The 72,089-nt window shown below is 32.8% G+C and overlaps 2 protein-coding genes and 1 pseudogene across 8 annotated transcripts; all 3 read left to right on the forward strand.

Annotated features, from left to right (window-relative positions):
• The first annotated feature begins 28,206 nt into the window (after positions 1 to 28,206).
• On the forward strand, positions 28,207 to 33,306 carry LOC139861835 (uncharacterized). Its single transcript, XM_071850358.1, has 3 exons — positions 28,207 to 28,303; positions 29,689 to 31,750; positions 32,834 to 33,306. Exon 2 carries the CDS (start codon positions 29,750 to 29,752, stop codon positions 31,652 to 31,654), a length of 1,905 nt encoding a protein of 634 aa, XP_071706459.1. The 5' UTR covers positions 28,207 to 28,303; positions 29,689 to 29,749; the 3' UTR covers positions 31,655 to 31,750; positions 32,834 to 33,306.
• An 8,339-nt stretch (positions 33,307 to 41,645) lies between these two features.
• LOC139864657 (uncharacterized) lies at positions 41,646 to 43,962 on the forward strand (annotated as a pseudogene).
• A 7,408-nt stretch (positions 43,963 to 51,370) lies between these two features.
• On the forward strand, positions 51,371 to 55,251 carry LOC139862286 (uncharacterized). 7 transcript variants are annotated; one of them, XM_071850861.1, is made up of 9 exons: positions 51,371 to 51,572; positions 52,264 to 52,565; positions 52,789 to 53,424; positions 53,522 to 53,591; positions 53,859 to 53,954; positions 54,026 to 54,082; positions 54,192 to 54,295; positions 54,375 to 54,437; positions 54,777 to 55,251. In XM_071850861.1, the coding sequence occupies exons 5-9, from the start codon at positions 53,909 to 53,911 to the stop codon at positions 54,879 to 54,881; spliced, it is 375 nt and encodes a 124-aa protein (XP_071706962.1). In that variant the 5' UTR covers positions 51,371 to 51,572; positions 52,264 to 52,565; positions 52,789 to 53,424; positions 53,522 to 53,591; positions 53,859 to 53,908; the 3' UTR covers positions 54,882 to 55,251. The 7 variants fall into 7 exon arrangements, 4 of the variants coding, with proteins under 4 accessions (XP_071706962.1, XP_071706960.1, XP_071706963.1 ...); XM_071850859.1 differs by having other exon boundaries at positions 52,264 to 53,424; XM_071850862.1 differs by having other exon boundaries at positions 52,264 to 53,424; positions 54,390 to 54,437.
• Positions 55,252 to 72,089: the final 16,838 nt, after the last annotated feature.

Consider the following 72,089-nt stretch of genomic DNA (forward strand, 5'->3'; position numbering starts at 1 on the left):
TAATTATATCAAATATTACCTCCATCAGGTTTATCTGCATATGGATCAATTTTACATTTCTTAGAATTTGAACATATAGTTAAACATTAATATCAATTAGAGATTTTAACCATTTATAAATTGCATCAATAGTTTTGTATATCAGTTTGCCTATAATGTTTATAATCATCACTCAATTATGGCCATACGTTTATCAAGGATAAACATAATAGTATCACTTATCAGTAGCTACATATTTCAATCATTGCCAAATACAATTTATATCTTCGAACATTTACACGCATATAAGTATGCAGATATAAGTGTACAAATCACAACGAACATTAATTGAAGAAAATGAAATATGAATTCAATGGATTAAAGGTTGACTGATTAGAAACATACTATTACCTGAAATATATTAGTCATTAAGGTTCGTTTATAGCGGCTAATCTTCAACGTTTGCCGGATGTTAGGTTTCGTAAATCACTCAAGTGAATCAAAATTTTGAAGTCTGATTACTTCAAAATTTCCTCGAACATTTTGATATTGATTGGAGACGGTGAGAGAATTTTGGGGAGAATTAATGATTGCTCTGGATTTTGATAACCGATGTTCAAGAATGGAACCCTAACTTTGCTATTCGCGTCAGTGTTTTCTACTTACAGGGGCATTTCTGTCTCTTTGATTTCAATTATATCATTTATGATGTCATAAAGATGAGGTGTCTCTTTTCGGGGAGGGTTCAATTAAGAACCTCAAAAAAGAACTGCAGGAACTCTTATTAACCGTTGGATTAAATACATCTATGGCTAGTATGATATAAGAATAATTAAAAATTAATTAATAATATGTGTACACTAAAAGGGGCATTTACGGAATAAAAATAATATATTAGGGATCTGAAAACTTAATTTTTGAAAGATAACCGACGCTTCAGTTGAGTGAAATCAGGAACAACGGTTCGATGAACAAATTAACGATGATTCGATCTCCGATTCTAAAGGGATTCAAGCTACAATCTCGAATTTTAATCAACTATGCGTATAACTGCAATTTTATTTGTTGTTATTTTATTTATATGAACCACCAATATTCAAGAACAAAAAAAATTGGTGTGTAATCGTCCGAACCCGAGGTATGTTTTCTTTTATATGTTCATATTCAGCGAGTAACATTAGAATGGGTTATTCATATTACTAATTATTGAAAGCAAAACATTTTTTTTTTTTCAGAGCTGTAGTATATGGAGTCGTCGAAGAAGAAGTCGAATACTACTGCGAAGAAGACAGGTATGTTAGTTGTTCAAAGTATATATGGTGCAAATAGTGTGTCTTTGTTCACAATTTAGTTCAGACGCATGTATTATGTAGTATGTGCATAAATGTTAACAAGATAATTTGGTTGAATCTTGGTGTTTTGACCTCTGGTATGGAATTTTTTTTTTTTTTATTCACTTGTTTTGATAAGTTCTTGGAAAGATGTTCAGATGATGACATGTTTGATATTTGATGTATGAAATTATGTTTGAATATGTTCACATTTGATGCCAAAAAGTTACTGAATTTTCTGTTTGGTTATGAGTTTATGTTAAGATGACAAGATACTGCAACATGATCATTAGGTTATGATGTTCAGTTGGTGAAATTGCTTTAATGTTAACATGTTAATCAAGCGTTTTAATTAACAGAGGTTATAATATGGTTTGTTCATTAATGTATGACAGGAGAACAATTAGAGATGTGTAGTTGTTCATTAAAGGAACATGTTTAAGAAAACAAAGGATAACATGTTCTGTTTTTTTCAGGTGTGCATTACTTGAACATTGTCCGGTTGGTTAAGATGAACATTATGTGAATATCTGTTAATGTTAACATGTTATTTTTGTGTTTATCAGGTGTTGTATTTAATTAGGATAACAAAATACTTAATGTTTAATGAACAAAGGTACACGTGTTAATGTTAGCATGTATTAGTTGTGGTTTCAGTAAACTTGTCTATTTAGTGTGCGTTATGTGAAAATTTATAAACGTTAACATGTTCATTGTGTTATATTTATAATTGGTAACATGTTCATTTGTAGTTTTTAATTGGTAACAAAGTAACACATGTAGGTTTCTTAAACAATGGAAATTGTGTTTTAATTAACAAGGGTGCATGTGTGCAGGTTAGCATGTTTGGATGTTAATTAGGTCTGAAGGTGTTTTTTTTTTTTTTTTTTTTAATGTTATATTTATTTTGGTGAAAATGTTAATGATTCAAACCAACAATTTAAAAAATGAGAAGTTTCGAAGAATCTGTTAGTTGTTAACATATTATTTTATTTTGTTCACCTGTATTTGATAAGCCCTATTTCCAGATTGTAAATGCATTAATTATTTTTTTATTTAATTTGTTAGTTTGTTGGTGTGTTGATGTATTGGTTACCTGGGCAAACGTTATAGATATGATCATATTGTTCACTGGTTTAATTGATTGATAGGAGAACATTTATAGTTGTTAAGTTCTTAATTAACAGAACATGATAATAACAGCCTATGATAACAATTTTTTAAGAATTTTTGTAGTTGTTTGTGGTTTCAGTGAACCTTTCTAGTTGGTTAACTTGTGCATTATGTGAAAATTATGTAATTGGTAGCATTAGTTGTTAATTTTAACGAAGAAAAGTTCACGTGTGCAGGTTAGCATGTTTTGTTGTTAACTAGATAAGGATGTTCATTAGTTGATGTACAGTTATTTATGTTGGTTAATTTGGTGAACATCTTAATGATAACAGGCTAATAATGGCAAAAAATGGTTACGTAAACAATAAGATAATATGTTAGGATGTTAATATATACTGTTCATTAGTTCACTTTTATTTAACATTATCATTTGTTAGTTAATTTGTTGAAAGAACATATCGATTGCTTAGTTATCGTAAAAATATGGTTAGTGTGTAGTTGGTAATGACTAACTTTATGTAATGTTCTAATAATAGCAGCATTAAGATCATCTGGGAATAGTCGCCTAAAACTGGAAAAAAACTTGGCTGAAGTAGAAGATAATGATTTCGACGTTCATCAGGTAAGAAATAAGTATTCTGAAGGAAAGTCAAATAGTAACAAGAAAAAAGGTGATTTGAGCAATAAGCATGCATCAGAAAGTACATTGCCTTTAATTAGAACTAGATCTTCGCCGAAGCCATTGTTCACCGCAATTAAGCGTTTGAACAAAACGCAAAAGGAAAGTGTTAAAGATATGGGGTTTGGGGGTCTACTCAATTTTAATATTAGCAGATTGCCTGGTAAGTTAGGGTACGTTGCTGTCGATAAATTCGATGATGATGATTTGGATTTCAAAATGAACGGAAAATCATTAGTTGTAACAAAACAAACAATCCACGATATGTTTGGGTTACCAATCGGGGGGGGGGGGGGGGGTAAGCTTAAGATCCTTGAGTTACAGTAAGGTAAATGATGGAATATGGGAAGAATGGTTTAAACAGTATGATAAGAGGAGCGTAAGCCCGAACGAAGTACAAAAGAAAATCAAGGAATCTGATGTTGCAGATTGGAACTTCAAGTTAAATTTCCTTGTGTTATTCACAAGCGTGTTGGGGGGATCATTTACAAGGGGAACATGCAATCTAATGATCTCTAAGTATATTCGCGAAGAAACGTCTATCAATAACGTTGATTGGTGTGGTTTTCTGTTTGAGTCTGTTAAACAGTGCAAGGGTGGATGGCAAAATACCGACGAATCAAGTTTCTTTGTCGGTCCACTAGTGTTGTTAACGGTAAGTTAATCTTGTATTTTTCTTTGGAATACTATAAATCATTGGTTAACATGTTTGGTTCGTTTATATTTGTTAATAATCTGATGACAATTTAAGTAATAATGTACCTTGTGTATGCGATGTGTAACCTACAAGAGTTTAAAATTGCAGTTGATTTATGTCGATGGAACAATAGTTAAAGGAATGGATGTTGAGCAAAAAAGGCCGGCAATCAATTTTTGGAGTTATGAACAACTGAAGAAGAGAGAAAAACTAGAGCTAGATATTGGAGAGTTAGGTGTAGTGAGTCTGAGAAATGGTGTTGACGTTGACGAACTCTGGAAAAAGAAAAAGATTGAAGAACAGCGTATTACTCCTGAAAAGTCAGCCAGAATCAGAGATAAAGAGGGCCAGGTTAGGAGTATATCTTGTAATATTTGTGAATATATACTATGGTATATACGGCAGTTTAAAAGTTGGGGACGTAGAGTACGCAAGTCATATCAGGAAATGTTAATATTATTAATTTGTTATGTATTGAACCGAAATATTTCACGGTTTGTTAAACTAGAATGTGGTTCATATTCGTTGCATTATTAACAATTAGTTCCTAATATTAGCAGGTGTTAGTAAACAAGATGGAGAATATGTATCAGCGGAGAACGTCGGGCTTTACCAAACGTCGATTTAGTATGTTAAACGTGATATCTTTTTATTTTGTTTTTAAGATTAATGTTTTATTAAGTGTTCTTATTGTGTATTTTCCTCGTGTTAAATTAATTATTTTCTTGTTCGATAACCAGTTAATTATTTGTGATGTAGGTGTTTTTCCCTGTTATACAAGATAACCATTTTTATCTCATGTATTTTGATTTGAAAGAAGGAAGAGTTGGAATACTAGACAACATGATAACAACGCTCTCGTTTGAGGAAAAATACAACGTTTTTCCTAACACGTTGGTATGTTTTTTATTTGAGTAAAGATTTCGATTGAATGTCGTATACCGGTAAAGTTAATGTTATTATTATTTAGGTACATGATGTATGAAAGTGCGAATTATAGTTAAATTTTTTTTTTTTTTTTTTATGGAACAGAAAACCTTGTTTGTCGAGTATCTTGCGTCTATTAAGCATCCAAAGAAAGAAGAAATCGAAGCAGCTGAAATTGAAGTCCATGACCTGAGTTGGGGAACTTACAATAACTTTGTCGATTGTGGAATATTTTTAATGCGACACATGGAGTCTTATGCAGGTGAAGACGTAAGTAGATGGAATTGTGGACTTGGAGGAGCGGGGCATTCACAAAAAACTGTGTTGAAAACGTTAAGGAAGAAGTATGTTATAAAGTTACTCTTATCAAATCACAACTTATTAAAGGATAATATTTTGTTTAATGCGGGGTGTTATGCAACCATCGTGAGAAATAATAACAAGAGGATGAAGTCGCGTGGAAGGGGAAATTAAAGAGTGATGAACGTGAATTTGTGACGCAAATGAAGATAACATGTTTTGGTATTTTTAGTTTTTTAAGATTTTCAACAACTTATGGTTTGTTTATGTTTTATTGGTAACTTTATTTCTGGATATTAGGCATTTTGGTATTTGTTATTGGTATATTTAGGTATGTTTCTTATTCGTAGTGAACTTAGGAATGTTATGTTAAGTTCGGTTGTGAAACTCATGTTACTTTATTCAGTGTACTTGATTGATGTGGTTTTCATGGTTTATTTTTATTTGGACCGTTGTTTGTTGGATAGTTCATGTTATGATTTATATTCGTGTGACAATTGAATTTTATGTAATTAGTTGACTGTGTTGGCGAAAAAAATCAGGTGAGTCATAGTGAACAATGCATAAGATACGTTAGTGTGTTTAATTTGGATTTTTCATTAAATCATACTTGCCTGTACATAAATCTGAGTAACCATTTTGGACAATCTGCACAGTTTAGCAAGGCTTTTGTAACAAATTTATTGTAATAAAATCATAACACAGGTATCTTACATTTATAATATAGTAATAAGTGAAAGATGAAATTATAAACGTGTTATAAATAAAACACCAACACATCGTTCCAAGAAACCGAAACTGTATAAAAACAACGAAACATAGTTCTAAAAAATAAATACCAAATCGTACTTAAACTGTTCAAATTAGTTACTTTATTTGTGATCATAGTAACCATCGAACGTGATCACTCGTGCATGTCCAGAAATTTCATTGTGTCCTTCACTTACACCTCTTTTTTTCAACATCTTTTCCTTTTCTATTTCTTTCAACTTTTCACAGTTGCGTGAATCGTGTGTATCTTGATATTCTCCACATTTTTTGCACAACCTATAACATCGTTTGCGTTTCTTGACATGCCTCTCTTCTTGTCCAATCATACGTTTTCTTGAACCATAACCTTTGGTTTTTACGTTTTTTTGGATTTGTAACGTGGATCTCGTCAGGTATGGTCACATCAAGCATCTCGCATATCATGTCTTCTTTTGTTTGTTCAGCTGATCGCGGAGGAGTTTGTAGTAAGACATCTTCCTTCATCTTCTTTACCAATTCAGCAATGTCATTTAACTTTTCTGGATTGCTCTTTAGTCTACTGACAATGGCTTCGATGTCTGAAATTACTTGTGTGCACATTTTTGAGGTTTCATCGGTTTCCATCCCATATCTATGTATCTTATCCAACAAATGCGAAGGTAGTACGTCCCGTCTCCATCGCTGCTTGATATAAGGTTCTGGGATTTCTTCAATTTTGTTGTTGTTAAGGACATGAAAAATGTGACGACACAACCATCCATGACGTCCAAAGTGGTTGCAGCTACAGACAATGCTACCATCTTTGTTATGCACAACCTGTTAGGTAGTAGAAAATAAATGATAAAATACAAAAAAAAAAAAGACAAAAAGCATACATATATACTATTGAAATATAAGTTGTTTATTCTGTTATTTGTATTTTGATTTTGAATTCAACATGGTCCAACTTCTATATTACCTGATGCCAAGAAATGACTTTTGTTCTCTGATTAACATCTTCAATCGCATATACTTCCGAAACATCATCAGTCGAAACAACCTTGTGGAAACAAAAATATAAACCTCTGTATATTTCTTTCTGTACCTTATTAAAAATGGTTAACGTGTAGACACTAGCAGCGTGCTCCTCAATTTTTAATTCAGTAAGCATACGTGGGGTTGTTGTCTTCGTTTGATAATCAAGTTCCTGTATAGTGAAGGTGTTTACATCGGTACTTGTACATGGTGTTATAACAATAGTAATTGTGTTAACAATAGAATAGGATATCAAAGGTTACAATTAGTACATGGGTGTTAACACATACAAATGTAAGTTAATGTACATACATAACAGTTGTACACTAATTGATGATAAAGTTAACATCAAAACATGTTTGTTAACAAACACATGTGCTAACTTAACATGTTAGTTAACGTGTACCGTTAACATTGGTACACGTTACTAATGGCATGCATCTGTTACAGTTAACATGTTATACTAGTGAAGTTGATAATGTTCACGTTGATGGAAAACCGTGTGTACTTTTAAATTTTATAAACGCAGCGGAATATGAAAATAAACATATTTTTATTTAATAATAAACATCTTTTATTATTTATAATAAACTTTCAAGTAAAACATTCACACGATTAACGATCCCAACAAGATTCAATTACACCACTAATAATTGTCAAGTAATAAATTCACAAAGAGGAGTTTAGATATACCTTTAGCGAGCGATGCAAGAGCGGTAGAAAGAACTCTCCATGTCTAGGTTGAAACATATATTCAAAGTGTATGAATATCTCTAGGGTTGATCCACACAGCACGTCATACAACACCGATCGGATGCTAGTCCTTATAACTCGAAAACAATATCCCATATTGTTTTATGATTGATTGAAAAGAAAGAAGAAAACTATTTGTTTCTTTTTGATTGACATCGATCGAAAACGAAAACACTTTTTCTTCTTGTTGCTATAACTCTTATATCCATAAAATAACACTTGAGGTTTTTATTCTATTGAAATCCTTAGTAGTGTTTTTTCCAGCACCTAAATGGTTGTGTCCTCTTGGTCTATGTATAGCCGTCTCTCACTTCGAAGAGTTTTACAACTTGTGTTTCTTTTAATTGAGCTAGTGAATTTAATAACCCGAAAAGAAAACACGGTTTGCTTTTAATAATTAGTCAAAACAATTTGTCATCTACAATCCTATACCATATCTTTATTTATATTTGTTTTTGCCGTCCCACTAACCAAAACAACTTATTTTGTACTATTATATATAATATATAATTAAGATAATATGAAATATGTTTGTGTCTGTGCCAATTTCATTTCCCATGAAATGTTGGCTTACAACCAAGAACGCATATATACTTCATATTATATGAATATGTTTCTTTAATTCCAATTGAATAAAGCTTATCCAATAATTTTAGTTAAATTATGTTTTTCAAAACAACGAGTTATAATTATATATCAACAATATATAATAATTGATGTCTAAGTGCTTAAGTGTGTGACCCCATAGGCTCATATGTAAATAGTAATATAGTTATGTGTTGTGTCAGTGCACACAAATCCAACAAACTCCCACTTGTGCATAACACAACATCTGGTAACTATATAGACAATGGTAAGCGTCTAGCAACACGCCAATGCCCCTAAAAACATACGAGTTATTGTTTCAGCTAAACGAAAAATCATTATTAAAAATAATTTAATGATTGAGCGTCTTATGTCCCTTTATTGTCGATACCGGGTTGACATGAGACATGGATCCAGTCATTCTCATTCGTCAACCAATTATGTTTCTCGATCCAGAAAAACTGAATGTGATCACCAAGTTAGAATTGATCATCAATCAATATAGCTTGGACACGGCCGTGTAAATATTCATTCACTTTCATCGAGGGGCCCAATGGTATCATACTCTCACATAGAGAAATAAATTTCATTTTGATTATATGCATTCGTCATGTACTTCACATCATACCCGATGATGACCTTTATAACTACCTTGTTCAGGATAGCGTTTAACCATATCAAAGTATAATATGTCATACAATCAAAAACCAACATATACATCTCAGGTCTAAGGACACAAAGACATAACCATTATGAGATTCACTATTGACGACGATCCATGTAGTGACATCTCATGATTGGGTCATTCCAATATTCATCATCAATGAATACATATGAATTTTGGCCTCAACAATTTAACTATTCACCATCAGTGAATAAAATCAAATTTCATAATAATCTTAATTCATGTTACTCCCATAACATGACCGATTATGGAGATTTAGAATAATCAACAATTATTCATGGATTAAACATGCTAATATAGAACACAGTAATATAAATGAAAACGACCATACCAAGTATCTCAATTCATTTAGATAAAACTGTTTAATGTTCCAGAGATATCCAAATACTAAATTACATATGAAAAGATTAGTAGCTTAACGAAGTCCAATATTACTAGCATGATCATCATGCTGGTTGTGCATCAATATAACGACCCTCATTTTTCCATTCTATATTTTTACAATATTAAAAGCCCAAACAATATAATTAAACTTAATGATTAAACTTTAATCAACAATTGTTAAGTGTTAAGAGTTAGAAAACATATTAATTAACTTTGTACAAAAATTGACAAGTTAATAAAAGATGAAAATAATAAACTGTTAGTCGACACTCACTGCTAATTAAAATTTATGCATTTATATAATATTATAACTAATAACCTATAAGTAATAAATAAAAAGTGACATTTATATAAATAATAAAACAATTGGGAACTAAATATATACAAGTCATGAATTAGTAAAAAGAAAATAATACTTATCATGTAATAAATGTAAAAATAATAATAATAATAATAATAGTAATAATAATGAGACTAAGAAAATCTTACATCCTTATGTTGACTAAAAATAAAGTGTAAACTAGTACATCCTTATGTTGACTAATTATAAACTAGTACCACCTATTGTTGACTAAAAATTATAAAACAAAATAAAATCATTAATTAGAACATCCTTATGTTGACTAACACTCTAATACTTGCACTATATAAACACCTAGTTTCTCATTCACAAATCACACCAAAATCCTCTCTCAAAAACAATCTCTCCCTCTCCCTCTCTTGTGGTATTCGAATCTTCAAGCCTGTTCTTCGTGTTCTTCAAGAATCTTCAAGGAGTTCTTCAAGATTTTCAAGGCTTTGATCTTCCATCTTCATTGGGTTCATCTTTCCTTTGTTAATTATCTTGAATCTTCAAAGGTATAACATAAACCCTAAACTATTTACATAAACTTTGATCTTTGATAATTCATATTCATATTATAAACTTGTTATTCATAAGTATATACATAAACACACCTAGATTTATATATACATATATACATGTAAAAAAAATATATTTTATATATATATATACATATATATACGAATTATATATACATATACATATTAAAACCTTAAACCCTAATTACACCTAAACTATAATTCTTAAACCCTAATTAATTAAACTCTAAACATTTATGAAACCCTAGGACATTAATTACTAAACCCTAGTTATTAATTACTACTTTAATTAACTAACCCTAATTAATGAAACCCTAATACTACTTATACTAGTACTTAACATGTATACACTATTACTATTACTAGCACCTATAACCTACTACTTATATTGTAGCACAAAAACATTTTGGAATATGTATTAGAGATGTATAGATCTTCGAACTTTCTTGACGAATGGTTTCTACGAGATTCTAGGCAGAGGGTTTGGATTTCCTATTTAAAGGGTCCTATGGCTCAAGCCCCTAGATCTAAATTAGCCATTCGAAGGGAAAGGGGTGATTGGAAGCTTATCTAATATGGCAAGTATCCTAAAATGGAAAACACTGATAAAAGTAGAAACTCTCTAGTCATAGAAACTTAGTAAAATAAGAAACTTTCTAAAAATAGAAACTTTATAAAAATAGTAACTTACTAGGAATAGAAACTTAGTAAAACAAACTATACTTAAACACATACTTAAACTTAAACATGGGCAAAACACTTAACTACTCTTAAATGTCAATAGGTTGACTTTCCTGCTCACTCGTTCAACTCTTTATTCCGAGGAATAACTCTCTCTCTACTTACTAAGGTGAATTCATAGCCCCACTCTTTATTGCTAGCAAACTTATTTAACTTATTTGGGGTGAGACACATGCTGCTTTTACTATTTACAATTTAGACACAAGTACCAACTGCTAAAATTATGCTATACCCGGCTACGTCCGACTAAGTCCCTACAGTGATATTTTTAAGTGCTGCGGCATGCTTATTTATTGGGGGTAGGCCTATCGGGAGTAACGTCCCCGATACATTTGACTCAGTCTTTGTATTACTTGATAATGAAATTTAAACCGACAAGGACAGACACAACTTGTCATGGGGCAAACTTGAACGTTTAGTCTAAATATCACGCACTGGCATAACTTTTGGATCTGCGAGATCTACTTTTTGATCCTGCGGGAGATCAACTTTACAACTAAATCTTGTGGTCTAAAAACAACGATAACTACTTTTGTTAAACATATGAACTTCACTCAACCTTTTTGGTTGACACTTTAGCATGTTTTGTCTCAGGTGCTGTTTGATTCAAGCTTTCTTATCTACTACTTATGTGATGCTACTTGGACTTAGGATCAAGAGATATCGCATTTATTACTTCTGCATATGAACAATTACTTTATCGTTATTTCCATTATTGTAGCGACATTTCATTTTCCGCTGCGTACTCAATAAAGTTAAATTTTATCATTTAGTATTGTTCTCGTATTATAATATGTTGGTTTATTTGATATTAGTAACGTTTCTTCCAGACCCTATTGGGAGGACGTTACAGATTGGTATCAGAGCATAACCAGGCTGTTATAGAGAACCAGGATTGCAATTTTATGTGTGCCTTACTTGCTAGCTAGGGTGCCTTAGCAATCTAGGAAACTATAACCTTTCCTGCCTTACACTTAAAGCACTTAGGATTGCCTTATAATCTTAACAATCATGCTTTACCAAACTTGACTTAAAGATTCTAATCAAAGTCTCTTTCCTAATGTAGGACTACAACTTTTCTTGACCATAGTGCCTTTAATTGTTGCCTTTAACTGTTAAATGCTACACTATACTTTAGAAACTTTACTTATCTTAGAATGCCGAGCTAATCTAAGAACTCTGCTCACTTTCCTGAGTACTATCCAATTACACCACCACATCTAAATGCGATACAATGATTTCAGAAATTCTTGACATTCATAAGTCATCTATCATGGTTATGTGTATTACATATGTATTACATGAAATATTATCCATGATTTTGAAACTCTTATAATTGTTACTACTCACAATCAAACGTATATAACTCCCTGTTATATCACGTACCTATATGCCTTATGCCTTTATGCATCAGTTTGTGAATCGAAAAATGTCATTGGGTTATCACAGTATACGAATTGAAAGTCTTTAATCAAAAGATTATTAGATTACATACTTATCACTTTATGATCTCGACACGTCACATCATATCTTATTATATCTTATCGTATCTATCCCAATAGATTTTGTCTAACACTTTTCCTAAATTCCCTCCGTAAATTACGGAAATCTTTTTGCTATATACACGTATTCGAGGAGACGAATATATCATCCAGTATTCAACACTAATCTCATATCAAAAACCCTAATTCCGAACACATAATATGGATTCCTCGAACTCTTCGAGCTCCAATGGCAGCGTAACCGGAATGAACCAACCAATCAGCCATCATCTATTTTGGATGAATTGGGGATGGGTTCGTAGTAAACTTAATCAATGGAGACAAGAAGAAGGTGATCCCTTTCACCAACCGAATTCACCTCTTGGTGAAGAACCTGAAGCACTTACTGGCGAACCCGTTCGGAACACTATTTTCACCCTCATTTCCAGGATATCCAGTCACGAATATATAATATCTAAAATTTTAGATCTTATTCATCCACTTGTCCGAACCGCCAATCATCCCGGAATAATAGAAGAAGTCAACGAGCTTCGCGCTCGAGTAGTGGCTCTGGAGAATATGGTGCGAAACCTACGAACACCAGCAGCAGCACCAGCAGCATAACCAGTACCACCAGTACCACCGGCATCACCACCAACATCACCAGCTTCACCAACGACAACATCCGCATTCCACGCCTCAACAACACACTCAGTACCTCAAACATCAACATCATACGCCCCATAGATACCAAGGAATATTATTAATAATGAGTTAAGATGTATTGACTCATTCTTCCTGAAGAATTACATATGTATACTTTATATATATGGATTGGAACAATAATAAATCTTTTCGTACTAAGCTATTACGTGTGAATCTTAACTAGTATGTACTACATGGTTAATTCATATCACAATATGCTATGATGTACATCTTTTGTTAATAACTTAACAATCGTTAATCATTGCTTCAATACAATAAACTCCATTTCGTAATAAACCAAGTGTATTACTCAAATACATGATTGATTGTATACTTTAATTTTCGATGTACTCGAAACTTTCTAGAAAATATCATTAGTGCCTTATGAATTTCACAAGAATTCCAAGAGCACCAACATCATATACCGAAGTATATCAATAACAATGAACGATGAAGTATTAATTCATAACTTCATTAGCTAAATATTTCACAACAATTATGAAATCTCTAAGGTTTTAGAGATTATTTATTCTCGTTTCAACAGCAAATCAAATGAGTTTAATATTATATTAGCTCATTAAAACCATGATTACATCTGAAGAATACATATATGAACGTATATCTTCTCTTTTGTACAAACTGTTAATTGTAAAAAATATTTTAACGGGTAGGTAAAACCCGAGAGATATTCATATCTCATATAAATATGTTACATTGTACATTCTTCCATTCTGATTCAGCAGTTGTTAACTATACTACTTACATTCACATGATATATGTATATGTTCACCAAAGAAAAACCATTTTCATACAAATTCAGTTACATACTCTGATTTTGACATATCGGAACTTAAGTAAAGCTTTAGCAAGTGTTATCTTCCTAAAGATCACTACATTCATGAATTATATTCATTCGTATTCTATGATGAATTATCAAATCAAACCACCGAACTTACCATTCCTTACTTTTGAAAATCACAACATTTCTTCGTCAACCGTTAGATCCATTGATGGATGCATCTTACGCTTAAACACTTCAAATTTAAAATTCTTGAAAACATCCTTTGAATCTTGACGATCGCAATCAGCGTTTAATCATCTAAAAATGAAATTTCTTGAAACCATTTTGGATTGATAACCGATGATTCAAATATGGCTGCATTAAATGCAGAGGAAACAGAAAAATTGTAGATGGTCTTAAGGGCCAACAGTTTGATAATAAAGAATGGTACGTTGGAAAAGCTCAAAAGAAAATTTGGAACTGAAAAACAGATTGAGCTAACCATGGAGGAGACCAAGGACAAACACAAGGGCCAAACCCTATATTCAAAGAATCCAGCTAATTTTGGATCCGGTGAAATCTTTAGAGAATATCTTGCTCCGAAGTCATGTTAAAAGCTTGCGGAAAATTTTTCTTCATCAACTTTCGAACTTAGAAATTCCAAAATATCATCATAAATATCCTCTATATTTCGAAAGATATCTTCATAACGATTCATGTCCGCAATTAAGTATCTCTTTGCGATATCTTTATAAAGGAAACTGTTTTAGTTTCTATATTCTGTAAAATTCGAGTTTAAATTATAAATGCTTTGAAGAAGTGTTGGGAATTGAAGCATGAGTTAGTATAATATAATGACGTCAGGCCAACGTGATTATATTACAGTAAGTCATGCTAAGTTTTTAATGGAAGATGATGATTCATAGATTTTATAATCATCATTTTCCATGTTACACGACTCTTACATTCTATTTAACCTCTAAACATATCAAGAAAATATTTTTCTTGATGATTCGGTCTTTTCCGGATATTCTGGTAATATGACAAATCAAATCGTGCTATTACCTTTCCTTTCTACTTTATATATTATGATCATTCGAAACTTCATACCTATGAATTCTGGACCATTACTCGCTTGACTTGAAGTCAGGAAGAAGAAACAAAAGCATAAAGCTCCGACATATAAGGGAAAATATAAAGCCCGATAATGACTCCGAAATTACAAACCGTGTATATCAATGCTTATAGCAATATAAAGACACGGGATAATTAAAAACACTATAACCCCAAGAGCATAGTAGAAGTAAACAGATTCCTCTGGCGGTAAAAGAAAAAGAAGAGTGACTGCATAGATTGTCAATATAATAACCAGGATCAGAACTGGATTAAGCATTTTCTTAATCTTTTGGAAGTTTGAATTGAGAAAGAAAGTATAGAAGTGGTGAAGATAATGAAACGAAAGAAGCTAATTTATAGCAAAATTCCAAACACATCAATCGAGGCAAATCACCGCATTTAATCAAACAAATCTCAAAATTTCGTAAATACCGGAGAATCAAATCTTATAGATTACGAAGATTTCCTTTAATTCCTTGAATTCCGGAAATCAATCGTGACTACGTCAAAAGTTAAGGCGAACATTTAATTTTCTCATTTCACTCTTTTATGATAGCTTCATTTATACTCTTCCTATAAACGAATCGTTTTATCCATATTATTCAATAGTGATAAAACTTTATTTTTCAACTTATATTCATCATTAAAATATTCTTGTTGTAAACAATGAAGATCTCTATCAAATTTCATGACTGTGATTTTCACGAACTCCTCTTTGTTTGTCTGCCCTAATATTGTGGCATAAAATGCTCAAGGTTTTAAATGAGCTCAATACTATTCATAACACATTTCATGTATCCAATTTACTGAAATGACTTGTATAACATCATCATTTTGAATGATCTTCGCATTAATGATAAAATGCACTTCGTTGAATAACCTATAGAAATCATGGAAGGAGAGGTCAAACAAACGCGTAAAAGCAATATACCTATCGTTAAAGTCCGTTGGAATTCTCATAGAGGCCCCGAATATACCGGAGAACGCAAAGACCATATGAAACGGAAATATCCCCATCTCTTCTCAACTGCTGATGCAAACGAGGAAACTACCTAAAAACTTCGGGACGAAGTTTTCAATAACGGGGAGGTACTATAACGACCCTCATTTTTCTATTCTATATTTTTCCAATATTAAAAGCCCAAACAATATAATTAAAACTTAATGATTAAACTTTAATCAACAATTGTTAAGTGTTAAGAGTTAGAAAACATATTAATTAACTTTGTACAAAAATTGACAAGTTAATAAAAGATGAAAATAATAAACTGTTAGTCGACACTCCCTGCTAATTAAAATTTATGCATTTATGTAATATTATAACTAATAACCTATAAGTAATAAATAAAAAGTGACATTTATATAAATAATAAAACAATTGGGAACTAAATATATACAAGTCATGAATTAGTAAAAAGAAAATAATACTTATCATGTAGTAAATGTAAAAATAATAATAATAATAATAGTAATAATAATGAGACTAAAAAAATCTTACATCCTTATGTTGACTAAAAATAAAGTGTAAACTAGTACATCCTTATGTTGACTAATTATAAACTAGTACCACCTATTGTTGACTAAAAATTATAAAACAAAATAAAATCATTAATTAGAACATCCTTATGTTGACTAACACTCTAATACTTGCACTATATAAACACCTAGTTTCTCATTCACAAATCACACCAAAATCCTCTCTTAAAAACAATCTCTCCCTCTCCCTCTCTTGTGGTATTCGAATCTTCAAGCTTGTTCTTCGTGTTCTTCAAGAATCTTCAAGGAGTTCTTCAAGATTTTCAAGGCTTTGATCTTCCATCTTCATTGTGTTCATCTTTTCTTTGTTAATTATCTTGAATCTTCAAAGGTATAACATAAACCCTAAACTATTTACATAAACTTTGATCTTTGATAATTCATATTCATATTATAAACTTGTTATTCATAAGTATATACATAAACACACCTAGATTTATATATACATATATACATGTAAAAAAAATATATTTTATATATATATATACATATATATACGAATTATATATACATATACATATTAAAACCTTAAACCCTAATTACATCTAAACTATAATTCTTAAACCCTAATTAATTAAACTCTAAACATTTATGAAACCCTAGGACATTAATTACTAAACCCTAGTTATTAATTACTACTTTAATTAACTAACCCTAATTAATGAAACCCTAATACTACTTATACTAGTACTTAACATGTATACACTATTACTATTACTAGCACCTATAACCTACTACTTATATTGTAGCACAAAAACATTTTGGAATATGTATTAGAGATGTATAGATCTTTGAACTTTCTTGACGAATGGTTTCTACGAGATTCTAGGCAGAGGGTTTGGATTTCCGATTTAAAGGGTCCTATGGCTCAAGCCCCTAGATCTAAATTAGCCATTCGAAGGGAAAGGGGTGATTGGAAGCTTATCTAATACGGCAAGTATCCTAAAATAGAAAACACTGATAAAAGTAGAAACTCTCTAGTCATAGAAACTTAGTAAAATAAGAAACTTTCTAAAAATAGAAACTTTATAAAAATAGTAACTTACTAGGAATAGAAACTTAGTAAAACAAACTATACTTAAACACATACTTAAACTTAAACATGGGCAAAACACTTAACTACTCTTAAATGTCAATAGGTTGACTTTCCTGCTCACTCGTTCAACTCTTTATTCCGAGGAATAACTCTCTCTCTACTTACTAAGGTGAATTCATAGCCCCACTCTTTATTGCTAGCAAACTTATTTAACTTATTTGGGGTGAGACACATGCTGCTTTTACTATTTACAATTTAGACACAAGTACCAACTGCTAAAACTATGCTATACCCGGCTACGTCCGACTAAGTCCCTACAGTGATATTTTTAAGTGCTGCGGCATGCTTATTTATTGGGGGTAGGCCTATCGGGAGTAACGTCCCCGATACATTTGACTCAGTCTTTGTATTACTTGATAATGAAATTTAAACCGACAAGGACAGACACAACTTGTCATGGGGCAAACTTGAACGTTTAGTCTAAATATCATGCACTAGCATAACTTTTGGATCTGCGAGATCTACTTTTTGATCCTGCGGGAGATCAACTTTACAACTAAATCTTGTGGTCTAAAAATAACGATAACTACTTTTGTTAAACCTATGAACTTCACTCAACCTTTTTGGTTGACACTTTAGCATGTTTTGTCTCAGGTGCTGTTTGATTCAAGCTTTCTTATCTACTACTTATGTGATGCTACTTGGACTTAGGATCAAGAGATATCGCATTTATTACTTCTGCATATGAACAATTACTTTATCGTTATTTCCATTATTGTAACGACATTTCATTTTCCGCTTCGTACTCAATAAAGTTAAATTTTCTCATTTAGTATTGTTCTCGTATTATAATATGTTGGTTTATTTGATATTAGTAACGTTTCTTCCAGACCCTATTGGGAGGACGTTACAATCAAGCGCTTCGTGAACGAGTCAGCCACGATATCATCTGTATGAACCTTAAGAATACTTATTTCATTCATCTCGACTTCACGAATGTAGTCAAACTTTCGAAGAATGTGTAGGATACTTTTATGTACTTGTGATTATTTCGATAGTATATTAACACTCGAATTATCACAATACACCTTTAGTAGAAGATTTAATGTTGTGAATTACTCCGGGTTCATCAACAAACATCTAAATACAGACAGCTTCATGAGCAGCTTCTCAGGCTACAATGTATTCTACTTTTGTTGTAGATTGTTCAACCGTTCTCGATTTTGAGCTCTTCCAGTCAACTATATCATCCATCATAACAAAGACACAACCTGACTGGGATCGAGAATCATTTCGATCAGTTTGGAAACCAGCATTTCAACTCTTCTTCCAAACTACCGTAAACCAAAAAATATATCTTAAGTACTCTGCAAATACTTAAGAATGTTCTCAACAACAATCCAATGTTCTTCACTTGGATTCTGTTGATAACGACCCGTCAAACTCAAAATTAGCGAGACATCATTTTAGTACATAACATGGCATACATAATGGATCCTATAGCCGAAGCATATGGGATACATTTCATTCGTCTTATCTCATCATGTGTGATAAGACTTTGAGATTTACTAAAGGATATGCCCTTTTTCACAGCAATGCTCCAAGGTTTGAGGAATGCATGCTAAATCTCTGTAAGATAAGATATGTACATTAATTCAAACCAATAAGCCATTTGAATCTATTTCTATAGATCATGATTCCAAGTATATAAGTAGCTTCTCTAAGATCATTTATGAAAAACGTTTTCAAGCCAAGACTTGACATCTTGCAAGTTGAAATGTTATTTCCAATAAGCAGTATGTCATCAATATACAAGATCAAGAAGACTACTTTGCTCCCACTAGATTTAATGTAAACACAGAGCTCATCTTGTTTTTGAGAAAAACCAAAATCTTTGATATTCTCATCAAACCAAAGATTCCAGCTCCTAAATGCTTGCTTTAATCCATAAATGGATTTTAGAAGCTTGCATGCTTTAATAGGATGCTTATGATATATAGATCCTTTCAGCTGAACCATATATACGTCCTCGCTTAGGTCGCCATTTAGAAAAGCGATTATGATATCCATTTACCATACTTCATAATCATGAAAAGTAGCTATGGCAATAAGTATCCTAATTTATAAAGCTCACGATCGGTGGAAAAGTTTCATCATAACCTTTTGCCACGAATCGAGATTTGAAAGTGTTTACATTACCGTCCATGCTAGTCTTCTCTTTGAAGACTCATTTACACCCATTGTTTTACAATTGGGTGTAAGATCAATCAAATCACATACTTGATTATTCTTCATGGACCGCATCTCTGTATTCATAGCATCTCGTCATTTATCAGATTTAGAATCTGACATGCCCTCACGATAGCTAGAGGGTTCATCATACCTCTTAAGCCAGTGAGGAGTTCTACTAGATTTATGAAGTGCAGGTGCAACACGTTCTAGCTTACCAACAGTGTGCTCAGATTTAACGTGTGGATTACTAGTGCTTATAGAAGGTATGTTACTTTGTGGTTCTTGAATTTCTTCAAGATCTACTTTACTCCCACTAAATTCTTATAAGAGAAGATCTCCTTTTTTAAGAATTCAGTACACCGAGCAGAAAACACTTTGTTTTCAGCTTTGTAGTAGAAGTAATAACTCATTGTTTCCTTTGGGTATCCCATAAAGTGAAATTTAATACTTCAGGGTTTTAATTTGTTTGAAGTGTCATGCTTCACATACACTTCACAACCCCAGAATTTCAAACAAGACAACTTAGGAATCTTCCCATGCCATACTTCACATGGTGTCTTTTCTACCTTCTTGGTTGGAACCATATTGAGTATGCCTACAACAGACTCTAATGCATAACCCCAAAAAGACCGTGTTAGAGTAGTCAGACTCATCATAGATCAAACCATATCAAGTAAAGTTCGATTCCTCCATTCAGACTCACCATTGAGTAATGGTGTGTGAGGTGAAGTGAATTGTAAGACAATCCCACAATTCTACAGGTAGTCCAAAAACTCTTGACTCATATACTCACTTCCTCCATCAGAGTGAAGTGATTTAATGGTCCCTCTAAGCTGATTCTTTACTTCATTTTGAAAGACTTCAAACCTTTCAAAAAACTCCATGTTTATGTTTCAGCAAGTAAACATAACCATATCTACTATAACCATCGGTTATTGTAACGAAGTAAGACTTACCATTTTTAGACATTGTTATAAAGGGCCACATACATCAATATGTATTAGTCCTAAAAGATATGTAGCTCTTTCACCTAAGTCGGAGAAATGAGCTTTTGTCATCCTTTCACATAAACATTACTCACATTCATCAAATGACTCAAAGCCATTTGATTTCAAAAGTCCATAAGAATGGAGTTTTGAAATGCGTTGTTTATATGATCAAGATGACAATGCCATAGATAGGTCTTATTCGAGCGTTGCTTGAATTGCTTGGCGGTACAGGTATACATAGAAATCTCATTTGAAATCACACCATGCATATCAATTTCAAAAATACCATCACTTGGATAGGCATTAAGATAAAAAAATATTATCCTTAGAAATTGAAATATCAAAGTGCGTAAATGCAAGTTCAAAACCAGCATCTTTAAAATCATATTGCTCCTAATACTAGGAGCATAATAACGTTGTTCCAACAAAACAATAAGACCACTTGGAAGAGTAAGCTCATAGTGACCAATGGCTTCAATCGAAGCTTGATTCATATTGCCCACTCGCAAATCCGGTGTGCCTTTCTTCAGTATACTATTTCTTCTCATTCCCTTTATATTGTTACAGGTGTGAAGGCCACAACCGGTTAACAATGATCTAGGAATCACTAGAAGAAGTATATAACTGTATATGAAATATACTTGAGATTTCTAGTCTTACTAGCATTGCCTTTTCTCAGCTCAGATTGGTAGATAGGAAAATTTTCTTCTCCAATTGCCAACCTTTCTACAATGGAAACATTCGGCGTCTTTTGTTGGAATTTCCTTCTTGGATGGTGGAATATTTTTCTGGCAAATGATTTATCATATCCCTTCCACAAAGTATTCAACTTATTCTTTTTCACCCTTTCATCCTACTTCTCCTACTCATTGAACAACTTCCGATAAGCATTTTGCTTAGCAGCAGGAGCTGCGCAAACAGGAGGATCGGATAAGGGTTCTAATTTTGTTCAACTTCCATTCATGCTTGAGAACAATTCTCAGGTTGCAGTGTCAGTCTAGGAAGTTTGAACATTGAGTTTATCCTTCTCCAACAAAGAAGGAAGTGTGTTTTGGTTTACGTTTTGATTATTTGACATCTACAACAGATATAAGATTCAATTTAGTATTTTCGATATTGCGCTTTAATAAATTAACTACCCAAATTTTTATAATTTTTAAAAACAATTAATTTACGAAAGCCTAAGATCCACATAGAGGTTCCATAGCCACATCTGTTGATCAGCTAGCAGTTATGGAGTCTATTGGTAGGTAGCGGGTACCAATTGCATTACAAGTATAACTCTTAGATCTTTATGGGACCTAGAGATATATGTAGTCCAACAAACCACTATTATCTAATGGCATGTTTGTCCCATCCTTGCCTCGAACTCAGGTCTCACCGTGAATACGATTAAGTCGTCCAATTTGGAAACAGTGAAAATTCACGCTAGTCTCACTAGATCGAAAAATCCACCCCGTGGCTATAATTCAGCCTAGTCTTACTAGATTAGAAAAATAACGAGGAGTGTTTGCAAGCTCATTGGATGGCATGACTTAAATTTGACGGGTATTTTAAAAAATGTTTGTGTTAACGAATAATGCATGCACACAAGATTCGCTACACTATTAGTTAAAAAAAACATTTTAACTAATTGTATATGTCGATTATGTTTGTGCGTCTAATTTGTTATTTAATTTATAGGATATTAAAAATAACAAATACACAAACGTGTATCGTTTTAAAACAGTTTTAAAAGATGTCGTCCATATATATTATTTGACTTTCAAAATCATTTAACATTAAACTCGTTAGAGTTTAACTTATTTTAAAATCATCAATTTTAATCTTTGAAACTCGTTAGAGTTTTATTTAATGTTTTCATCAAAAAACATTTATAATCAACAATTAAATATAAATGCGTAAAATAAAACACAACCATGCATACACACATACATAGCCTAGCCCAAAAATCCTATGCTTGATCCCATGAGCCGGCATGGGATCAAGAGGTCAAACTAAGGGTAATATCGTAGCTCCCACTTAATTCAAGAATCAAGTGAAAACCTGACAAACGCCATCATTGTCAACTTGACCTGTTCGCCATCTTCTAAGTCAAACTCCATGTTGTATCTTTATCTTCAATCTTCATCTTGTTACATTTATTTAAATTTAAAAATACAACTAAACTAGTACTTTTACAAATTGAAATAAACTTAAATACAATACTATGAAAATGAAAAATAAATATAATACAACTTTGGCTTCAAAATGGCCTTTCAATAAATCAATAACCAACATGGCTTAAAATTGCCATGACCAACAATCATAACATTCACATATAATCAAACACATAGGTCGGGGTATTACGGCTATGTATGCAATCACAATTTTAATAACTACATTATTAAAAATCTACATATGGCTTGTCCATGGTTACAATGCATGTGTATAACCATGGAAATAAACACTCAACAATTATAACAATTATTCAAGCCATAATAATTAAATCTACAATTTAAAGTAGTGATATTCTTTCAATTATATTTGTGCGTCATGAGGTTAAGTCTAGATCAACCGAGTTGACTTTAAAAACAAAAAATGTTTTGACTTTCACCAATACACCACAAAGCTAAATCTAAAGAAAATCACGCGACAATTAAGATGGTGTAAAAGCGGCTCGGATACCACTGATGGAAAACCGTGTGTACTTTTAAATTTTATAAACGCAGTGGAACATGAAAATAAACATATTTTTATTTAATAATAAATATCTTTTATTATTTATAATAAACTTTCAAGTAAAACATTCACACGATTAACGATCCCAACAAGATCCAATTACACCACTAATAATTGTCAAGTAATAAATTCACAAAGAGGAGTTTAGATATACCTTTAGCGAGCGATGCAAGAGCGGTAGAAAGAACTCTCCATGTCTAGGTTGAAACATATATTCAAAGTGTATGAATATCTCTAGGGTTGATCCACACAGCACGTCATACAACACCGATCGGATGCTAGTCCTTATAACTCGAAAACAATATCCCATATTGTTTTATGATTGATTGAAAAGAAAGAAGAAAACTATTTGTTTCTTTTTGATTGACATCGATCGAAAACGAAAAAACTTTTTCTTCTTGTTGCTATAACTCTTATATCCATAAAATAACACTTGAGGTTTTTATTCTATTGAAATCCTTAGTAGTGTTTTTTCCAGCACCTAAATGGTTGTGTCCTCTTGGTCTATGTATAGCCGTCTCTCACTTCGAAGAGTTTTACAACTTGTGTTTCTTTTAATTGAGCTAGTGAATTTAATAACCCGAAAAGAAAACACGGTTTGCTTTTAATAATTAGTCAAAACAATTTGTCATCTACAATCCTATACCATATCTTTATTTATATTTGTTTTTGCCGTCCCACTAACCAAAACAACTTATTTTGTACTATTATATATAATATATAATTAAGATAATATGAAATATGTTTGTGTCTGTGCCAATTTCATTTCCCATGAAATGTTGGCTTACAACCAAGAACGCATATATACTTCATATTATATGAATATGTTTCTTTAATTCCAATTGAATAAAGCTTATCCAATAATTTTAGTTAAATTATGTTTTTCAAAACAACGAGTTATAATTATATATCAACAATATATAATAATTGATGTCTAAGTGCTTAAGTGTGTGACCCCATAGGCTCATATGTAAATAGTAATATAGTTATGTGTTGTGTCAGTGCACACAAATCCAACACACGTTACCAATGTATTAACCCCATTGAAAATAGTAAACATTTGATAGTGTGTCGACAAAATCACTACTAAGTTAATCGTACAAATTTATAACACTAGTACCTGGTGAGTATGTCTCTGTTTTTCCATTGCCGACTCAAAGCACACCATAAACTGAATGAGTGTGTGCGCTGGATCTGTAAATATATGGAAGAATGAGTTTGAACTTTCTACCCTCGATGTTGTTTTCATCAAACAGCACATTGGCACGTGAGAAAAAAACCCAGGAACCCATCTATCACGAATCTTAAACATGTCAGAAAGCCATGTGTTAGCTTCGAGATTAAAATCTCTAATCAACAACTGCCACCTGGCCTCAAATTTTTCGACTGTGAGTAGAACATCCCAAACTAGTTTGTGTATCCGTCTCCTAAGATCTGTGTTCTTTAAGAGCTCCCCGCATACCTTGAGGATATTAGATATGTAGATGTAATAAGTAAAAGACAAGATTAGATAATAACGAACACCAAAAACTAGTTAATAATAAAAAAAATGTTTTATATACATTACCTTAAAAGGTAATTTCCTCATTACATGCCACATGCAAAGTCTATGTGTAGACTCAGTAAAAACCTTTTTTACAGCTTCTTTCATTGCCGCGTCCTGGTCCGTAAGAACAAGTTGGGGTTGATTCGGATTCGCTTTCATAAATGCATTAAGAAGCCACTGATAACTCTCAATAGTTTCGTACTTAAGCAGACCACCACCAAACGTTACACACTTGTTGTGGTGATCCACACCAGTAAAAGGAACGAACACCATGCTGTACCTGAAAATATAGAGTTAAATAGTTATATATAATGTACAAGTATGGTTCTAAAAAGTATTGTATAAAAGCCCAAAAATATAAACAATAAAATATGATACAAGTATGACACCAAGTCTGATGTTATCTAGCATGTTTTTATTTTATTTTTTTATTTATTTTTTTAATTCAATTTTTGTTTTTTTTAACTTGTATCTTTTTTATTGTTAACTAGTAGATAGAATGTATGTTGATTTGAAGATTAAAATGTTTGAACTCAACATAATTAGTTAATAAATACACAGTAAAACAATTCAACATAGATGCACTAATCAAACCATAACATACGATACACTACACATAAAAATGAAGTTTTCACCTGTTAGTTCGGTAGGTTGCGTCAAATGTAAGTACATCGCCAAACAACCGATAATTACAACGTGAGGTCTCATCAGCCCAGAAAAACGCAACAAGCTCATTTTGTTCAGTTTTGTATTCAAAACATAACTCAGGATTGTTTAACTTCCTGTTGGCGAACTTATTGATCAACATTTGTGCATCTCTCTCACCAATACAAACGTTCACATCTCTCTTATGATTCTTATAATCAACCACAGTTCCCCTAACTTGATCATATCCGCCATTAAGACATGCACGTAACCGGTGTGCCCTAACAGGTCCGACATTGTTCGTACCGACCAATTGTATAAAACGTCTGTCTTCATACTCTAGCTGTCTTCGTGCTCTTGCTAGATGTCTATCTTCGACTTGATCAAGTACGTGATTGTGCTCCTCCACAAAACCATATAAAAAACATTTTTCTGTTCCTTGAATCAGCCTCAGTTTTATTCTAGCATAACAGTCTGTAACTTTGAAGTTTGAGTTTCGTCTTTGACGTACAGGCTTCTTTTTCTCAGGTTCGTTATTTGGTTCTTCATTACACACGGGCTGCTCTTGAGATTTCTCCATCACCGGGCCACGTTTCATTGAATCAGCTTGTGTTTGAAGCCTCGGTTTACCTTCTCTGTTGCACACAAACAGCCTGTGTGTTAATTCTCCATTTAGTTTATGTTTAGCCGTTGATTTTCTTACGGTGAAACCAGCTTTTTCAGCATAACTTTCATACATAACTAAGGCTTCCTCGAGTGAATTAAACACGGTGCCTACAACCGGCTTGTGTATTGACGGAACCTCTGGTATGAAGTATCTGGTTCCATTAGGGGTGAAGAATGGAACACTTGAACCGGATGAACCTATTGAGAAAAAATATAACAATTCAATAAGGTATCTGTGATCACAAAATATGTACCAATGATAACTTATTAATCATTCATTTATTGAAAAAATGTTAATTTTAACATCTATTCAAACATGTATTTGTTAACATACATGTTCTGATGTTAACTAACGAAACAATTAGTGTGCAACTATTATGTAAAAATGTATATATAAATAATGTAAAACCACAATCTATGTATTTATGTACAACACTAATAAACATATCAGATAGTGAATTGTGTAAAACCACAGAAACATAATGTTTACATAAAGTATGTAAAACCACAAATGCATCAACTATGTAACAATTTTTTTAAAATGGTATCAATATAAACACTAGTAAACATATCAGATGAAGCATTGACGATAAATTCAATGGATAATTTATTAACATTGATGAAAAATTCAATCGATAATTTTAAGAATTTTAAAATACTAAATACCTTGATTTCGATTAGGGGTGGAATGTTCTTGATTGATATTAACATCTTCCAATTGATGAACATTAGAACACCCTGCATCGTCTGAATTGCGATGGTTCGGTAAATTGAATTCATTCGGTTCTCTCCCTTGATCGATTGGCACAGACATCGTAAATTAAAAACGTAATTTTTTTTTGAAAGGCAAATTAAAAACGTAATTGTGGAGTAACCGGCTTGTGTTCTCTCCCTTGATCGAATGACTCATTCTAGTGGGGGGAAAGAGATAGCGTAAACCATGGCCAAAATAACTGCTATGCTAGATTGTGGAGTAACCGTCGCTGTTTATCAGGCAAAAAAATGAAATTCAAAAACGGAAAACGTAATTTAGCCTGTAAATTACTGATTTACCCTCAACTATTGAGGTTCTCACGGTTCTGTATCTTTTTGGGGTTCTTAATTGAACTTTTGGCGTCTCTTTTAATGGTTAAGATGTAGTGAATCATATTGAACGCATGGCTAGGATTATATTTCAACTTCAAAAATGACTCATTTTTAGTTTTCTTATTATAGAGATAGAGATAGAGATAGAGATAGAGATTATATTATATACTAGTAAAATGACCCGTGGAACCACGAGTTTGTTTAAACGAAACAGTTTAATGATATGTTTTAGGTATTAAGTGAACGTAAATGCTAAAGTCATTTAGTTTAATGACTCGTGGAACCACATAGTCCGACTAAGAAACTCGACAGCTGAACATTTCATCAAACACCTATAATGCATATTAAACAATACACATCCAATCATAAGAGATAATATTGGTTTTCATTTTATTTTGAAAGTGTAAATTAAAATATAAACTTAGAATTGATTTTCTTCTGCCTAGCTTTTATACCTTCTCGTACTCAATTCAAAATAATTAATTAAAATAATTCAAGATTATTTAATTTTAACAATTAAAATAATTATTAATAAGATTTAATTTTAATTTAAAATTATTTATATTAATGACATCACCCACTATGCTTAGATTTTTTTCTTTTTCTTTTTAATTTTTTCTTAACAAAGAAATTAGCCTAATAATGACATAATCATTATAGAATTTTAATATTAACTATAGATTATTTCTTTTTTCGCGAAAAAAGAAATATATTAAGAAAAGCTTCGAAAGATGAAAAAAAAAAAAAATTGAAAAAACATATTCAAGAGTACCTTTCACTAGTACGATAAGATCATGAATTGATTTGAGAAACAAACCCCCTCAGAGGAAAAAAAAAAAAAAAAGCAAAAAAAAAAAAAAACACAAGCACTCGCACAAAAACACAGTTTGAATCGCATCATTTTGTATCAACTCCGATCTCCTCTCAACAAAACCTAATAACGGTAACACATGTTCCTTTTTGTATCTTCAATTAATTTTTAATAATAATTTATAATTTATTTACTTAATATTATTTTCGTCGATCGAGCTTCGACCTGATTGTTATATTGTAACTTTTATTTAATACAGTAGTATGACTATCATTTTCTGGGTTTAAATTGTTGATTTTGTAATTATGTTGCCGTTTAGCTAATTTTAATTTTAGGTTGAATTTAATTCTTATTACTGTTCGATTTTGAATTCTGTTTGCTAGTTTTTTAATAGAAATCTGTTCAACCATTATTATTAGTTATCTTTTTCTGTTTGTGCCTTAGATCTATTTTTATTGTATGAAATTTTGGTTAGGGTTTGACTTTTGAAGTGTGTATATATACAGTTGAAGCATATATTAATAATAACTAAATGTTATTAAAACTCTGCTGTATTGTTAACTGTATTCGCGAGGAAGGCAAAAGTATTTATCTGTTTGTCTTTCATATTTTATGAACTAATTATAACATATATTTTTTTTATAGAAACTCGTCATATTATGATAGCATCCCATATTTGTTAGCACTGTTGAATTTTGACGTTCACCTTGCGCGGGCACACACGTAAAGCGTACGTTAATACTTGTAAGTTGTAATGTATATTTGAAATATGTATATCATGAGTTAAATAATATATTAATATATCCTTATATAGTCTATAAAGATTACGTAAGTATGAAGTGGAAACAAATTGATGCTTGTCCCGCTATGAAACTATTGTCCATCACGGGCTTCTAACAATGGCATCAGCAATCGTTTATTATTTTATGTAATTTTATCTAAGTGAAAAGTAGAAATTAAAGTATGTCTGTGTTAAATTAATGAGCGAATAAATCGAATGATCATTGGTGTGATGAAAGCATCCATCATCGTAACTTAGTCACCTTTGGCCAATGGTATGTATGCATCTGTACGGCCTTATGTTACTTGTTTAAGTCTTATAAAAAACATCAATTATCAGTTTGTGAACTGTTTGATATATCTTTTCCATTTGATTTGTAAGTTTTCCTTAATAAACAAAAGAATGGAACATGAAGATGTTATCTTCCAATCTTTTTGTTGAGATATTCAATTGAAAGTTGTGAACGTTCAGTTACCGTTTTAACATATTTACCTAAAAGAACTATGATTCACATATGGGCATCCTAAATTGTTTAATCTAAGCTTTCTTACATGTTTGCTTACTCACTAACTTTGCGGTTTATAATAAGTATATTTATTACCAGTATAACTTGGTTTTAACAGTCGATGTTTGACTTAAGTAAGATTTTCCTTTGTATTCTCACGGGATATCATTTTAGTATGGTATATATATGCGTGCGTCTTGTTAATCATTTTTGGTTACTATATTTATGCAGGTTTTTCTATATCATTGTTTGACTAGTCAATCTTGACAATCAGTTGACTTTCATTGACTTGATGGCTGAAGATCAATTAAATTACGGAGACGAGGAAGTTGGCGGGTCGCAAAAGATGCCATATCATGGTGATGTGGCAATTCCTGCGCTTGCAGATGATGAAATTGGAGGTGAGGATGATGAATACGATGATCTCTACAACGATGTTAATGTCGGAGAAGGTTTCCTGCAAATGCAACGGTCTGAGTCACTACCGTCTGCTAATGTGGGAAACGGAGGGTTTCATGGTCAAAAAGTCAATATCCAGGAAACCAGACCCGAATCAGTGGTATCACAAGATATGAACATACCTGGTGTTGCAACTGAAAACGTATATCCAAGTTCTGGGTCCCGGTCACAGGATAATAAGCAGGGGATGACTGTTGATCTTATGCAAAAAAGAACGGTTCCTCAAGTGAATAATGATATGAGTTTTCGAGGATCAGTTTCGGTACCTCAAAAGCCTCATGTTGATCCTGTTAGTATGTCGGTGACTGTCGCAAACGACCCGCTGCCTATGATGAACTCTAATGTGGGCCATAGTCAAGGTGCTCCTCAAATGATGGGTAATCAGATGGGAGCTAATAATGTGAATATGACACGACCTATTGTTAATGAGAATCAAGCTCGACCACCAGCAGAAAATGGTGCTACAACGCTCTTTGTTGGGGAGCTGCACTGGTGGACCACAGATGCTGAGCTGGAAAATGTGTTATCCCAATATGGAAGAGTTAAAGAGATAAAGTTTTTTGATGAAAGAGCTAGTGGTAAATCAAAAGGATATTGTCAAGTTGAGTTTTTTGAATCGGGATCTGCTGCTGCATGCAAAGATGGGATGAACGGTTATGTTTTTAACGGAAGACCTTGCGTGGTGGCGTTTGCGTCCCCGCAGACGATGCGGCAGATGGGCGCTTCGTATGCTAATAAGAATCAAGGACCGGCTCAATCTCAGCCGGACCCACTGGGGAGAAGACCTATTAATGACGGGGTGGGCAGAGGCGGCGGAAATAATTTTGCTAGCGGTGATGGAGGGCGGAATTACGGTAGAGGTAATAATTGGGGACGCGGAGGATTTATGAACAGGGGTGGTGGGCATATGAGAAGTAGAGGTGGTATGGGTCCGAAGAATGTAAACACTCCCGGGTTTGGAAGTGGGCCTCCCGCAGGGGGTTTCGGTGGTCCGCCTGGTGGTTTCATGCATCCTCAAGGTATGATGGGTGGTGGTTTTGATCCAACATATATGGGTCGTGGAGCAGGCTATGGTGGGTTTCCGGGTTCTGGTTTTCCGGGTATGATGCCTCAGTTTCCTGGCGTTAATACGATGGGGCTAGCCGGGGTGGCCCCACATGTGAACCCTGCTTTCTTTGGGCGAGGGATGGGTGCAGGTGCAGGTGGTATGGGGATGATGGGGCCCACTGGAATGGAGGGAGCTCAAGGAGGATTGTGGGGTGACTCGAACATGGGTGCGGGTGGGTGGGGAGGTGGTGAAGACCATGGTCAACGGACACGAGAATCGAGTTATGGCGGTGAAGATGGTGGCTCGGAATATGGGTATGGTGGAGAGGCAAGCCATGAAAAAGGAACTCGTTCGAATGCGGTTTCTCGGGAGAAAGAAAGAGGGGCGGAACGTGAATGGTCGGGAAATTCCGAGAAACGACACCGTGATGATCGGGATTGGGATCGGGATCGGGATCGGGATCATGAACGGGAGAGGTACGATAATAAGGACTATAAATACAAAGAGGAAAAAGATAACTATAGGGACCATCGTCATAAGGAGCGGAGTTCAGGTTATGAAGATGACTTTGACCGTGGTCACTCTTCTACACGGTCCAGGAGCCGATCCCGAGCCAACCCTGAAGAGGATCACAAGTCTCGGTCTCGGGATGCAGATTATGGGAAACGAAGACGCATGCGTGCAGAGTGACGTAATCAATCTGTTTAATCTTGTTGTAGGATCTTCGAGCCTTAAAGTTGTTGCTGTGTCGTTACACCTTATGCAGAATCGGCATCCGAATTCAAAGTAAGTTCTACACATTTGGAGGAGGCGTATATTATTATCCCTACAGACTTCAATCCTATATCGTTGTGGTAAACTATATTTGTAGTTTTTTTGTGAATTTCTTTATTTGGTTGGACATCTACTACCCTGATGCTAACCCATCTTTATGGGTTACTAATAGTTCTGCCATGACCTCTCTTTAAAGTGACCTTGAGAAGTCAAACTTATGTTTATTTTTTTGTATATTTTTTGATAGCCGTGTTATAAGTTATGTGCTAACAAATATAATGTGCAACTGATAGCAAGCATAATCACATAGATTCAGAGTGCAGTTAGAATGCCTAGTTATTCATGTCCTTGGTATATAGTATAAATATCGATACTAGCCTACATAAATCTGGTGTTAAGTAAGTTGGGTCGAAATTGCCACCTCTCTTTTATCTTGCCTCAGTAGCGTAGACTTCATTTGTACTATATATGAATTTGTTGGTGGTAGTTTACTAGTTCTTGGCAACTTCATTTATCTTGCCAGTAGCGTATGCTTGAGCCCTTCAGTAGTAATGTTTCAGAATATAGTTGAATGCCTGAATGAGTCGTGTTTGGATACCCTTTTGCTTGTTGGAACTAAAGTTCCCAAATTGTAGGTGTGTTGGGTCATAAAAGTCCCCCGACTAGGCCGACTTCTCCTTGACTAGTCGGGATTTTGATGTAGTCCGACTAGTCTCCGGATTGGTCGATTTACATGGTCATAGTTATCAGAAGTCCAATTTAGTCGATCAAAGTCGAATTCATTAGTTCAAAGTCGGATTTATTCGGTCAAATACAGTCAAAATCAAAGTTGGTCAGCGTCGATTAGTCCTGATTGTGACGTTTTTATTGTCAGTTTTCTTTTGAAGGTAGTCATGCTTTTGATTCCATGGTGACAAACCTGTTACACGACTTTAATTGTAGATTGCAAAATAAATTTGTACAATTATTAGCATGATAATAATCTGGGAATAGTGAGGGAGAAGATTGTTTGGCTTGTTGGTTGGGTGGTTCATTGGTGGATTAAAATATAAATTTATATTTAACTCGGGTGCTTTTCTCGTTAATCGTATTCAGGGAACAGAACGGCAAAAACCCTTTGTGTTTTGACCCGGATGAAGCCGACTTGATTCATTGCTTTCTTTGGATTCTAAGAAAATTGGCTAAGTTAAATTTTGCATCAAGTGGTCTGCACAGAAATAGTGCATTGTATATCGCTTTTTACTTGTAAAATTACCAAATTTGTCATGCGGGCTATGTTTTCGTCTAGGATATAGTATTGGGTATGCAATCCCCTTTTTTCAGTTGTAATTACCTACCGTTGTAATTTATAATTTATGCAGTATGTATTTGTTTGTAAGTGTAAGCTCCGAAAGGGAGATGTAATGTGTAGATCATGTTAGTTTTAGGCCGTCATGCTCTTCGGTTGCTTCTGTATTTTAGAAGGCTGCAATCGAAAAAAGTTTTGCATGTATGCTTATAGCTTTTCAGTTGTACATTGTAACATGTTTTCTTTTGTAATTTAGTATGCTTATAGCTATTTAGTTGTACATTGGTAACATGATTTTTTTTTTAAACTTGGTTATAAATTTATTCTCGGGTAGGAATACATGTTTTGTACTAAACTTGTTGTACATTAATCACCACTGGGCTGAAAATGTGACAAATTTCAGTTCAAAATAATCACTTGCAGCAAATTTCTTGCTTTTTTTTTTCTTTCTGAGGGGATGTTATCGCCTCTGGTTAGTTATCTCGATCGTGTAACGAGTTGTTACGTAATGATGTGGAGTGTTGCTGGCAAAATGTTTTGGCCTTGTAGGTTTCATGTTGTGTTTCAGTATGTAATATTTGTAGTGTATTTAGAACAACGTTAGCTTATGAGGTTGATCAACTCATATAGTTTGTGCGCCTTTGTTATGACTGCCAGAGATACGTAGTTAAAATCACTAAAATTTGATGAACATATACTTCTTAAAATGGGGTGATTTCGCTTCATCATGTGTATGAACTTATGTTTATAATAGTAATTTGAGGGTGAATGTGTCAAGGGGTGTATAAAATGACACGGTTGATAGGTAGGAGAGTTTGTGTAGTAGTGTAATGAAATATGGATATATATGCATGTAATTTTATGTTTCCAAATCATAGATGCCTAAACTAAATATAGTCACAAGAAAGAATATCATCATGTAGATTTCCATAGTGTATTTTAATTACATAATTAATGAAACATATTTTCACCGAGTGGTGGAAATATTCGACTGCCAATCAGTGAGGGGTTTAAACACTTGAAGGTTTAACTATTAATGACCCTCGTCGAGATGATCTCGACATTGTGGTTAAACATATCCACTGTCATCAAACTATTCCGGCCTCGCGACGGCCCTACGAGTGATGAGAGGCATAGAAGTTGAATGACCTTGTCAGGTGTCTGGTGTGTAGGGTTTACTCTTTTATTTATAGAGTGGTTGTTATGATTTTGAAGGGAAGATAATGGATCGACCACAAACCAAGTCCAAGTGTGATCCCAAATGGATGTGTGATGGCTTATCAACAATGATGTAGTGAGGAAAATCTGATATAATCACTCATTATTAGTGAGATTATGATTATAATTAACTATTTCAATTTTCAACAAACCTCATTTGAGCTTTGATCAACGGATTTTTTGTATCTAATTACATAACGGATCATTGAGATGATATCAAAAGGTAAATAAGATAATCACGAAGTTACCTCGTCACTAACATGTACGGATACATCTAGTTGCATTACATTACAATGACTTTGTGCTCCGAAATTAACTGGCAATATAATAAAAACAAATTATTTCCGACAAATGAATGAGACGTTGTAGTTGAGGGACTACTTATGTAGTTTTTCGTTTTTATATGTGTACCCATAAAGGATCCAACCCGACCCATCGGGGTCCAGTCATTGGACCGACTTGAAACCGGGTTATAAATAAAAAATCAAACCGCATAAATCTCAGTTTTCTCGCGCGTTTTCTAGTTTTCGTTTCTCTGATCTTAAGATAAGAATCACAAACCCTAGGTACGTTTCTTCCTATTTTTCTACTTCCTTTTACTGATAAGCTATATGTTGTGATTTAGCGTACTTTCAAGACCCGAGAAATTAATAGAACAATTAAGCAATAAATAAAGACACAAGATTTTACGTGGTTCGGCGTGAGGCCTAGTCCACGGGCGGAAGCAGGGAAGGATTTTCTTAGCAAATATGACAAACTCGAGGTTACAGTGTATCACTCAATCTAGGATCTAAAATACTAACAACATATTTAGACCGCTCACTAGATTATAACACTTCCCTCTTAACTCACTCGTATAGAATTTTGATTAACAATTCTATACCTCACTCTTTTCTCTATACTACTTTTACAAGAGTTAATTAAACTCTTTCAAGTATGGGATGATCAAAATGAAATTCATGCACTTCCTTTTATAGTTGAACTTGTATTTTAGGAATAAGACTTCAAATTGCATACCCCTTCCATTTGTCATTTGTTTAAAACAAGTTGTAAACAAGTTGTCAACAAGTTGTAAGTTCTAGTGCATCCCCTTTCTTTGACTTGTAATACCAATATGTATACAATTTGAATTTGACATCTCAAATACAACTCATAACATAGTTGGCATTCTAGAGTTTACTAGATAATAGTTTTCATGCATGTATGTAGTCTTCATTCTAGTGTGAAACCAAGTTGGAATTGAGTCAACAAAACCATTGTGGGCTTGACCAAAGCACCATCCAACAAATCTCCACCTTGACGAACATTCCACGCCTTTGCTATCCTCTCTCAATCTCCGCTTCCTTCCAGCCCCTGAGGGCTCATCACTTTTGAATACCGTGAATGCCAACCAAGTCCAAGCAATGTTTGAATTTGATTGTAGTAACTACCTTCGTCAACATATCTGCTGGATTATCTGATGTTCTAATCTTTCTCACAATTATAACCCCTTTAGATATTACTTCGCGAATAAAGTGATACCTTATGTCTATGTGCTTGGTTCTTTCATGATACATTTGATTTTTAGTCAAATGTATCGCACTCTGATTATCACAAAGCACAATAGTCTGATCTTGTCGTATACCAAGATCACTAACCAAACCCCTCAGCCACTTTGCTTCTTTCACACCCTCTGTCATAGCCATGTATTCTGCTTCAGTTGTGGACAAAGCAACAGTCGATTGTAATGTTGCTTTTCAACTAACAGCACATCTTTCGAGAGTAAAAACATACCCAGTCTGAGACCTTCTCCGATCCAAATCACTAGCATAGTCTGAATCAACGTATCCGGTAACATTAGTATTACCACCGCTATCAAATACTAAGCCAATATCGGTTGTCCCTTTAAGGTACCGAAGAATCCATTGCACCGCTTGCCAATGAGCTTTCCCTGGACGATCCATATATCTGCTCACCACGCTTACCGCTTGTGCAATATCCGGTCTAGTACATACCATAGCATACATGATGCTACCCACAGCACTAGCATATGGAACATGTGACATATGCTCCACCTCCTCCTCAGTTTCCGATGACAACGCCGATGAAAGTTTGAAATGTGCAGCAAGTGGAGCACTAACCGGTTTGGAGTTATCCATCCCAAAACGCTGAAGAACCTTCTCAAGATATTTATTTTGTGACAAATACAATTTTCCTTCACGTCTATCTCTGATAATCTCCATTCCCAATATCTTCTTAGCTGCACCCAAATCTTTCATCTCAAACTCAGTTTTGAGTTGAGATTTTAACTGATCGATCTCAGACATGTTTTTCGAAGCAATCAACATATCATCCACATATAACATCAAATAACGTACGAGCCATCGGGAAGCTTCTTGTGATATACACAACTATCATAATTACTCTGTGAGTAAGATTTACTAGTCATGAATACGTCAAACCGCTTATACCATTGTCGAGGTGATTGCTTCAAGCCATATAATGACTTTTTCAACAAACAAGCATAATATTCCTTTCCTTGGACAACAAATCCCTCTGGCTGGCGCATAAAGATCCGTTCCTCCAACTCACCATGTAAAAATGCCGTCTTGACATAAAATTGTTGCAACTCCATATCAAGTAAAGCAACCATGGCAAGTAACACGCGGATAGAGGTATGCTTTACGACCGGTGAGAAAACTTCATTAAAGTCAACTCCCTCTCTCTGAGTAAAGCCTTTTGCTACAAGGCGTGCTTTAAACCTTTCATCTTCTACACCCGGAATTCCGTCCTTCTTTTTGAAGATCCATTTGCATCCAACAATCTTCTGACCTTTTGGCGGTTTCACCAGCTCCCACGTATGATTTTTATAAAGAGACTCCATCTCTTCATTCATAGCTACAGACCACTTTGCAGATTCTGTGCTACTAATAGCTTCACGATATGTAGCAGGTTCTTGAACCTCTATATCTTCTGCCATGCTCAAGGCATAAGCTACCAAATCTTCATGCCCAAACCGTTGTGGTGGTTTTATTGCTCGTCGTTCTCTATCTCTTGATAGATTATAATTTCGTAGATCATGTTGCTCATCTGACTGATCATCTGGTGTCATATGATCAACACCAGAATCATGTACGTCTTCTACAACGGGCTCGATAGGAGTATCTTGAACTACTCCTTGTTAAACTTCTATTTCTTACTCCACCTGCTCCTCAACTTCACGATCTTTTCCAGCAACTACTTGTTCTTCCTCTGTCTTTTTCAACATAGCAGACTCGTCAAATGTCACATCCCTGCTGATAAGAAATCGGGATGATTTATCATCAGGGCACCACAATCTATAACCCTTCACCCCATCTGCATACCCTAGAAATATGCATCTTTTGGCCATCGGCTAAAGTTTACCATCTTTCACATGAGCATAAGCAGGACAACCAAATATCTTCAAATCACTGTAACTTGCAGGGGAACCTGACCATTTCTTCAAAGGAGTTTGACAATCAATTGCCGTTGATGGAGACCGATTTACCAAATAACAAGCTGTGTTGACAGCTTCAGCCCAAAATATATTTGGTAATTTTGCATTTGAGAGCATACACCTCGCTCGCTCAAGGAGCGTTCTATTCATCAGTTCTGCAACGCCATTCTGTTGTGGTGTAAACCGCACTGTGTGATGTCTCACAATGCCTTCGTTCTTGCAGAACTCATTGAATTCGCCTTTGCAGAATTCCAGTCCATTGTCAGTTCTCAAGCGCTTGATGAACTTTCCAGTCTGCTTCTCTATCATCATCTTCCATTGCTTGAAATTGACAAAGACTTCATCCTTACGTTTAAGGATATAAACTCACACTCTTCTCGAATAGTCATCAATAAAGGTTAACATGTATCTCGCACCACCTTTTGAAGGAACAGGAGATGGACCCCAAAGATCTGAATGGATATAATCCAAAGTACCTTTCGTCCTGTGAACGGTTGTGCCAAACTTTATTCGGCTCTGTTTTCCGAATACACAATGCTCGCAGAATTCCAATCTTCCGATATTCTGAACGCACAGCAAACCTCGTTTACTAAGCTCCATCATTCCTCTCTCGCTCATGTGCCCAAGGCGCATGTGCCATAACTTCGTGGTATCTACATCTTTATCCGATGAAGAAACTCCAGCTGCACCAGTAACCGTGATACCCTTTAACAGGTAAAGGCCATTACACCTTTCACCTTTCATCACGACAAGTGCACCTTTTGAGACTTTTAATCCTCCACCTCGAGCTCGATAATCGCAGCCGATGGAATCCAACGTACCCAAAGAAATAAGATTCTTTCTCAATTCTGGAACATGCCTGACTTCTGTCAAAGTCATCACCGTGCCATCATACATCTTGATTTGGACCGTTCCTATTCCAACAACGTTACAAGCCACATCGTTTCCCATAAGGACTTTACCACCATTTATTTCTTGATAGGTGGTAAACCAATCCCTAATAGGACACATGTGATAAGAACAACCCGAGTCAAGAATCCACTCGTCACTCGAGCGGCCATCGGTAACACTAAGAACATTTGCGCCATCAGAATCATTTTCTGCAACCGCGGCAACTTTATTGGCTACCGCTGCATTCCAAGTCTCTCTTTTTCCTTTTAAGTCTGGACAGTCTCTACGCATGTGACCTTCCTTGTGACAATTGTAACACTTGATCATTCTAGATCTTGGTTTCGATCTAGAACGACCTTTGTTGTTACTACTTGGTGCTCTATCATTACTTCTTCCTCTCACCACCAAACCATTTGCACTTTCTTCCACATAATCCGCCGAGGATTTCTTCCTTAACTCAACAGAGTTCAAGGTAGATTTGACATCCTCCATGGAAATAGTATCTTTACTATATAGTAGAGTGGTAACCAAATGCTCGTATGATTTTGGCAAGGAACATAAGAAAATTAATGATTGATCTTCATCGTCAATTTTCACACCAATATTATTCAAGTCCAAAATTATTTTATTGAACTCATCGATGTGACCATTTAATGAACCTTCTTTCATCCGAAGAGTATACAACCGTTGTTTCATATACAACCGGTTCGTGAGACTCTTAGTCATATATAGAGTTTCTAGTTGTTTCCAAAGTCCAGCCGGTGTGGTTTCTGCCGCAACTTCTCTAAGCACACAATCGGCAAGATTTAGAATAATCATGCCGTGTGCCTTTTCCAGAAGTTCGTCCTTCTCTTCGTCTGTCAACTTTTCGGGTAGATGTTCTCTCCCTTTCAAAGCTAACAAATAACCTTGTTGGCTCAGTATAGCCCGCATCTTCATTCGCCAAAGACCAAAATCGTTCTGGCCATTAAATTTCTCTACATCGGACCTGATTATCGTCATCTTGTATATTTAATCACAGCTACGCTCTGATACCAGTTTTTTGTGATTTAGCGCACTTTCAAGACTCGAGAAATTAATAGAACAATTAAGCAATAAATAAAGACACAAGATTTTACGTGGTTCGGCGTGAGGCCTAGTCCACGGGCGGAAGCAGGGAAGGATTTTATTAGCAAATATGACAAACTCGAGGTTACAGTGTATCACTCAATCTAGGATCTAAAATACTAACAACGTATTTAGACCGCTCACTAGATTATAACACTTCCCTCTTAACTCACTCGTATAGAATTTTGATTAACAATTCTATACCTCACTCTTTTCTCTATATTACTTTTACAAGAGTTAATTAAACTCTTTCAATTATGGGATGATCAAAATGAAATCCATGCACTTCCTTTTATAGTTGAACTTGTATGTTAGGAATAAGACTTCAAATTGCATACCCATTCCATTTGTCATTTGTTTAAAACAAGTTGTAAACAAGTTGTCAACAAGTTGTAAGTTCTAGTGCATCCCCTTTCTTTGACTTGTAATACCAATATGTATACAATTTGAATTTGACATCTCAAATACAACTCATAACATAGTTGGCATTCTAGAGTTTACTAGATAATAGTTTTCATGCATGTATGTAGTCTTCATTCTAGTGTGAAACCAAGTTGGAATTGAGTCAACAAAACCATTGTGGGCTTGACCAAAGCACCATCCAACACTATATCTGTTATACAATGAAACCCGTGAGGATTACTATATTATTGATAACTATATATAGACATTACATGGAAACCTCTAGAAACTCTAAACCCACAGACGGGCCGGGCCTATACTCTAACACTTCCCCGCAGTTCGAACGGCGAAATCGTGAAAGTTCGGACTGGAGAAAACGCTAACAAATAAACAAAAATAACTTCTTCTTTTTTTTCTCGAATTTTTTGCACCGAATTGATTGATAGTCGTTGATTGGTTGCGTTGCTTGACTGCGTTTCCTTTTCTGTAACTTTTTTTTTTACGTCGTGGCTTGCTTGCCTAAGGGTTGAGCAGGACTTGGGCTTTGAACTTTTATCGCCGATACAATCTTCTTCAACGCTGCAAAACAAGAGAGTTTTTTGTGTGTGTGTATATATTCCTCTTTTTTCGGGATTTGAAACCTAGTCAAGCTAGGCGGCTCAGCCCCACGCCGATTATTAATAGAAAAAAAAGTTGTTACCTAATAAATAATATAAACTAAGAAAGTCGTCCGTATTTTATTTTTATTGGATTGTTCATGATCTTATTTTGTATAAAGAAGAAAAAAGAAAAGAAAAAAAAACCACATGTTTTGCGATTGGCTTGGTAGAAAAGGCATAAAAAAAATATGAAGTAGAAAAAGAACAAAATATATATAGAAAGAAAAGATTGGCGGCTATTTGTGAAAGAATATGTATGTTATTGGTTTACTGCTAAAAAAGAAGAAGATGTATGTTATTGGTTTACAGCTAGGAGTGGATGATAAATAATACAGATCCTATGCACCGAAGATTAATTGAAGAAGTAACTCGGTGATTTGGATGCCATAAAATTGTTACAAAGAAAAAGATAAAAGAAGTTGACGGGTGGTGTAGAGCGGCTCATGGCGGCCGACTAGGTCTCGGGATCAGACCTTAAGCTCTTGATACCATGTTATACAATGAAACCTGTGAGGATTACTATATTATTGATAACTATATATAGACATTACATGGAAACCTCTAGAAACCCTAAACCCACAGACGGGCCTGACCTATACTCTAACAATATCATATCCTGTAACCCTATAAGATTAACGAACAATTTCGGTTCATATTTGTTATCCATGCTTCTAATTTTTTAGGTTTTCGATTAGGTTTTATGTTATATTAATCCGTATCGTTTTCTCTCTAGGTTTTATTGCTGTCGATTCACTTAGGCATGTGCTAGTTTCTGTTATTATTATTTTCTATCGTTGTCTAATATTGTATATGTATATTAGTATATGTACGTTCGTAGATTTTAGTAGTTTTGGTTTGTATTTGTTTCAGTTTTTGAAAGAGTAAATGGAATCAGAATTATCTCCGATTCCGATTACTTCTGATACTGAGTTTTATGGTGGAAACAATCGGTTTGAGGATTATAAAAGAGAAATTTCTGCTAATCGTGAGGATGAGAATGAGAATGCTGATGCTATTGATAGAGAGGACGGTTACAAATGGAGGAGGTTGAATGAAGAAGATGAATATGAGTTGTCTCCATACGAGCAGAAAGAACGAAATATCTTGAAATTATTACTCAAGGTTAAGAACGGTACTCCTTTACAGAGGGAAACTGCTTCAAGACAGCTCGCTGATAAGTCGCGTGAATTTGTTGCTGGGCCGTTGTTCGATCGTATACTTCCTTTGCTTACGCAGCCTACTTTGGAGGACCAGGAAAGACACTTGCTGTTAAAGCTTATAAACAGAGTAGTATACAAGTTAGATGAGCTTGTACGACCTTATGTGAACGAGATACTAGTTGTTATAAAACCTTTGTTGATTCATGAAGACTATTATGCTCGTGTACAGGGTCGAGAAATTATTTCTACTCTCAGTAAGGCTGCCGGGTTAGCCTCTATGATTGCTGTAATGCGTCCAGATATTAATAACATTGATGAACATGTGAGGAATACAATTGCAAGGGCTTTTAGTATTGTTGCATCATCAATTGGGGTCCATGCACTTTTACCTTTTTTAAAAGAAGCGTGTCGAAGTAGGAGATCATGGCAAGATAGGCATACTGGTATCAAGATTGTTCAGCAAATTGCTATACGAACAGGGTGTGATGTGGGTCCACACTTAATGGATCTTGTGAAGATTATCAAACATGGTTTAAATGATGAGAATCAGAATGTTAGAATAATCGTTGCTCTCTCATTGGCTGAACTTGCTGAGGTGGCAGCACCATATGGTGTTCAGAGCTTTGTCTCGGTTCTCAAGCCTTTGTTGAAGGGTATACGGTCTTATAAAGGAAAGGTTTTTGCTGCCTTTGTGAAGGCAATTGGATCGATCATTACTTTAATGGATGATGCCTTTCATACCAGACACTATGCGAAGGAAGTCATGTTTGTACTTGTCGGTGAGGAGTTTGAGTTTGAAGATGATGAAATGAAGAAAATTGTGCTTAAAGTGGTGAAACAATGTGTGAGTACTGAAGGTGTTGATGCAGGTTTCATTCGCGTTTGTAAGCTTTCGTTGTTTTTCAGAAGCTTTTGGGTCAGAAGGATGGCTTTGGATCGAAGAAACTGTAAGCAGCTCGTTGAGACAACTGTTGAGATTGCAAACAAAGTTGGTGTTCATGGTGTTCTGTCTAGAATAGTTGAAGGCTTAAAAGATGAAAGTGAACCGTATAGAAGAATGGTTATGGAAACAATCGAGAAAATTGTAGCGAATCAGAGTGCATATGATATCAATCCACGTTTAGAGGAACTACTTATTGATGGTATTTTGTACGCCTTCGAAGAACAAACTAGTGATGATGATGATAATGTGCTGCTAAATGGGTTTGGTACTGTTGTAAACTCCCTTGGACAACGAGTAAAACGATACCTTAATCGAATTTGTGGTACTATAACGCAGCGTCTAAACAACAGAACAAGTACTAAAGTCAGACAACAGGCTGCAGATCTGATTTCAAGAATTGTATGGGTCATGAAACAATGCGAGGAAGAACAACTAATGGTGCAACTCGGGGTTGTGTTGAATGAAAATTTAGGTGAAGAAAATCCAGAAGTTTTGGGATAGATATTGGGTGCTCTTAAAGCAATTGTGAATGTAATCGGTATGAGGAAGATGAGTCACCCGATAAAAGTGGATTTACTCCAACGTTTAACCCTAATCTTGAAAAACTGCGATGTTTTGGTCCAGGAGAATTGCATTGATCTTATAGGTTGTATTGCAGAACGTGGTGCAGAGTTTGTTACTTCAAGTGAGTGGATAAGGATCTGTTTTGAGCTTCTTGAGATGTTAAAGGCCCACGAGAAGGGTATTCGGTGGGCTATTGTGAACACATTTGGGTCCATTGCGAAAGCTATTGGGCCCCAGGTTGATGTACTGGCTACCACTCTTATAAATAATCTCGAGGTGCAAGAAAGTGTTTGCACAACTGTTATTTCTATTGCAATTGTTGCTGAAACATGCTCTCCATTCACGGTTTTACCAGCTTTAATGAATGAGTATTGTGTGCCCGAGCTGAACGTTTACAGTAGGCCTGAGTTGACTCTGTTTATCTGAGGTGCTTGATGCTTTTGACTTACATTGTAGGTCCAACTGCAGAGGAATTTGAAATTCATTTCAATTTTGTAACTGACTTGAAGGTTTTGTTGTCACTATAGAATATGAATAGCGGGTTAACTAATGTATCGTATATTGTAAATACAACTTATTGATAGTTTTATGGTATGGGGCCATGCTTAGTGCTTTTCGTTTATCATATTGGCTGCACTCGTCTCATATTAATCAGCTTATTATTAATGCTTTAGTGACCCCTTCCGAGTTAGCTTGGGTGACCCGTGATCGCTTATAAGTTCCTAGTCCAAATTTGATCATATCTAACCAGGCATGAAACATATGCGGCGTATTTTCGTGTCATTGTTATATATTTGTTAGACGGACTTATTATTCGATGGACTCCTTTGCATTTATCCATTTATCCATCCGATCATATATAGGAATTACCAGTGACGGATCTAGGAATTGTAGTCACTGGTGTCACTAGTTAAAAGTTCAAAATTTTTTACAACTATCTAGTGGTAAGTGGCGGATCTAAATTTTTTTCCCCCTGCGGGGGCGAAACAAACAACAAAAATCTAAAATTTACGGAGTACATTTTATAAATATGAGAGCACACGACAATGAAGACTCCATCCTCCGAGGCCATGATATGAGCTGATAACTACAAGGAAAATGTATTCAAGTAATGTCACCACAATTGCATCGAACACTTTGCGGTTTTTATTGTTATTTTATATATTCAAGTGAAATTATTTATTTGTCAAAATGTAAAATAAAATGATAAAAATTAAAAAAAGTAGTATACTTTTTTTAAATTTATAACAAGTATATTAATTAATATAATTAATAAATTAAAAATGAATGTCACAAAAAGATAAAATGGAAGGTTTAATTTATTTATTTCATTAATAATAAGTACTCCAATAATATTAGTAATAGGGAAAAAAATAGGCAAATTACATAATGGATGGGATGACCCATGGGGTAGTGTGTACTGGTGTGTAGCACCTTTTCATTTTATGGTAATTTTAAAATCCAACTAAAGGTTTGTACAACAAGCTGTAACGCAAGTACTCCGTACTATAAAGCTAATTTAATATTGTACCCAATATTCATTTTTCCTCTCTCTAACTTTACTTTTACTGATACTTCTTCTTCTTCATCTACTTACCTCCCATGAATTCTTCTCTGTAATTTAAATGATAAAAAACCAAAATTCTGCAAGTGATGCACTTTAAATATGGATACCCTTTGCATCGACCTTGTGCCCCACCTCTAGTGCCGGCACTAGTGGCAGTGGTGACACTCAACCAAATTTACACTACCCAATAGTATAACTAATTAAAAGCTCAAATTTTTTTCTACTACATTCTACATCTCAGTGGTGGCACGTGCTACCAGCCTACCACTACTTGGTATATAGATCCGCCCCTGGGAATTACATAACCTAATGTAAACACCAAGTTAATGGACTAGACTAAAAGACACTTATAGATCGGGCTTACATAAATAATATAAATGGATAAATGCAAAGATACTTAAAATAAGTATTTTTTTTTTTTTGACAAAAATAACTAAAACTCGTATAGAAACGAAGTCGTTTTTAAAATGAAAACGTACTCAACGGCGAATACAAAAGAACGGGGCAATGGGAAAGCTATCATACCTGAAAAGCAACTATTTAAACAATACTATTACTATTACTATTATTATTATTATTATTATTATTATTATTATTATTATTATTATTATAATAATAATAATAAACTTAAAAGTTTTAAAACTTACAAAAAATTAGTGGGAAGCCTAGAGACAATCTGGGCCCCCACACCTCTAGCAATAGCAAAACCTATCCTAGTAAAAATATGAGCAGCAGCACCGGCACCAATATCTTGCACCATCGAACTCTTCTGAACCCGCTTTAGCAAAGAAACAGCCTCCTTCTCTAATTCCCCAAGGGAAGAAAATGAGAAAGGAATGAAACCATAACCAATCGCCAGACAACTAGATTCGTACTTGACCCGCTTCCGACGAGCCGCATTAATCACAGCACGTCCAGGGACAAAGTCAGAAAGCCCAGACTGTGTCAAAGGAGAAGACCCTGTCAAGTCAACACAAACATCGCGACCACAATCCCAGGAATAAAGTAACACATCTGCAGGTCTGAGGGCCCTGTCGTTCCCTCCAGACAACCCAATGTCAACCTCCTTTCTCGCTGAAATTCCAGATCGATAACAAACATCAACAAGGGAATCCCGGACAATATTATGTCGATGCTTAATACCCACCATACCAGCACAAGACACCGCGTGATCCCCGAAAATATCCCCAGTAAAAACCCTTGAACAGGCAGAACATGCCGTCGAGATAGAGAACAATGGAACACCTAACCGGTAGCACAACACACATCGGTAAGTCTTTGCGTTCATCGTCTGACCCAACCCCAAAATAGGGACTGCCCTTAGCCAAGCAGAGGTGTGATCACTCTGCTGTGATTTCCATAAGGCTGATTGTCGGGGAGATAACGAAAAAGTGGATTCTGCAGAAGCGGTAACCTTTGTGAAATAAACATCTGCCAATTTCTTCATGAGTATTGGGGCAGCGACCTCACTCGGATTACCTAAAATATCAAACCCAACCGTTTTATTAAACAGACCCAATGCATCTTCAAAAGCACGACCAAGACCAACAATACCCGCATGACGTAGGAGCTTGGTCTGCAATCCAGCAGACTGTAATCGAGAAACCAAAAAAGCATAATGACGAACATCTCCCGCAGAATAAACACCAAGCCCTCCAAATGCAAATGGCAAGGTGGCAAGCCGCCACTGCCAATCACCAAACCCAGGCCCTGAAGCAGTAACAATACGCTCCAAGGAAGATTGAAGGGCTCCATCGAAAGCGCGTTGAGCCGCCTCAAATATACTAGGAGGACAAGTACGCAAGGAAAAGTAGAGTTTAGAAACTCCCGTACATGCCCTAAGCAACAACAACTCACACTGAGGATCATCAAGCTTAGCAACCTTATCCATAAGCGCAATGGACTTGGTCACCCTTTGCATCACCAGTTCACTACTAAAACCAGGATCGGAACTTGCGGGGGCCCCAAGCAACTTAACACCATTTAAAGGCCGAGCAATATTAGGAGGAAAGACACCTACTTGCCTGCTGCGAGGGTCCTCCGTAGGCCAGAAAATTTCTGTTTTTTCAACGTTGAGATGCAGCCCAAAACGAGGCCCATCCTCCATAATCAAATGCAAAACCTTCCCCACCACCAAAGTGTCCCCAATAATAGTACCATCATCCAAATACCACGCCTGAAGACAAACCTCAAAATTATCTCTGATTTTAGAAACCAAGGGTTGTAGGACCAAAGCAAAAAGCAGCGGACCAAGGGGATCACCCTGTTGTACCCCCTGAGAAGACCATAAAGTGTGGTTCCCATAATACAATCTGGCTGGATTAGAGTAGCAAAATTCAACCCACCGAGAAATGCTCGGACAAAGGCGGCGAACTTCACGTAACATGACCGTACGATCAACTAGATTGAAGGCATTTTGAAAATCAACTAATAACATAGAGAGGCCAACATCAGAGCCACGATCCTCAATAAGCCGATTCACAGCATGAAGAATAGCCTCACCACCTGAAGAAACACCAACACCAAACTGAAGACCATCGAAGTAACTTCCCAAAGACTGGCCAACCATAGCAGCGCCAACCTTCGAAACAAGACGTCGCCAAACAGTACCCACAGCTATAGGACGAAGACCACCGCCGGGCTTGACAAGCGGTGTGAGGGGAGCACTAGCAATATACTCTCCTAATTCCATAGGGCACCTTCCAGCTAGAAAGAGATTAACGACTCCGGTAATAGAGCCAACCAACTCATCCGAGACTGCTACAGCAGCACCACTCAAGCAATCCATAAGGTGTTGTGCACGTAAACCATCCCTACCACATGAAGTGCCCCGAGGAAAACTTTTAATCTGGCCCAAAACAACAGCAGAAGTCGTAACGAGGTGAAGGTGATCAACCGTCATATCAGGCAAGGAAGGAGCGATAGAAGAAGGGTGCTTAGACAGCAAGTCCGCCAGTGTGGCGTCATTATAAGGAGCAACGCCTGATGAAGAAAGAACACGAGCTGCAGCGGTGTAATGGCCATCACAAATCTTCCTACGACACTGCTTAATATTACGCTCTTCCAAATCAAGGACCTCATCATCAACCACTGAGAACATAGGAGAATCCTCTGCCAAATACTCCCTCACAAGCTGTAAACTCCCACCCGCTGTCCCCCAAGAGCAAATAGCACGGGAAATATTCTCTTCCTGATGCCGACGCTTTATCGAAGACCTAGACTCACGACTACTCCGTGGCCGAAAGGTTTTAAGGGTACAAAGGGGTAACACCAACAAAGAGACCCAACTAGAAATGTCATCAGGCTTAGAGATCACCTTATCAATAGCACCTTTCAAAACCCGAGAAAATCCCAAACGACACTTGGGAGGGATAGACTTAACCGTGCGAAACCCCTTAGAGAACAACTGATCCAGGAGAGCCACGTCAAAACCATCATTATGATCACGCACCGAACCATCCTCAATACAAAGTCGAGCAGGAGAAGAGGGAGCTAGTGGCTTGGAAAAATTATGAAGCACAAAACGAACAACACCATTTCCCTCATCGGGGGACGGCACATTCGGGCCCCTACCATGACGGCACTTAGCACGTACCGTGTGTGTTTTGAAGCAAACACCACATAACCAAATCCCCATACGCCTAAAAGTAACATCAGCCTCAGTATAAACACTCAAATTAGAAGTAAGAGAATGTCGAGTGATATCCCGCGCATCGATACCACAATGACGATCACTAAGATGCTTGATAAGAGAACTTCTAACAAGCCTATTTCCACTCCCATTTTGACAGCCACTAAGACCCACAAAGGGACAATGAAACTTCACTGTGGCATGCGACATAACTGCACACAACCTTTAGTTGTAGTGCATAGCTAAAATGACAGAGACAAAATCCCCATACACCAATAAAATTATAACCATGAAGCCAAGAAAAAACCGGGGACTTTTAACAAACACCTTGTGGGCACAAATTCAATTGAGTAATGATACAGACTCTATCTTCTCCCAAAATCTTCCCCGTAGTTAACTAGAAAATGAAAAGCTTATAATCAGATTCTGTAAAGTATAAAAATTAGAACAGTGATTCATTTGTTCATCTTGATATCTATAGCCTACAACACTAATTACTCTTTAACATTTAGATCCAGATCTAAAAAAAGGCATATCTGAAAGCAGAGTAAGCGGCGGTTCAGATGAAGAGTATAGTCGCCGACCACCATCTAACAACCGCAGCAATCCAAATCCGGCCAAAACGATGTTGACCACCGACAGAGGTTGGAGATGATTTTGCTGCAGAAAATCTTCTTCTTATAATTGTTAATCACAATCAACCCCAACATTTGCAAGGTTCTAGCTTCAATTCCTTCACTACACAAGATTTTCACTTGCAACCCACCACCGTCGCTACTTTCAATTCCTTGTGAAAATTGGAAAAGGAAGAGTAAATTGAAGTGGATGCCAGAGAGCAAAAATAACAGTAGCTATGCCAGTAGCGATGCCAGAGAGCAAGATCAAAGCATGTTGCTTTTCAAAGATGGTAACCATGGCTGTCTGTAATTTTGCAAAGATGGTGCAGACACTTTTACTGAAGTATCCGTTTAAAGCAAAAATGAAGAAAGGAAAAAGCAAGAATGAGTTAACTCATCCCTCAACAGTTCATGACTTTTACTTATTATTATTATTATTATTATTATTATTATTATTATTATTAAATTAAACTCTTAACATACTAACTCTCGTTCAGAATGTGGTCGTACCCTCAAAAGGAATACGACAACAGTTTAAATCTCGTTCAGAATGTGGTCGTACCCTCAAAAGGAATACGACAACAGTTTAAAGCCCTTTTCACACTATCAATTTCTATATCTGCCCCCTCAAATATAACCAACTTACAAAACATATACCAAACTTCAAGGGGGTAAAACGTCAAACATCTCAACTAAAATAAAAACTCCACCCAACCACTTCGACACCCCGTATCTTCCTCATCGCTCCGAGTTAAATTTCACCGACCACACCGTTAAACTCGAAATATTTTTATGAACATAACGAAACCAACTACGTTCGAAACGGACACTTTTTAAAAAACGCTAAACACAACGACAGCCCGTATCTTCCCGCTCGCCGCGAGTTAAATTTTTCCGACAGCACCGCCAGACTCGAAATAATTTTACGAACAAAACGATACTAGCTACGTTCTAAACGAACACTTTTTAAAAAACGCTAAATACAACGACAACCCGTATCTTCCTGCTCGCCGCGAGTTAAATTTTGTCGCAAGCACCGTTATGCTCGAAATAATTTTATCAACAAAACGAAACTAACTACGTTCGAACCGGACATATTTTAAAAAGACGACACCAACAACGACGCATAACACATGGACCGTTTTCCCTTCTGTAAATAAAACAGCGTTAAATATGAATACGCCGGTCGAAATCTCCCGCCGCATCGCGCGGTCCTACCCGGACTAGTTACTCCTATATACTAATATGCATGGCCAAACTTGTAGTTTCAGTTTTACCCGATTGTCGTTTTGAGTTTGCGTTCACACTATAAAAGGCCCCTCAAATCCGGTTTACTTTACACAACGCCCCCTCACATTTCTAATTTTTTAGGGGTAAAAAACGTAAATACATTACTTTATTCAAATAAAAGAAAATTATTCCACCCGCATTTTTAGCAGCCCCTATCTTCTCGCTCGGTCCGATTTAAATTTTTCCGAGACCACCGTTCAACTCGGAAAAATCAGACGGACCCAACGGGACTAACTATACGCGAAACGGACATCGTTAAAAAACACTAAATAACGAGCCCTATATTCTTGCTCGGTGCGAATTAAATTTTTCCGAGACCACCGTTCAACTAGAAATTATTTTACAAACACAACGCGACTAACTATACACGAAACTGATATCGTTAAAAAAACTAAATATTTCGAGCTATATTTCATACATATACATACATGTCGAACAAACAACTCAACATACTAGATATATTAGGTACCAAACAACGTATATCCAAATTCGACTGCGCGTTGAATACAACCGCAGCTAGTTACACTAAAAGTCACACGGTTTTTGGTCGTACACTTCACAAAAAATCCAAAAACGACATCTACATACCCTATATAAAATGAAAAACAATCTAATTGATGTCGACGTTCTCTCCTCTCTGCTCTCCTAAGATTGTTCTTCAAATCTAGGGTTTTCAATTCCTTTTCGGATCTCGCGAATTAACACTCCTGCTTTGGGATTTCGTGGAAGAACGATCATATTATCTGATGCTTTATCTTTTAGGTGGTGGCGGTATTTAACCTTTTCTGCGTGCGATTATCATCTAACCTTAGGGTTTTGGATTTCGTGACTTTTTATGCTGGTAGCGACTGTGTTTTAACCCTAGGGTTTTTAATTTCGTCGCAGCCTCTTGAGATTCGGAAGAGAATTTCTCGATTCATTTGAAACCGCTGTCACTGCCGTCATAGGTTTCCTTTCCGGCATTAATCGATTGTCGCATGCGTTTTTTCCCGATTGATGCTAGATATTTTCGGATTTCACATCGTCTCTGTTGACAACAGGTATAATTATCAAGTAAATTTTACAATTTGTTAATGATTAATGTATTTATCTATGTTTGATATTGCTCTTTGTTGTGCCTGCATGTTTTTTTATGTGTCGTATGTTGTTTGAAACCGGTTGTTTGTTGTTGTTGTGAACGTCATTTACTTGTTGTTTTGGTATGAAAAAGGATTGATAATGCCTACTAAAAATCAATATTAATTGCCTTAGAAGAAAAAAAAATTGGTAGTTATTCTCTCTTTAGTTAGTGATGGTGTTGTTACTATTTGAGATGAATGTTGGGGTCTGTTGATCCTACTGATAGTTCATTGTTCGTTGAAACTCATTTTAAGATAAATATGCCTCAATATGAACTAATAGCTACCTCACAGTACATGTTATTTGGGCAACCAAATTATCAAATATCACAAATACATGAATTATAAAATACATGAATCTAGGTCTGATGCCACTGCGTTTTTGGGTTTTCAAGTTTGATTATGAACCTAAATATGTAGGAATTGAAAAAAAGTATTTAAATCTCACAACCTATATAAATGTACATCTATATACAAGTTTTTAATTTTTATGCAACTTATTATACATCGAGTTTCGTAATAATTATTATGGGAATGAGAATGAGAATACTAATTCAGGAGTTTAAGTAGTTCTTTGCTGATATTTTTTGTTGTTGTTGTTGCATTTTTACAGCTTGCTAACTCTGTTATGATGATGATATATGTGTGCCTTCGGTCATATCTTGGCAAGGCAACATATTAGTTGCAGCCATGGTGACTGATTAGATGTTTCTGATGCAAATATTCTACTTATGCTGATGTCTTTGAAAATGCCAGCTACTACACTGACTTTGGTTGCCGTCTTAGGACGTGGTAGCCTGTTTGTTGCTAAATGATTATAGCAAAAAACTATGCTTTACCATGATTTGCAACGCCGTTGTTTAGTTGGAATTTCTATTAGTGAGAACGTCTTTTGGCACTCACAACTCAAGAGAGGTTAATAAAATAGGCTGTGATAGATAAATATGTGGGAGTTGGATCGAGCAACGAGAAAACATTGGTTCGTATCTTGGCGGGGCAATCTAAAGATTGCAGCCATGACGATTCATACTCTCTTGCTAGATTTTAAACACGGATCTGAGCCTCATTTCTTTTTTTTTTCTCCTTATTAAATTTGTGCTGGTACTATTATTGTTAATGCCAAATCCGTGGAGTGCAGGAGGCTTTAAAGATTAATTAACAGTCAGAAAGTGTAGGTCACAAATGAGCTAGATACAACCAATTCTCAGACTTTCTTTGATGTGGAACACAGACTACATGGTACTTGCAACATTTTCACTAAAAAGGTTCCCAAAAATTAAGAAACAAGGAAGAGGAAAACTGCTTAAAGAGGCTGTGAGATGTACAAAATATACATGCTGAGGTGTTCGTCCATGTGGCTGCGGACTGGGTGGCAGTGGTGAAGGAATTCCATAGTGTATACCCATGTGCCTTATGTTGATTCTAAAATGTCTGCTATTAGTGCTCTACGTGATTCCTCATCAATAAGAAATACGAATAATGCAGTCATGATTATATTTCTTTTTAAAATTATTTTCCACTTTACTTTTTAGTTTAGTTTTATTTATAGATTCTGCAAATAGTTAGCAACGTTATTTGTGTTGATATCTGTTGCTTTAGCTGTTTCAATGATTGACTGTTTGTGGACTTATGCCAACGCTAAACGTTCTTACTGATGTTTGCTATCTACCTCTTCTTTGCCACAACTACAAGTGAATGATGGTATTTTTCCCATATGATATGCGTTGGTGATTGTGTTTGCACTTTTCTAACAAAGCGTTGTATCCTTTCAAAGGTACTACTTCTATATTAAGAATTAATTACTATATAAGAGGAAGTAGTATGAGTTACAGGACATGGATTTCTAAAAAGTTGAGATGTTATCTTTTCAGGCCTTATTATGGATTTTAGTTGAACAGTCCAGTACCAACAACATACTCATGTCTTTTGATCGATACACACGTAAGTATAGTCTTATTCAGTATAGCTGACTATATACAGTTGATTGCCTTGAAAATATGCATAAATATGATTTATTGAGTTCACTGCTATTAGTTTTGCTGAAAATATAGTTGAGTGACTATCAACTTTTATAAATTAATGAAAATATAGCTCACTCTACTATATGTGATTAATTAGTTTAATATGTACATGATGTTTCAAAATTTAGTACAACCATGCTGTTTTATTTCCGTGTTATTACTTTTTCTTATATATGACTTTTGACAGAGAACTTATCCAAGCCATGGTAAACTACAAAGACAGGACGCACATTACCAATGAAATTCTGCTGCACTCAGCCTACAGATTCGGCTTACTTAAAAGGTTTGTGTTATCACCTTTTCTAACATTTTTTTAATCTTTAGTTGTTTATTTAGTTATAATACATATTACAGCGATGCAGAGTCAGAGGGAAAAAATAGCAACAACTTCAGCATCCCAGCTGGAACTAGGTATCTTCGTACTTATCACCCAGTAACATTGGTACAACTTAGCCTTAAAAATGCAAAAATTGTTCCCATCCGGTGCATCATCCAACACATCTAACATGAATGTGGATAGCATCGCATGCTGATAATCGAAGACATCTGGAGGGGACAAATTGTTCCAGCAGTCAACATGATGAATTTCGCTACAAAACTGGATTCCAGAGTCGGGGGTACGAGGTTATCTTTTCTCCTTATGACTAGATAAACATATTTTTTCTTTTCTTTTTTTCATTTTCGTACTAATGCACATGATCAGTTTCATTACTTAAAGAGCTTGGGAATTAAGGAAAGAATCAATCAAATTTCATGGTGTTATACAATCAGCGGCAGTGGCGGATCCAGAATTTTTTCCCACCGGGGGCGAAATTTTTTTTAAAACCATAGCAATTTTTTTGAGTAAAATATGGAGGTTTTGGGGCAAAAAATTGAAGTTTTTAGGCAAAATTTGAAGATTTGTGGGTAAAATTTGAAGGTTTTGGGTCAAAATTTGGAGAATTTTGAACAAAATTTGAAAGTTTTGGGGCAAAATATAAAGGTTTTGGGGCAAAAAAAAAAATTCACCGGGGGCAAAGTCGAAAAATCCAAAATTTTTACACTAAAATTTCGAAATCCACCGGGGGCGGGCGCCCCCCCTCCTTACACTCTAGATCCGCCTCTGATCAGCGGTGCCATGTCAGCGCTGGAAGGTAGGAACATGCTTCTAGAGGTGGAAAGATGTGACGTCGGGTTAGTTGAAGATCGTCTTAGAATGGGCGTGGAATAAAACATATGATTTGCTACTGGGGTATGAATGAGTCATGTAAGATTTTGCAGAATTTTGTCATTCCAAAGACAAATACTCCACAAAAAAGAACTTCAACATACATATAGGAGATCCAAATCAACATCATCAATGTTCGATGAGTTCCAAGAACATGAAAACACCAAGAAGAGACTATTAAAAATCCTTCTGGACTTTTGGTACCACTACCAATACAACTCCTTACATTGGCTGCTTCGACTAATGTTTTTTTTTTTTTTTTTTTTTTTTTTTCAAAGTTAATTTGGTCATGAACATTTATTTTGTCACATATTTCTAACACTCAAAAACACAATCTTTTTGTGGCTATCTTGCTTAAAGATTAAATATTGATTCGATCTCCATTGATTTATTTGCTACGAACAATATTCAAGTCACGTGCTGTGGTACAACCTTTTTTGTCACATGTTAGCTTTTATTTTATTTTGAATATGGTTACATTAGCTATATCATGAATATAAATAAACCTAATATGATGACCCGTCCAAATCCATTTGGACGAATACATCATTCATTGATTTCATAGTGAGGTTTTGACCTCTATATGATACGTTTTATAAACATTGCATTCTTTTGAAAAGGCACACCATAAATGAATATCTAATTCCAATGTCTTTGACATCTGATGATTTCTACATATAGACAATCATCGTAAATAATAGTTTACAATACTACATCTGTTGACAATGCAGTCAAAATAAGATACATGGTGATGATTTTGTGAATGCAAAGTTTTCTCGAATAAAGCATGTATGACTCCATGCACATAGCTTGTATAACGTATAAGCAAACAGCGGAAGACTTCTAGGAACCTGAGAATAAACATGCTTAAAAGTGTCAACACAAATGTTGATGAGTTCATAGTTTTAATGTTGCGCATAATCTGTATATAAAGGTGGATCACAAGATTTCAGTTGTTTCATCCGAAACGTTTATCAAAAGATTCTACGTAACAGAGCACCCTGGTAACTAAACTTTAACGTTATAATAAGTACCCATGTTTTAACATACATGCAATCAACATGTACAATACACGCAATCCAACGTGTACTAACCTCAAATAGCATACGTCTGTTTTATAGTTCAGGCTAGGGTTTCTATACCTGGAACAGATGGGGATGTCAAGCTCTATGGATCCATATACAACTATTCGCGCCCACCAGTTCTTATAACCGGCAGCTACTAGTTACCAAAGCTAAGAGATTTTCGGTTCAAACTCAGTGTAGAATTTAAGTATGTACATGTATCCATTGTGTTTAAAATAAAGTGCACATATTCTCAGCCAAACAATATAGATTGCAAAAGCAATTAAAAATGGAGCATATGAAACTCACCTTAGCAGCACATGAGGTCATTCACCGAAATGTGACCGAAATTTGGAATGCAAAATAACCGTAGATCTCAACCTAGAGAACATATGTTGGTCAATACATGTCTAACAAGTTAGGTCAGGTCATAGTGTATCACAATCATAATGCTCGAGACCGACATGCAAAAGTTAACAAAAGTCATCTCAAAAGTCAACCTGACCCAATATGATCTTTAAATCTATACATGTTTATTAACATAGTATAAGTCTTGATAATTGAACGAATTTATAGTTTATCAAACTCAAAATATTACTTATTTCAGGAGTTATATTATATTTGAATTATCATGGCAATCGAAAATATTTTATTATTTCACATGGTTTTTCTAATACTTGTAGAATCAGATTATAGTGTTTATAAAGCTTTAAAACATGATAAAACGGTCAACTTTGACAATTGTTCAACAAAACGAGACGTGCCTTATATAGAAATTCATTTATTTGTTTAGTAATATCTAAAAATCCAATTTATCAATCTCATAGACAAGTTGTTTAAATATTAGTTTACAGTTTCAAACACAATTTCAATTAACGTCAAACATAATTCAGTTGACCATATCTTTTAATCCGTTCATCGACATCACGCGATTTCTAAATGAAAAGTTATTAATTTTTTGATAGCTTTCCAACGACATGCATATCATATACTTTATATCAGTAGCATATGTATCAAATTCGTGATTCATCATAAACTATCTGACGACAAAATTAAAGCATACAAGCATGTATAAACATATATACTCGAGCACTAGACCTGGATACACTATTAATGTATAAAAGATAAGATATGAATGCTCATGTATCAATATTGTGGTTCAATATTGTACGAAAGTACGTAGACGCAACGGAGATGATAAACACTAGGTTTGACTTGCGAACAATACCCATGAACATTACCCATAACCTCCATAGCTATAACCCATAGTTTCCTTAGCTTTGACTCATTTGAAAACTCGGTTTGAAATCATTTGAGCAGTACTTCGTAGTAGTATTTTATGTATAATACTAATAATAATAATATTAATACTACTGATAATAATAATAAGATTAATAATAATAATAATAATAATAATAATAATAATAATAATAATAATAATAATAATAATAATAATAATAATAATAATAATAATAATAATATTAATAATAATAATACAGAGCAATTTATGTGTGTGTGTGTGTGTGTGTGTGTTGAAGCAGAAATGTGCGAGCTTTATAGATGTTTGCTGAGATTGATCCCCATGCGATCGCATGGGTTTCATGCCCATTTTCCATGCGATCGCATGGCCAGCTGGTACGCACCCAATATGTTTTGTTTTCTTATTTGTCGACATATTATTCACTGTAGCAAAATAGTGCTTACTGTAGCAAATAGTATTTACTGTAGCAAATAGTATTTACTGTAGCAAAGTCGTTTTTACTGTAGCAAAATCGTTTTTACTGTAGCAAATAGTGTTTTACTGTATCAAAGTCGTTTTTACTTGTAGAGACCCGTCCTAATCCATCTGAATGAACTCCATAACGATTACAAACGATTCACAATAGTTGATTACATCGCGAGGTACTTGACCTCTATATGATACATTTTACAAACATTGCATTCGTTTTTAAAAGACAAACTTGCTTTACATCGAAAATTGACGGCATGCATATCATTTCATAATATATCCAAATATAATTGACTTAGTAATAATCTTGATGAACTCGACGACTCGAATGCAACGTCTTTTGCAATATGTCATGAATGACTCCAAGTAATATCTTTAAAATGATCAAATGCACAGCGGAAGATTTCTTTCATACCTGAGAATAAACATGCTTTAAAGTGTCAACCAAAAGGTTGGTGAGTTCATTAGTTTAACATAAATAATCATTTCCATCATTTTAATAGACCACAAGATTTTCATTTTCAGTTCTCATAAATATACGTCCCATGCATAGAGACAAAAATATCATTCATATGGATTGAACACCTGGTAACCGACGTTAACTTTAATGCATAGAATATCCCTAAACAGAACCTCTCGTCTGTATAATAATAATCTCGAAGTACTAAAGCATTCGTACCCCGAATGGGACTTGTCAAGGTCCATAGATCTATCTTTAGGATTCGTGTCAATCAGGGGCCATTTCCCTAAATTCTTAGGTTACCAGACTTGAAGGGCGATATTCGGTTTAATAATCCAACCATAGAATGTAATTTTAAGTACTTGTGTCTATTTCGTAAAACATTTATAAAAGCAGCGCATGTATTCTCAGTCCCAAAAATATATATATTGCAAAAGCATTTAAAAAGGGAGCAAATGAAACTCACCTAATGTATTTTGTAGTAAAAATACATATGACTATATTGAACAATGCAGGGTTGGCCTTGGATTCACGAACCTATATCATTTGTATATATTAATACATATATTCATAATTGAGAAATATCATATATTATAACCTTATATATATTATATTTAATTTGTACATATGTTTTAAAAAAAAAATGGTTATCTTTCATATAGTTATATATATATTTATTTATTTATTCTAAAAGTACTTAATTTGTTATGTGTGAATATTTATATAAAGATTGTTAACATATATAATTTCTTACTTTTATGTAATATTACTTATAAGTATATTTTATATATGTAATAATATTAATAATAGTTGTATTTGATAGTAATGATAATATAACAAAAATAACGTTACAAATAATTATTATAATAAGAATCATAGTAATAATAATAATAATGATATTAGCAGTAAAAAAATGATAATAATAATAATTATATAGTTGTAATGATAATAAAATAACAATTTTTGTAAAAGTGATAATAAGTTTTAATAATAACAATACTAATAATGAATAGAATACTTGAGTTGTTAATAATAGTAATAATAGTACTAAAAATGGTACAATTACTAATGTTTACGAAAATAATAATAAGTTGCATTATTTTGTTACTAATTATAATATTTATAATGATAAATTTTATTATGTTCATAATAATGATAATAATAATAATAATAATAATGATCATAATTATAAAAATAATAATACCTAGGTAATATTAGTAATATTAATAATAATAATACTAAGTAATAATAATATTGGTAATAATAACAATTTTAACAATACTAATTATTACTATTAATAACAATAACAATAATAATAATAATAATAATAATAATAATAATAATAACAATAATAATAATAAAGAATTTTAAAATGAACTACCTCTTAAGAAAAACGGATCTAAAAAAAATAGTACCCTGCAAGGCTCGAACCCGTGACCACTCGCAAACCCGCTAACAACCTTGACCATCGCTCTGTCTACTGCCTTTCTATTTTAATACCTCTTTAAAAATAAATAACCCGTATTTACAAGTTCATCTACTTCTTCATTATCAAACTCCAATCAACCATCTCAAAACTTAACAATCCAGTTTAATTATTTGTTTGGTTTTAAAAACATTAAACGAAATATAGTCACTCTATATTAATTCATGGGTTAATTTAAAAAAATAAAAAAAATATATTTATATTCATACCTGCTGTTTAAACTAACGAAGAACACAAAAATCCACTTTCGAATTTAAGCTAGTTTTAGACAAAATTTACAACACGAAATATATTTCAAAACACTCCAAGAAACTTTCTGTATAATTAATTTAACATAAAACATTAACACAAGTTCAAATTTTATGATGAACATCTAGTTTGACTTTTGAAAACTAACCTTTGACTTCAGAAATTCGTGTTTGATTTGTAAAATTGGAAACTGATATTTTACACATACATTCACGACATGTTTTAGAACCACACTGCATTTATAGATTTTTAAAATTCATTCTCAAATGTGCTTTTGATAAAAATCTACACGTACAGGGGACTAGTTCATTTTCTGTATATTTTGGGTTTTTAATTTCGCGAATTGCAGTGATAATTGATAGTGTGTGAGTGACTGAATGAATTTACAATACTACTATTCGATCCTAATTTGTTTGTACTGAGATTAGATGGGGACGTATGCAAAATTCAACAAGAAGGACGATTAGAAAAATTAAAAAAATTAAAAGTCTGAATATGATGGGTAACAGATTGGTACTTGATTTTGTATGATTCTGATTATCGTTTAGCATTAGGTATCAAGAGAATAAAAATTAGACAGGGACGTGTAACAACTGAATTCATATTACCAGCACTTATGACTCGAATTTTTATTATTTAGTAAATATAATAGTATTATTAATAATTATATTAATAATAATAATAAATAATAATGATACTAATAATAATAAAATTAGTAATAATCATTTTATTAATGTTGATAAAAGATATTATTTTCTATTAATAATAACGACATTAATATTAATGATAATAGCAATTTATAATAATAATAGTTCTTAATGTAACTAATAATATCTAATATTAATGAAACAAATAATAATAGTAATAATAGAATTAATGATATTAATAAAATTAGTTATAATACTATTAATATTATTAATGATAATAATGAGATTAATAATAATATAGCAACTTATACATTTCAAATTATATATATATATATATATATATATATATATATATATATATATATATATATATATATATATATATATATATATATATATATATATATATATATATATAAAAATTAATAATATTAATGATACAAATATTAATATCAATATTAATGTTAGTAATAATAATGAAAGTAATAATAATAATGTTGATATATTATTTATATTCTAACTTATAATTTTAGATAATGTATTAACTTTACATTTTATTTCTTATGTAATTCTTATCCTATAAAATAACATATTTGAATATTTATATATTTGTATATATATTTATTACAATATATAATAATAATAATTATGTATAGACATCATATATCATATATACATTTAATATCAACTTTATTAACTTGTATATTATTTTACAATTTAGTATTTACAATTAAATTATATAATATTTCAATTTATATTTTTAAATCATTATATATCTATATATATACATATCTTATTTATTAGTATTAGTTCGTGAATCGTCGGGAGTAGTCAAAAGGGCAAATGCATTCATGGAAATAGTTCAATCATTATGAGACTCAGTTTAATAGGCTTTGCTTATCGTGTCGAAATCATATAAGATTAAGTTTAAATTTGGTCGGAAATTCCCGGGTCATCACATTACTGTGACGACCCGGGAATTTCCGACTAAATTTAAACTTAATCTTTATATGTTTTCGACACGATAAGCAAAGTCTGTAATAGTGAAATCTCAAAACATTAAACTGTGTTCATGTATTCATTTACCCTTCGACTATTCCCGACGATTCACGAACAATTTATTTGTAAACAAATATAGTTAAGTACACATGTACATGTACATATACATATATATAGATATGGGTATATATGATAATTAAAAATTATAAAGTAAAATTTAAATATTTGAATTAATTATATAAAATAAAATACGAAATAATTAGGTGCAATTTAAAATAAAATTATATAAATCTATGATTACTATGTATAATTACTATTATATGTACATTGTAATGCATATAATTATCCAAATATGTAATTAGTGAAATATAAGATTAATATATTATATGTATTTATAAGTTAAAGTATAGATGTTATATTAATATTATGATTATTACCTTTTGTATTATTATTAATGATCATATTAATATTAATATTTGTATTATTAGTATTATTATATAAAATGAAATTTGATATGTATAAGTGTTATATTATTGATATTATTATTATTATTATCATTAACAAAACTAATATTATTATAAGTAGTGTTATTAATAGTGTTATTAATAATATTATTGTTATCATTTTTATTATAATAGTTATTATTAAAGTTGTTAAAATTATCATTTTCTTTTATTATTATTAATACTATTATCAGTATTAATAATTTTATTATTATTATTTATATAATTATTACTAGTAGTAATATTAAAATACGTATATATCATACAAGTTGTATTCAAATACAAATACATACCTAAAATACTGTTATATATAAATAGATATATAGATGTAGATAAATATAAATATATAGCAAAAAAGTAAATAAATACAGCTATATAATACAGTAAATATATATATATATAAATTTATATATATATATATATATATATATATATATATATATATATATATATATATATATATATATATATATATATAATTATAAATATGATTATAAACTCACAAGGATCCAAATCAGTTGTCTATATCCATCAACTATATCACGCTTTTGTTTCTGTCTTTAAACTGGAATGCAAATCGAATAAGATCACAGAGAAACAACAAATTCAGTTACCCATCGATTCCTTTTATTTTTCTTTTATATATTTATGTGCGATCGAATATTTTTTTGTCCACTCAATCAAGCTACGAAACAAAATTTAATGGAGTCACTTTTGTTGTAACAATATCACTTACTCTCTATATGACCTCTGCTATTGCAATTCGAATTAAAACATAAAAATTAAACTAAAGTTTTGAAGAAACAGTCGTGTCCATCTGTTCTTGGTCGTTTTGTCAAAAACCCGAAAATTGGATCCCAATTTAAATTCTATAAATGCAAAGATGTTAGAAAGCTATCACTAAAACTTTCTGTAAAACCTCAAATGTTAATTTTTTATCGATTACGAATTTAGGAGTCAAAGTTCTAAATTGAAAAAGTCAACCTGTGTTCTTCATCAAAATTCGAATTCAGTTTTATGTTATAAGTTCAATTAAGGATATGGAAAGTTTATAGGGAGTATTTAGAACATGTTTCATGTAATAAATTTCGTCTAAAACGTCCTAGAATTCTAAATGTGATTTAGTGTTCATCGTGTTCCTTAAAAATCCGTTTACAGCTATTATTTTTTTTAATTATTTCCTATTCTGTTTTAATTAAACTTGATCAACCACAAATCGTTTCTGGTTCAACTATATTTCCAAAACAGAAAAATAATAAATTGTTAGGAGTATTTGGTCGATCTGCTTGTTAAGGAAGAAGAAGAAAACGAAGTACAACATATACAGTTAAATATATATGGAGGGGTATAAATTCAGAAAAATATAAATGGTTCCATGGTTTGATAAGTGTTTCGGGTTAAGAGAGGTCACAGGTTCGAGGCTGAATGGTGCCATTTTTTAAAAAAACCCATTTCTATGAAGGTAGTTACCTTATCTTCATTATTATCATTTCCTTATTATTATTATTATTGTTATTATTATTATTGTTATAATTATTATCATTAGTATTATCATTAAATTGATTATTATTATTATTAGAAATTATAATTATTAGTATTATTATTATTACTAACATTGAAGTTATGTTGATGATTATTATTATTATTATTATTATTATTATTATTATTATTATTATTATTATTATTATTATTATTATTATTATTATTATTATTATTATTATTATTATTATTATTATTATTATTATTATAATTGTAAGTATTATATCTACTATTATTACTATTATAAGTACTAATTATGATATTACTATTAAATTTAAAACTTTAATATTATTATCATGAATATGTTTATTATTATTATTATGAAAGTAATATGAATTATTATCATTTTCGTAAATATTAGTATTAATATCTTGTTATAAATAATAGAATTGTTAATATAGACATAAGTAATATTATTATCATGAGCATTATTATTATGTGATTACTAAAATCAGTATCATGACTATCATTAACAATAAAATCAATATTGTTACAATTATTATTACTAAATACTAAGTATTAATATCAAAAATTATAATTTTCATTATCATTATTATTAAATTATTAATTTATTAAAAACTACTGATATTATCACTATTATGAGATTTATTATTAAAACTATCATTATTACTATTATCAGTAATATCTATATCATTATTATTAAAAATAATTACGTTTATGAAAATTAAAAGTTTTAAGAATATTATTAAGGTTACAAGTATGTTTTACTCATATTAATAAAATTTATATAAATATTCATATATAACATGTTAGGTATTTTTATTAAAATACCAATCAAATATATATTAATATAACTATATAAATATCAAATATTTTGAATATATACACAAACTAAATAAATATAGTATGTAATTTAAGATATAATATATAAACTTGTTCGATTACGATTATACATTTTAATATATATATACAAATGATATAGGTTCGTGAATCCGAGGCCAACCCTGCATTGTTCAGTTTCGTCGTATGCATATTTTTACTACAAAATATCGTATTGTGAGTTTCATTTGCTCCATTTTTAAATGCTTTTGCAATATATATTTTTGGGACTGAGAATACATGCGCTTTATAAGTGTTTGACGAAATAGACACAGGTACTTAAAACTACATTCTATGGCGGGATTATTAAACCGAATATGCCCCTTTTTAGTCGGGTAATCTCAGAATTAGGGAACAGGCACCCTAATTGACGCGAATCCTAAAGATAGATCTATTGGGCCCAACAAGCCCCATCCAAAGAACTGGATGCTTTAGTACTTCGAATTTATCATGTCCGAAGGGAGTCCCGGAATGATGGGGATATTCTATATGCATCTTGTTAAGGTTGGTTACTAGGTGTTCACCATATGAATGATTTTTATCTCTATACAGTTTGCGAAATGCCTGATATGAGATGTATATTTATGAAAAAAATGAAATCTTGTGGTCTATTAAAATGATGAAAATGAATGATTATGATAAACTAATGAACTCACCAACCTTTTGGTTGACACTTGAAAGCATGTTTATTCTCAGGTATGAAAGAAATCTTTCGCTGTGCATTTGCTCATTTTAGAGATATTACTTGGAGTCATTCATGACATATTTCAAAAGACGTTGCATTCGAGTCGTTGAGTTCATCAAGATTATTATTAAGTCAATTATAGTTGGATATATTATGAAATGGTATGCATGCCGTTAACTTTCGATGTAATGAAAGTTTGTCTTTTTAAAAAACGAATGCAATGTTTGTAAAATGTATCATATAGAGGTCAAGTACCTCGCGATGTAACCAAATGTAATGTATTCATCCAGAAGGATTAGGACGGGTCATGAAATTTACTGTAGCAAATAGTATTTTACTGTAACAAATAGTGTTTTACTGTAACAAATAGTGTTTTACTTGTTCATCTTAAACGCTTTAGTTAACTTATCTAAATATCAATCGAATCAATAAACGAATGTTACTATCACTTACTAAATAACTTGAAATTATATATATGTATATATCTTTATTTAATATACATAAATCAATTTTTAAATACGCATTGCAAGTTATTTATGAATACTTAATATTCCAACTTATTGTGTATATATATATATATATATATATATATATATATATATATATATATATATATATATATATATATATCTATTTACAAATAGATGTTCGTGAATCGTCGGCCAATAGTCAAAGGTTAACTGAATATATAACATTAGTTCAAAAATTTTGAGAATCAATATTACAGACTTTGTTTATCGTGTCAGAAACATATAAAGATTAAGTTTAAATTTGGTCGAAAATTTCTGGGTCGTCACAGTACCTACCCGTTAAATAAATTTCGTCCCAAAATTTGAGTGAGGTCGTCATGGCTAACAATAGAAATGTTTTTATGACGAATATGAGTGGATAAATAGAGTTTTATCATTATTGACTAATATAGATAAAATGATTCGATTATGTGAAGCGTACGAGTGAAGCTGTCACAAAAGGTTGAGATAGAGATTTACCTTTGGACGTAGTCACGGTGGATTTCCGGATTTCAAGGGATTTAGAGGAAAATCTTCGTAATAAGATTTGATTCTTCGGTAGTTAAGGAAATTAGGATCTTCTTTAGTTAAGTGCAATAATCTGTTTCGATTGCTCGGTCGGATATTTTACTATAAATTCACCCCCTTCGTTTCCTTATCTCCACAGCTCTATCCTTCTACTCTTTCTTTCTCAATTTATACTTTAAAGCATCCGTCAATATGCTCCATCCAGTTTTGCTTCTTGATATACTCCTAACTTTCATATATGTCATTCTTCTTTTTCATCTGTCGCCGGAAAAATCTATTTACTTCGATTACACTCTTGGTTTTATAGTATTTTTAGTTCTCCCGTGTCTTTATATTGCTATATGCATCGATATACACGGTTTGTAATTTCTGGATTGTTGTTGATCTTTATATCTTCTCTTATTTTTCGGAGTCCCTGTGTCTGTCTTTCTATAATCATTGACATCCACAGTTAATGCTCTCTCCTATTTGCTGCGATTTATACTCCCATTTCTATTTCAGAGCTTCATGCTTTTGTTTTCTTCTTCCCGACTTCAATTCAAGTGAATAATGATCCAGAATTCGTAGGTATGGAGTTTCGAATGATCATAATATACAAAGCAGAAAGGAAAGGTAATAGCACGATTTGATTTGTCAAATTACCAGAATATCCGGAAAAGACCGAATCATCAAGAAAAATATTTTCTTGATATGTTTAGAGATTAATTAGAATGAAAGAGTTATGTAACATGGTTCATGATGAGGGTATAATCTGTGAACCTATATTGTGACGACCCGGAAATCTCCGACCAAATTTAAACTTGATCTTTGTATGGTTCCGACACGATAAGCAAAGTATGTAATATTGAGTTTCGAAACTTTTAGAACTGTGTTCATGTATACTGTTACCCTTCAACCATTTCTGATGATTCACGAACAATAGATATGTATATATAAATATAGGTATATAAATGTCGATATGTATGATAATTAGAAATAATAATAAATAAGTAAAATAATATACAAGATTATAAGTTTGTTAAAATGGATATATATATATATATATATATATATATATATATATATATATATATATATATATATATATATATATATATATATATATATATATATATATATATATATATATATATATATGGATAGGATTTTCTATATAATTGTTATATATATATATATATATATATATATATATATATATATATATATAATCAACAATTATATATATGGTAATATATTAAAATGTATAAATATTAAGTACATGTTATTATATATATATATGTAAATAGAAGACATTACATATGTAATAAATTATAATATAAATATACTAAATGTAACTGCAAGTTAAAAATATAACTATTATGATAAATATTATTATTACTACTTTCATTTATATCAATATTAGTAATATTATCCAATATTAAATATTAAAATCCGAATAATTTTACGGTTGTGTTTATCAAAATGAAGATGTTAAATATAGCTAATATTATTCTAAAAATTATTAAAATTACAATTTAGTTGTAATTTATATGTTATTAGTTATTATTGTTCTTAAAAGAATCATTATTAATATTATTATTAATAATTATCATTATCCTTGTTGTTGATATTATTATTCATTATCATAATTAATATAAGTATTACTATAAAAACTATCAATTTTTTTTATTAAAATCGTTATTGCTAATATTATTATTATTATAATTAAATTTTCGTTATTAATATAATAATAATTATTATTAGTATTATTTTTAGTATTTCTATTAATATTTGGATTATTATTATAATTATAATTATTTATTATTAATAATAATTAAATAAATCATACGTATGATTTTAAGGAATCAAATTTAGTTATTTATATCAATCAACACTGTATTAGATTGGTACTAGCAGATTTCAAATCACAAAACATTCTAAAATCTTTTAGCAATCAAAGTCGACTTTTAATTCCTTTATATTTTTTTAATTTTTTTCTCCCTGACTCCAATATCTTCTGTAGACCAAATACTTGCTACAAAATGATTCCAATGCAATCTGGTTACTGTATTAATCTCTTACATACATTGTATATAATATCAGATAAAATGCAAGAAGAAACAGAAAAAGAAACATCAAAAATTAAAGGAACCACGTCGACGGCTCTGTTCTTGGTTCAATTAATCAAAATCACGATTTCGTATTGTTTTTAAAAATCCATTAATGCAGTTTTGTTAGGAATTATTCACTTAAACTAACTGCAAATTTATAGTTTCCAATTCTTTCTATCGATCTTGAATTTTGGAGTCAAATTTCTCAAATCAAAAGTCAACATTTTTGTTCTTGTCAAAATTCCAACTCGTTTTGATATCATCTGTTAAATTGATGATTGTGAAAGTTTTTATGAATCAATTGAACCACAATTTATGTTATAAGTTTTATCTAAAATGTTCTTGAATTTAAAATCAAATGTTATGTTCTTCAAAAAAAATTTCAAGTACCAGTCGCCTGTTTTGATTATTTTTATGCCTGCTAATTTAAAATCACAAGTATAAATCGTTTCTGTATCAATTTCAAATCCTAAAACTAAAGGATAAATTCGCTGATAGATTGGTTTGATCCCTAGTTGATTTTATATTTTGGAAGAAGATGAACAAAGAAATATTACGGGTTATAAAATTTTGAAATAGAACTAATTCAGAAAAATTGAGATAGAGCAGTGGTTAAGGGATATGTTGGGTGAACGAGTGGGCGAGGGTTCAAACCTATGCATTGGCAATTATTTTTCCTAAGCTGAGTTCTTCAAAGGTTGTGATTCATTTTTACTTTTATTATTATTATTATTATTATTATTATTATTATTATTATTATTATTATTATTATTATTATTATTATTATTATTATTATTATTAATATTATTGTTATTAATATTATTATTATTGTTACATTTTATTATTGTTGTCATTATATAATAATACTAATAATATGAAAATTACTATCATGAATATTATTATTAGTTAGTGCTATTACAAGTATTATAATTATAATTATTATGATTATAATTATTATAATTATTATTATTATTATTATTATTATTATTATTATTATTATTATTATTATTATTATTATAGTTATTATTAATATTAATTATGAACTAGTTAATATTATTACTTATATAAGTACTAGTTACCATTTATTATTATTAACATAGTTATAATTTCCACTATGGTGATTATTATTATTATTGTTATTACTAATATTATCACCATTAGTAGTATTATTAAGTAGTATCGTTATTATCATTAGTAATAAGATCGTTATTATTATTATTATTATTATTATTATTATTATTATTATTATTATTATTATTATTATTATTATTATTATTATTATTATTATTATTATTATTATTATTATTATTATTATTATTAAGTATTAGGTATTAATAGCAAAAATATTACTACCATTATCATAGTTAGTAAACTTTTCATATTTTTTTTATTAAAAACTATTGTTATTAACATTATTATTATTATTATTATAAGTATTATTATTATTGGTAATATTATTGTTATTATTATTAAGATTAGGATTATTAATATTAGTATCATTATAAAACAATACAATATGTTTTTTTTTAAATATTATTATTAGTATCATTGTTATAAATATAAGTAGTATTAATATAATTATTACTAAAAGTATCATTACCTTAAATCTATATTTTTATAAAAACTATTAGCAATACTATCATTATTATTATTAGTAGTAGGAAAATTATTATTATTATCATTATAATTATTCTAGTGCTATTATAACTAGTAATTTACTAGTAATTTATAAACAAAAGAGTGATTATATAAAAATATATTTTACACCCATAATCTAAATATATTAATACTTCTAGTTATCTAAAAAATACAAGATGAATATATAATAAAATATATAAGTTATTAATGTAAAAACTATCACTAATAACAATGTAAATATTTGTTCTGTTACGATTATATGTTTTAATATATATACAAATGATATAGGTTCGTGAATCCGAGGCCAACCTTGCATTGTTCAGTTTCGTCGTATGAATATTTTTACTACAAAATATTGTATTGTGAGTTTCATTTGCTCTCTTTTTAAATGCTTTTGCAATATATATTTTTGGGACTGAGAATACATGCGCTGCTTTTATAAATGCTTTACGAAATAGACACAAGTGATCGAAACTACATTCTATGGTTGGATTATCAAGCCGAATATGCCCCTTTTTAGCTTGGTAGCCTAAGAATTGGTGTTTATGATAATTGCCACCAATTGACGTGAATCCTAAAGATAGATCTATGGGCACTAACAAGCCCTAGCCATAGAATTTGAACTGCTTTAGTACTTCGATTTATCATGTCCGATGTGAGTCCCGGAATGATGGGGATATTCTATATGCATCCTGTTAAGGTCGGTTACCAGGTATTCACCATATGAATGAACTTTAATTCGCGAGTTACGCGTATCAATATATGAAATCTTGTGGTCTATTAAAATGATGAAAATGATCGATTATGATAAACTAATGAACTCACCAATCTTTTGATTGACACTTTAAAGCATGTTTATTCTCAGGTATTAAAGAAATCTTTCGCTGTGCATTTGCTCATATTAGAGATATTATTTGGAGTCATTCATGACATATTTCAAAATACATTGCATTCGAGTCGTTGAGTTCATCAAGATTATTACTAAGTCAATTATAGTTGGATATATTATGAAATGGTATGCATGCCATCAACTGTCAATGTAATGAAAGTTTGTCTTTTAAAAATGAAATGTCCCGTTCATATTGATTATAAACGTTCCATATTAATTGTTTTCGTTGCGAGGTTTTGACCTCTATATGAGACGTTTTTCAAAGACTGCATTCATTTTTAAAACAACCATAACCTTTATTTTATCAATAAAGGTTTTAAAAACATTACGTAGATTATCAAATAATGATAATCTAAAATATACTGTTTACACACGACCATTACATAATGGTTTACAATAGAAATATATTACATCAACATATGTTTCTTGAATACAGTTTTTACAGAATATCATACAAACATGGACTCCAAATCTTGTCCTTATTTTAGTATGCAACAGCGGAAGCTCTTAGTATTCACCTGAGAATAAACATGCTTTAAACGTCAACAAAAATGTTGGTGAGTTATAGGTTTAACCTATATATATCAAATCGTAACAATAGACCACAAGATTTCATATTTCAATACACATCCCATACATAGAGATAAAAATCATTCATATGGTGAACACCTGGTAACCGACATTAACAAGATGCATATATAAGAATATCCCCATCATTCCGGGACACCCTTCGGATATGATATAAATTTCGAAGTGCTAAAGCATCCGGTACTTTGGATGGGGTTTGTTAGGCCCAATAGATCTATCTTTAGGATTCGCGTCAATTAGAGTGTCTGTTCCCTAATTCTTAGATTACCAGACTTAATAAAAAGGGGCATATTCGATTTCGATAATTCAACCATAGAATGTAGTTTCACGTACTTGTGTCTATTTTGTAAATCATTTATAAAACCTGCATGTATTCTCATCCCAAAAATATTAGATTTTAAAAGTGGGACTATAACTCACTTTCACAGATATTTCCTTCCTCGGAAATAAGACTTAGCCACGGATCGATTCACGAACCTATACAAATATGTACATATGTATCAAAGTATGATCAAAATATAATTACAACCATTTTTATTATGTTTTAAAGATTTGAGTGTATTAAGTCAGCTGTCCTCGTTAGTAACCTACAACTAGTTGTCCACAGTTAGATGTACAGAAATAAATCGATATATATTATCTTGAATCAATCCATGACCCAGTGTATACACGTCTCAGGCTAGATCACAACTCAAAGTATATATATTTTTGGAATCAACCTCAACCTTGTATAGCTAACTCCAACATTACTGCATATAGAGTGTCTAT

Source organism: Rutidosis leptorrhynchoides, chromosome 8, assembly GCF_046630445.1.
Source record: "Rutidosis leptorrhynchoides isolate AG116_Rl617_1_P2 chromosome 8, CSIRO_AGI_Rlap_v1, whole genome shotgun sequence".
NCBI lineage: Eukaryota > Viridiplantae > Streptophyta > Magnoliopsida > Asterales > Asteraceae > Rutidosis > Rutidosis leptorrhynchoides.

Coding starts and splice junctions, on each gene's coding strand:
- LOC139861835 (XM_071850358.1), top strand. CDS start 29,750: ATGGCTGAAGATCAATTAAATTACGGAGACGAGGAAGTTGGCGGGTCG.
- LOC139862286 (XM_071850859.1), top strand. CDS start 53,909: ATGAAATTCTGCTGCACTCAGCCTACAGATTCGGCTTACTTAAAAG. Junction 54,083..54,191: donor AGCATCCCAGCTGGAACTAG/GTATCTTCGTAC, acceptor GAATGTGGATAG/CATCGCATGCTGATAATCGA. Junction 54,438..54,776: donor AAATTTCATGGTGTTATACA/ATCAGCGGCAGT, acceptor GATCCGCCTCTG/ATCAGCGGTGCCATGTCAGC.